This window comes from Solanum tuberosum, unplaced genomic scaffold (assembly GCF_000226075.1).
Source record: "Solanum tuberosum cultivar DM 1-3 516 R44 unplaced genomic scaffold, SolTub_3.0 scf00013, whole genome shotgun sequence".
NCBI lineage: Eukaryota > Viridiplantae > Streptophyta > Magnoliopsida > Solanales > Solanaceae > Solanum > Solanum tuberosum.
Window position 1 is genome coordinate 406520 of NW_006238940.1, and position 63157 is coordinate 469676.

At 33.0% G+C, this 63157-nt stretch overlaps 3 protein-coding genes and 1 pseudogene across 3 annotated transcripts; 3 read left to right on the plus strand and 1 right to left on the minus strand.

Annotated features, from left to right (window-relative positions):
- Positions 1-19678: 19678 nt before the first annotated feature.
- On the plus strand, positions 19679-20683 carry LOC107062986 (uncharacterized). The gene is made up of 2 exons (XM_015314330.1): positions 19679-20224; positions 20333-20683. The coding sequence occupies exons 1-2, from the start codon at positions 19679-19681 to the stop codon at positions 20681-20683; spliced, it is 897 nt and encodes a 298-aa protein (XP_015169816.1).
- Positions 20684-25201: 4518 nt separating this feature from the next.
- Positions 25202-37571, plus strand: LOC102592627 (SEC23-interacting protein). The gene is made up of 6 exons (XM_006339944.2): positions 25202-25518; positions 27353-27417; positions 27529-27815; positions 36861-36932; positions 37018-37080; positions 37205-37571. Exons 1-6 carry the CDS (start codon positions 25412-25414, stop codon positions 37247-37249), a joined length of 639 nt encoding a protein of 212 aa, XP_006340006.1. The 5' UTR covers positions 25202-25411; the 3' UTR covers positions 37250-37571.
- A 2042-nt stretch (positions 37572-39613) lies between these two features.
- LOC107062994 (early nodulin-75-like) lies at positions 39614-40572 on the plus strand. Its single transcript, XM_015314338.1, has 2 exons — positions 39614-39707; positions 39827-40572. Exons 1-2 carry the CDS (start codon positions 39614-39616, stop codon positions 40570-40572), a joined length of 840 nt encoding a protein of 279 aa, XP_015169824.1.
- Positions 40573-55085: 14513 nt separating this feature from the next.
- On the minus strand, positions 55086-58068 carry LOC102583900 (probable inorganic phosphate transporter 1-7; annotated as a pseudogene).
- Between the last annotated feature and the right edge of the window lie 5089 nt (positions 58069-63157).

Below are 63157 nucleotides of genomic sequence, written 5' to 3' on the forward strand. Positions count from 1 at the left end.
AATTAATGATTCGTAAACTGAATAAAACTTGTATCAATAATTAATTAGACAAGTAATCCAATCGTAACAAATGAAGAGACATAGTTAACTGCCAAATGAATTAAACTTGAATTAAAAATATATGTAACAAATGAAGAGACATAGTTAACTGCCAAATGAATTAAACTTGAATTAAAAATGTATTACACAAATATTAAATTTGAATTAGAAGCGAATTAAACATGAATGCAAAATGTAGCAAACGAAAGAACATTATGTGATTTGTAAACTGAATAAAACTTATATCAATAATGAATTAAACAAGCAATTCAATCATAACAAATCAACCAATAAATTGCAAAAATGAATTAACTTGTACTAAAAGTGCATTACACAAATATTTAAGTTGAATTAGAAGAGAGAATTAAGCATGGATAAAAATGTAACTAATGAAACACCAGACAATAATCTATAGAGTGAATTAAATTTATATCAATAATGAATTAAACAAGTAATCTAATAGTAACAATAATAAACTACAACATGAATTAAATTTGTGTTAAAAGTGTATTACACAATATTAAAGTTGAATTAGAAGAGAAAATCAACAATAAATGAAATACGTAACTAATGAAAGAAAAGACAATATTCTATAGTTTGAATTAAACTTGTATTATTACGTAACTAATGAAAGACAAGACAATATTCTATAGTTTGAATTAAACTTGTATTATTCATGAATAAAATATGTATTATATGTGTCTTAACGATGTTATAGATGTATTACAAGTGTGTTACTTAAATTATTTTGGTTGATATCACTAACCGATGTTATAAATGTATTACAAGTGTGTTACTTAAATTATTTTGGTTGATATCACTAAAAAAAGAGTGAAGTTTGTAATATGTATTATAAATGTATTGTTCATGATTCTAATACAATTTTAATACAATTCTGAAACATATCTAATACAACTTTAATACAATTGCGATTACAGTTCCATAAACTTCACCTTTTTCGAGTTTCAATCTAATATTTCTCCTAAATCAATTATAAACTTAATCAAACCCTCTTAAAATTGAGATATAAATTCCAAATGACATTTTCAATTATTTGTAGGATCAACCTATCCAAACTAATCACAAATTCGTAAAATTCAAATAATGAATTCAAAATTTGAAGTTTTATAATGACCATCAATGGTGAACTCTTGCTGCTGGAATTTTAGAGATTTGAATTTTCTGCTTGAAAACATGATTTTGTACAATTTTTTGGTCTTTCTGTTCCTCTTTTCATCGTGCTTTTTGGGTAAAAATAGTGAAATATGGGCAAAAACTAATTTGAGGATAGTTATTTAAATAAAAAATTTAAAGAAGAAGAAGAAGAATTATAAAAAAAAGAGGAGGATGATAAATATTGAAAGAGAAAGAGACGAAGAAGCCAAAGAATAAAAAGAAGAAGAGGAATAGGAAAAAGGGCTGGGGAAAAAAAGGCAAACCACGTACAATTTTCTCAATTCCAAAAAAAAAATGTTATATTTAATTAGAAAAAGTATGTTGCCATAGATGGTAAATATTTTTATAATATAGCATATTTATGTGATTTACCCTAAAAAATACCCCTTCCGTCTAATTAAAGGAGCACAAATGTCCTTCCTTTTAATGGACTGCCACTAGATCCTACTTGGCATCTGATATATCAAAAAGTTACCTACATACATGGTTGTCCATCTAGGCAGCCAACTGGCTGAAACACCTCCTTTAAATTGATGCCTTCTTCTCCCATTTAGAACTCAAATTTCAGATTTCTTTTCCAATTTCTTTAAAAAAAACTTTCTTCTATTACAATTATTTGTTATAAAAGAAATTATTAAATGATGGAAAGAAGGAGATAATTACAACTTAAAAGCAACATTATGATGTTAACAGAAACAAATAGATAATCGAATAATTATTGCTCAACTAAGACAACTTGCAGATGCAGTAAAAACATTCTAGTATGGCATTTTCTGATCTCTTTGAGAAATTTCTATTTAATTACAACACAAAAGCTTCTTTTTTGAATTCCAAAGTCATTTCCAGCACGCTTTGATCGCTACATTTCCAAGATTTTCTTTGAAAAGACAGCAAAAGCTTATAATCTATTGTAATCATTTCCTTCTATCCACCATTTAATTATTTCTTTTACAACAAATAATTGTAATGGAAGAAAGTTATTTTAAGAAATTAGAGAAGAAATTTGAAATTAGGGTTCTAAATGGAGAAGAAGACATAATTTAAAGGGGAGTGTTTTGTCCACGTTGGCTGCCTAGGTGGACAGCTATGTAGGCAATTTTTTGACACGTCGGATGCCAAGTAGTATCTAGTAGTAGTCCGTTAAAAGGAAGGTATTTTGTGGTCCTTTAGTTAGACACGAGGGGCATTTTTTATACCAAAAATAAACGGAGGGTATATATGCTCAATTTCAGATAATTCAAGGGTCATTTTAACCCTTTTTTGTACAATCTATTACAATGAATACGGAAGACCGACACCATTAGAAGATATAAATAAAAGATTTTTCTCACATTACACTTGATTGGCAGGGTGGTAAATGATAAGGGATGGCAATGAAGCAAGGTGGGGAGGTTGCGGGGTGAACCCCCATAAACCCGTAAAAAAATTAATCTGCCCTGCCCCGCCCCACATAACTAATTTACAATTTTTGATCCGCCCACCCCTCCCCACATTAAATCGCTTCGCATAAATTTTCTTATTATTATTTTTTTCACTTTCTTATTTGGCTTAAACTTCGATTATAATTTTTTTTGAATGTTCAATTTATCAATTCTATATATGAAATACAAATTAAAAAGTTAAACGCTTCGGTTCAAATTTAACAAAAATGTTTTTTTTAATAAAAAAACAAAAAATATCAACCGTTATACAGTAGAGGCTAGAGCTTAAGATGGAATAAGCTCTACTTTTTTTTCATCATTGAGGTCTCTCTTAAAAAATTTAGTTGGGAATAAAGTATCAACTATTATATACCATATATAGAAAGGAAAGAAAAAAACTTCAGTTTCGTATATAGCATAAAACAAAAAAAAATCCACCTCACCGGACCCAAAAGAATAGTTCTTTTCAACCCACACCCTCCTGCCCTGCACCCACCCTACACCCGCAATCATGTCCCCCCGCCCCATCCCACATAGGCCTAAATTTGCTCCGTCCCACCTCATTGTCATCCCAATAAATGATGGTCTTAAAATTTCAAAATTGTAAACCAGAGAAAAAAAACATACTTTCAAGTAAAGAATCTAGTGACAAGTTTATTTTTTATGAGAAAAGATTCTATCACAGATGTATATTTTAATCGTTTTGATTGACGAGCCATACGAATCAACATGATTTTAAGAGTAATTGATATTCTGAATTCACATGCTTAAATCAATTAAGACTTCATTTCTTTGCACTTAATGGAGGTTTGAATTTAGATCATTCATAATTGCTTACTTTAAGTAACTATTTGGTCTAAATAGATTTTAATCTATAAGATCTTGATTTTTCATATATATATATATACATATTATCAAGATGTATTATTGTGTAGAGGCTTTCTACTCAAGGTATGTGTAGCAACATTAGCCTTTCAAAGATGATATAAAATGGTCATATCGTAGTTCTTCAAAACTCAAGTCATCTACATTGCCTCAAGTTTAAATCCCTCTAACAAGTCTATTAGAAAGTCGAATTAGTCACTTTTAACTTAGCCCAAACAATGCCCAAAAACTCTCATTTCTTTCTTTCTTGGTCAACAACCAAACACATTTCCAACAAGTCTCTCTTCATTTTTTGAAGGAGCAGACAACTTCTATGATCAGTGAAGACCTCACAATGCACCCCATACAAATAGTGACTCCACAACTTAAGCACAAAAATCATAACTGCCAACTCCAAATCATGAGTAGGGTAATTCTTTTCATGGATCTTCAACTGTCTAGAAGCATAAACAATTATCTTTCCCTTCTCCATCAAAGCACCACCCAAATTGACCCCTCCGACCCCTTAAGCATCACAATATACAGTAAAGCATCACACCCTCCTTAGGATTAATTATTTAGGATAAAAAAACTCACAAAATACCCATTAGGTCCCTCAAGTCTTTTTCCTACTAAATAAGGTGAATAATATTTTTGTAAACACACATATTTTCAATATAACAAATCAGAGAAATAATTTTAAATAACTAACATCAATATAACAAATTTCGCTTAATTAATAACCAAAAATTATTTTGTTTGGAACTTTGTATTAGAATAGGCAAATAGCTATGCTATGGAAAAATTAACAGTTTTTTGTGACAAACTTAGAAGTAGAAAAACTAAACTCTTGTGCATATGATAGAAGAGTTATACGGTTTCTAAAATTGATTTATAAAACTTTTTAGGGGTGGTTGAAAGAAGGTTATGATTTTGAAACTTCATGAGAAAACTCAATAGAGCATACCTAAGATAGTTTTGTATTTCAGAGAAAAATGATTTTTTTATTGTTTTTGTTAAATGTAATAAGTTTTTGGTTCAATGAAATAAGATGATATATTTAGTGATTTTTCTTTATGAAGTTTTTTATTTGTTGTTGATTAGTTGTGAAGTTTATTTATTTGAAATTTTTTAATATAAGGAAAATGATTTTTAAAAGGTTCACTTACAAGTGCTTGTAGTTGCACAGCATCATAAATTTATAATCTCATTCTATTACCAGCTACACTTGTAGCAATTCATGGTACCTCAGAAAGCTCTAGACTGCATCCATAAACAAATGCTTCTTTCAGAGATATGATATGTGCTCTCATTTTTAAATTTCTTTCTCTTATGATTTTAAGAGTGTCATCCTCCTCTTTTGATATCTTAAAATTCTCATCTTTTGATGATATCTTAAAAAATTTATATGTTAGTTTTCGTTATATGCAATGAGATAATTGATCTTCCACTGAAATCCTCCAAATCCACATAAACCTTATCTATTGTCACAAAACGCGAAATCACCTCTAATAAAATAAAGTTTTTCAATAATAAGTTTCTTTTTTATACTTTTTGAAAACAACTATAATGCAATATTAGAATTACCTATGTCGTCATAATCGACGTGTTATTTTTAACATGAAAATTTGGATTCAAATTCTCCATCGCCTTGAAATATGGTAACCAACACATAGACTTGTGACAAATACTTGGCATATTTAACGTCTGCCATGTCAAATATATATATATATATATATATACTCTCTATAGCCACCATTTCATTTTATATTTTTCCTCATTTTTTTGATTTTTTAAATTCATTTCTTAATATAATAATCTACTAAATACCTCTAATGCATCTATTAACCTACAATTTAAAGAGGCTAATGAAAAGTTTTAACATAAAGAATATATTTATTGTTGCAATAGAAAATGAACAGTTGTAACGGTTTTGTAATCAACCAATTAAAAAAGTATAAAAAATTATGTAGGAGATCAAATAATCTGTAAGTAACTTGACAAAATGGAAGAATCATTGGAAGATAAGTTTTACTACTTCAAGTAAATTAATTTTTGAAAAGTTTTACTACCTTAGATAGATCACATTTTTGATTTGTTTGTACAAATAAAACTAGGCTGGAGAGCACATATTCTGAAGGTAAATTGACAAAATGGAAGAATCATTGCAAGAGCAGATTTACTCCTTTAGGTAAATTGATTTTTTGCTTTATTTGTGTAAATAAACATTATGCAGGAGATGAAATCAAGAACTCATAGCAAAAGATGTTTTACTAGCTCAGATAAATAGAAAAATTGATTTGTTTGTATGCATGAATTCGTTAGAATATACTTGTGTAGATTTGATCATTTTATGCAAACAAGCATTACAACAAGCGGATCTAGCAAAATAAGAATGAATCCTATTTAAGAATTCAATATACTTGAAGATCGAAAAACATCAAAATGTCTTCTAACATTCAACTTGTGAACCATGGAAATGATGTCACCATGAAATATTGATTCTCTCATTCTATTCTTTTTATTTACAAATAACGACAAAGCTCTCCGAAAGCTAATTTAGAGATGAGGAGTAGAGATCTCATAATGAACAAAAAATTCGCCGATTCCTTCACTTCGTCTCTTTTTCTAATGATGATGGAATGTTATCTCTTCATGAATTCTTTCGAAGATATTGATCTAAGAAGAAAAATCATGTAATAATCATTTTTCTTTAAAATAAAAGACTTTTGAAAGGATTTTGCACTATAATTTCTTCTACAATAAAATATATATTGAGAAGAAGAAAATAATTTTGATTGAGAAACTTATAGAAAGAATGATAAATGGTTCAAGGGCAAGAAGAATTATTTAGAGAGAGAATCAATTTATTTATGAAATTCCTATTAAATTAGGAAGGAATAAGAAGAAAATAAGGAGAAATGTATATTCTAATTCCTTTTTCTTCCCTTAAAGGAATTTTTTCCTTATTTATCTTTAATTAAAGTTTATTTTATTTTCTTTTATATATTTTCTATTGAAGTATTTTTATTTTCTTTTATATATCTTTAATTAAAGTTTATTTCTTAATTAAAGTTTAGGCCTGAAATTTTATTTATATCTTTGTAGTTTTTTTGTTTTTAAATTTTATATTATTTTTTTAAATTCTAAAAGACTGAAAATTTCACTTTCAAATTTTATTGAATATCAAAGTGGTCATATTTAATTCCATTCATCATCAATCATTCTATTTTTTTTCTTTACTTCCTTACCTTAATTTGATCATTACTCTCATTTATATCATTTCTTTAAATTACTTTTTTTTTTACTTTTTTTTTTGTTTTTTAATTTATTTATCTATAAGGTATTGAAATAATATGGAAAGTTATAAAAAAAAATGATTCTCTTTTCTGATAAAAAAAAGAATAATATGATAGTTTGAAAAAGAACGAGAAGGCAAGGCATGAAATTGAGTAAAAACTAAAAGGAAGGAAAAGAAAAGAAAAGGAAAAAATAATAATTAAAAATACTACCTTAAAAGAAAATGCAAAAAAAAAGAAAGGGAGTTATACGTTACTCTTTGTTTTATTTTGTTCTACTAATTACATCATTCTCTTTCTATTTTTTATTTAACATTAAAATAGAAAAAAAATTATAAAAATATATAAACTAAACTTTCAAAGAATATTTTGATTTTTATTAACATAGCACATAAATAAAAAAAGTATTTTAAAAATCAAGAATAGGAGAGAAAAAAATAATTATAATTCTTGATTAAAGAAATATTTTTCATATAATATTTTATTGATAAAAAAAATTAAGAAAGAATAGAAATTTCATAAACAATATTAAATTATGATAATAAGAAAGAGGGATGAATAATTTTTTTTTCTTGGGAAACTTTAAAAATAAAAGGTAGAAAGAAAAAGTAATAAATTGTATTAATGTGAGGAGAGAGATAAATAAAATATTTGATTTTTTTGAATTTTTAACTAATTTTTTTAATTAAAAGATAAATAATTGTAAAGAAGAAAATTTTCGTGAATAATAATAAGAATAAATTACGATGATAACGAGGAGAGATAAACTATAAAAATAGAAGGTAAAAAAATGAATTTTAAAATAATAATAAATTATTGTAATGATGAGGAGAGATGAAAACAATAAATTGTACTAATGGTAAGAAGATAGATAAATAAGGTAAATATATTTATCATAATTCATAATATAAAGGTGTGTACTATAAATATGTTAAAACAATTACTACTCATTAAGATACTATTTATAACTTCTTTTGAGTTTTTAAACATAAATATAAATAAGAATAAAATATTTAAAAGTCAAGAAAAGGAGAAAAAGGATAATTTAAATTCTTGGTCAATATATATATCAAGAAAAAAATTAAAAGAAAAGAAAAGGATTTATTTAAATAATAATATTAAATTAATAATAGTGATAATAAGGAGAAGAAATAAATAAGATTTTCTTTAGACAACAAAAGGGGAATTAAAAAAATGTTTTATAGCAACAACAAGAAAAAACAAAAAAGTAATTATAATAAATTGTACCAATAGTGCAGAGAAAGATAAATAAAATATTTAAGATCTATTTTTTTAAAAAGAAATTATAAATCAAAGGAAAGTAAACAATTAAGGAAAAAGAGAATCTTTTTAATAAGAAAAATTAATTACGATAATAATGAGGAGAGATCAACAAGAATTTTTATTTTAAAAAACTATAAAAGTAGAAGGTGGAAAAAAGTAAATTGTAGTAGTAGTAATGATAGAGAGTTGAAAAGTATTTACTATTTAATAAATTGTAATAATGGTGAGGGGAGAAATAAATTAAAAAAAAATTTCTTTTTTTTTGCAGATTTTATAAATCAAAAGATCATAAAAAAATTTAAAAAAGGAAGAAGATAAATGATATTCCTGACCAAAGTGAGGTTCTACATCAATCTTTTATCTTCCACCTTTATATTTTCCTAAATTGAGATATGAATCTTCAATTATAGTACTTAAGAATGATTAATAAAAAATTAATGTTTGTGCGTAATTGCAATACAAATTTAAAATTTTTCTTTTATCTTGTGTTGCAATTTATGAATTTTCGATGAATATTATGTATGAAAAATATTTAAAAAGTTATTTTTTTAATACTAAATTTACTTCTACGACTTTGCTACAATAAACCTTTTGTCTAATGACCATTTGTGTTCTTTTCATTTTGTTCAAAAAATCAAACACATCATATAATATATTTAATACTGTATGATCCATTTTTTTCAAGTGCATCAACAATTCAACAAAACGATTATGATTCAATTAAAAGAAAATATTTATTATTTTAAATTACAATTCTAATCAATAGCGAAAAAAAATTCACACTATATTGAATTATTTCAACAGTTATTATTACATTGCTTAAATTGTATTTAATAATAACTAGAACTTAAAATTTAAATCTATTTGAATTTGAAAATTAGAAATGATTCTTAAAGTATTTTTGATATTCAAATATAAGAAATGATTTATTTAAATATTTTTAATTTTTCTTTTCTCATCGCGAGAAGCGCGAACATATTCACTAGTTATCCTATAAATCAGAAATAATTAGTGAACAAGCTACAATAATTCTCATATCATGAAAGAAATTTTTAGTAGTAACTAATTGACGATTGACTTTAAATTTTTTGCCTAGAGTCCATAAATTACTCATTTTCTCATATATCATATATGTTCCCTTCTGTATATTCTGAAACAAAAACTTATTACTTTTAGCAATTACTGTTTGAATCATTGTCATATTATATTTTCAAGATTCTTGTTGCACATTAATCACTTTGACATTAGTTTTTTTACTCAGTTGTCAACCCTTAAGGTATGCTCATTTGAGTTTCTTACAAAGTTTCAAAATCATAACCCCTCTTTCGATCAATCCTAAAAAGTAGTCTAAACCAGTTTTGAAAACCCTACAACTCTCCTACCATATATGCACAAGAGTTTATTTTTTATAATTTTAAGTTTGTCTTAATTTGTCAAATAGCCACAAAAGGCTGATGCTTTTACCATAGCGGAGCTATTTGCCTATTCGATTACAAAGTTCCAAACAAAATATTTTTTGGCATTTAGTTACACAGAATTAGTTATATTGATGTTTGTTATTTTAAAATTATCTCTCATTGAATATTTGATTTGTTGTATTGAAAATATGTGTGACATAATTTTAAAGAAAAAAATATTTGTTTACGAAAATATCATTCACCTTATTTAGTAGGAAAAAAACTTGAGGTACCTCATAGGTATTTTTGTCAATTTTGTAATTCTAAATAATTAATCCCGATGAGGGTTTGGGCTTTAATGTGTATTGTGATGCTTTAGTGGTTGGAGGGTCAGAGGGGTCAGTTTGGGTGGTGTTTGGATGCAGAAGAGAATAATGACTGTTTATGTTTCTAAACAATTGAAGACCCATGGAAAAGTGTTGCACCCCTATTATCGAACCAAGTCAAAATAGTTTGCAACATAAAATGTCTACGACTTTGATTTTGAAAATTATTTAGTGTCGCCACCTAATTTTAAGGAAAAGATTAGGAGAACCATTCTTTAAATATGTAAATGTAAACTCTGTTTGATTTGCGAAACCGATGAAATTTTAAATAAGGATTTTGGTTAGTCGAGGAAAGGTGCTAAGTATTCCTCAACGCATGTCCAAAGATGGTCCTTAAATTCAGTTTAGAAAATAATTATGACGATTTTATTTATTTATTTGTTTTAAAAAAATTGTGATAAGTAAATTTTCATTAATTCGAGGAAAAGAGTAAAGTATGTCTCAATATACATCTATAAAAAAAAATAATTAATAATAGTATGTTTATCATGCAGTAAAATAAATAAGTAAATAAATAAATATACTTGAAAATTATGAATATTTTATACTTAGAAAATATAGATGTGTGTTAAATTCATATGAAATAAATGAGCTTATATAAAGCTATCGTATATAAATGTTGACTTTAAAGAATATGATAATTTATTACCTTATTAACATCTATAAAATTAAGATGTCAAAGAAATAAAATAACATATAGGGTATAAATATATAAGAATATATATGATGTATAGTAAACATAAGTCGGGCAAAAATTTAATCAAAATGGAGCTTCAAATATATTAAAATATTATGTAATGTTAGTAATCTTAAAGATATTTATTATAAAGTAAAATATGTACATGTATATTGTTCAAGACACATGAACGTTTATTATTTTATTTACATGTAGGGACAAATTTACAATAGATACATATGTAGTAACATAATATGTATGTTAAAGTGTAGAAATTTATAAACTACATAAAAAAAATAATCGACATTCGTAAAAAGGGATAGTAGATATGAGAAAAATATTATGGTATGTATAACAAAATGATACATAAAATATAGGGAAGGCTAGGTGTAAGAAATAAAAATAAAATAGATATACCTTGTGAGTATGACCTATATAGAGGGGAAATTCTTATCTAAAAGCGCTCTCAAGAAATAGAAAAATCCTACCGCTGTCAATCTTGATTTACCTACATTCCGATGGCCGCCGCTGCCAGTGGCCAACTTTCACTGGAGAAGTCAACGAAAATCACAAGTGACTCTCATACCATTAAAACCAATATCGTACCTTCATGGAGAACCACAAGTGATTTGGGAACAAGAGGGAGTGAATCAGATGACCGTTAATGAAAATTTGGAGTATGTAGTGATTGGTAAGTTCTCGTATGACTGATAGGATATACAAGAACTAAGAAGACTTATTCCCAAACAATGTGAACTGAAAGGTGAATACAACATCGGGTTGCTGAGTAACTGACATGTTTTGATATGGGCAATGTTATTAGAGGACTATATTCATTTACTATCAAAACTAGAGTTTTACATCACCCAGAAGAGTTGGTCTTATCTAATGAAAACCTTAAAATGAGATCCAATGTTCAAACTGGAGGAGGAGACATCAACAACGATTGCATGGATATCCTTGACATCTGTTCCTCCAAAAAAAAATTGGAAAAAAAGTAGTTTTCTCCCTAGCAGCAACAGTGGGGAAGCCATTTTAGGTGACATGGCGACAAGAAAGCAAACAATGCTGAGTTGTGCAAGAGTGAAGGTGGAACTTGACCTTCTTAGGGAATTCCCTAAGTGCATTAAGATTGGGATGAGGGGTGGAGAAGTGGAGTAAAATCAAATATATTATGTCCCAAAGTACTGTCAGTATGATCCAGGAGCACAATTTTGAACAATGCTACGTAGAACACCCAGAGTTGTATCCAAAGAACATGAAGGGTCGTGAGGAGGAGAAGAAGAAGGAATTGAATGGTATAAAGAAGGAAGTGGAAGGAAAAGAAAGAAGAGGAATTTGTGGAACAAAAATATAAGAAATGGGGAGGAGGCAGGAATAAACAACTAGAAAAGATTTGGAACAAGGTTGATATAATTACCGAAAATAAATTCAATATGTTAGAGCAGGACAACCAGGAAAAGGAAGGGAGCATGAAAAATAGAATTTGACAGAAATAGAACATGACATAGATATAAAGAAAGAAACACATGAAATTCAAGAAAGCGATAATAAGGAGAGAAGAAGTAGGACACAACCTGTATAAAAGAACACAAGTGCAATTGATTTGAGCAGCAACTCAAAAGGAGAAAACACAAAATTTAGAAAATTCTCATAAGGAAGGTAAAAAAGGAAGGGGTGGTAGTTGAAATCAATGAAGAAGCCTTGCCAACATCTAATACCAATAGTGAGAACAATCGGGGGAGGTAGGGCAAACAAAGTAAATACAACAAGAAACTTGCTAAAGGCAAGCTCAGAATCTAGGAGGAAGAAAATAGCAATTGCGGAAGGGCCGAAATTAATAGAGGAAGATGAGGAGATTTTGCAACAAAAAAATATACGGAGGAAGATGAAGACATGGAGTATAACATTCAGCAAATTAGTAAAACATGTGATTTATCACCAAGACACACTAATAGTCTGAAACATAGCAAGGAGCAGTAGGGAAAGGGCATCCAGTAGTGATCAATGATTGAAAAAAAATATCATATTTTGGAACATTAGGTTAATTAATACTCGAAATTTTTTGAGAGATTAATGGATCTAAATAAAAGACATTACTATTCCTTTTATAGCCTTAATAGAACCATTTCAGAGTCCGTCAGAGTTATATCAATACAAAAAAAGTTGAGTTTTGCGAATGCAGGGGCAAATTACTCTAGAAAAATCTGATTTTGCTGGAGAGAGGAGTGGGAAGGTAGTATATTACTGATAATGCTCAAATCACCCTCCAAAACTAATTAAAAGAGTGAGCAATCGTAGTCAGTAAAAAACACAACGAAGAGTCGGGGTCAAATCTCATAGGAAATGGTATGTCGTAGAGAATGTCTTATCAAGAAATTTAAACTTTAATTTAGCTCATTTGTAATAGTAAGAACAATTGGGTGGATGATACCACCAACTTAATATAAATCTTTGATTATCAACTACCACAATTAAACTAAAAATTAGACGAATCAAGAGTTAACCAAATATCTAGGGATGCGGGGATTGAAAATCGATATCACATAGAGGTAATTGCCTTGCTCTATAGTAATGAACATTCATGAATAGGATAAGTCATCTTCATTGACGCTAATCATTTTTCAATCTCAAAGCATTTATGCATAAAATCTCCTTTCGGTCTCATCTATATGACAATCCTAAACAACCCACTGATAAAATTTTAACGAGGCACATCATCTATTAATGGACATTCAAGAGAGAGTGTTATGAAACTACCAATTTTGGGGATGTCCTAGAAATTTGATCCAACTAATGAGTTTCCTAATTCACAGTGAAAATCAATCTAGACATGAAAATCAATAACAAGTGTAATACAAAGTTTCCCGCTTTTCTTTTTCTCAATATTCTTTACAATTATATATTTCATACTAGTTCTCAAATACGTGTGTTGCACGTGTATACCATGCTAATTAAAAATATAAGTGTGTGACGTGTAAAATACAAGTTTGAATCGATGAGCGGTGAGCATATTCAATTGATATTATTATCATTGCAAGACACATCATACAAAAATATTGTTATCAAGTAAATTTCAAAAGTAATACTCTAACGACTTCAAATGTACAATTCTTATAATATCACAACATATAATTTAAATGTCGGTACTATGGTTGCAAATTATTTAATGCCTTAAAGTTTTCGCCTTCTTTTTAAGGAACAATAGCCTCCACCTTCTAACGGATGCATACATATCAAAGTTGTTGTCAAAGGAGAGTTGTGTTTTGTTTTAATTGTTGAGAAATTCGATTAACATATGCTTTTCTTAGGATGATTAGTAGATCATTATTAATTTAATTATGTACACCTACAAATAAATAGTATTTATTTGTTATAAAATAATCATTATTTAAATATTTAATTTACATATATAAATCATAATTACATGTATATGTACCATTTGTCATCTTTGGCTTATTCAAAATTATTATTTCTGTCATTCATAAATTTTGACAAAAAAAAATATTTGTTAAATTGTATACATATAACTGAATTATGAAATACAACACAATCAATTGTGAGATATTAATAGTATGATATTGTCATACTTCATAAAAAATACAACACCTTATTATATCAGGAAAAATAATAAAAGTGTGCATTTGCTAGAATGAAAACGAAAACAATATAAATATTACTAAGAGCCTATTTGACATTGCTGCTAAAAACTACTTATTTCTAGAAACACTTTTTAAAATAACTTTTGAGAAAAAGAAAATAATAATTTATGTTTGGCAAATTCATTTGAAAAGTGTCTTTGATAAGCAAATTGTGTTTGACTTATTTTCTTTAAAAAGTGCTTTTGAGAGTCAAATTATGAAAAATGGCAAGTATCAATGTGCGTTTAATATTAAGATTATTTTATTGACAGAAACTTTTTTAAGTATCTAATACAAAAACTTTGATTAAATTAGAATGTACATAGATAAATAAATAAATAATTAACAAAATATATTAATATAATATTAACATGATGATTTAAATATAATTAAATAAATCAAGCAAAATAAATTTAAAAATCATTCCATAAATTAAATCACTACATACGAAAAAATTTATCACAAAAATAAATAAAGTCTTTCATACATCACAATTTTTTCAATAATTTCATCCCTAATTTTTTCACGCAATATTTTCATAATAGTAGAAGATTTGACTTGTATTTCTGAAGGTATCTCTGAAATCTTTAATTGTTACTTTTTCTCCTTTTTTTTTAATCTTGCAAAAATGTTGTTGTTACCTTTATTTCTAATTTATGTAAAATAATATATAAAATACAAAATAATAATACATAAACATAAAAATAAAAATAAAATAAAAATTTATTACATAAAAATAAAAAATAAAATTCTTAAATGAAACTTAACCAATCTTATGAGATATGCTAATTAATTAATAAGGAATATATTGGTAAATATCATGTGTATATGAAATGAGTATTTTAGTCTTAAAAGAATAATTTTCTACTTTTGTTTTTTTTTTTAAGAAGCAGAAATTTTTAGCTTCTATTTAAAAGCATTTTTAAGGATTTGCCAAACACTTAATTTTCTTAAAAAATATTTTTTTCCAAAAAAAACAAATAATATTTTTGGTCTCCCAACAACAATGCCAAACAAGCTCTAATTCACTATTGAACCAAAAATTATATACCGCCAAAAAAAAAAAGTGCATATAAAAGAAAAGATGACCTTCAATTTGTGTATATACATACTTATGGGCCGACCTAATACAAATGAATTGCGTATATGAAAATTTCAAATCATCAAATAAAAATTCAATGAAATAGAAATATTTTCAATCAATAAATAAATAGGAAACAAAAGTATTACACCCTCTTCATAAGTTCAACTTCCATCATTCACATAATTAGACATTAAATAAAAAGATCAATATATTATAAAACAGAGGCATTTTCATCAAAATAAAAAAGAGAACAACGCAAGTATTACTCCACTATACTTAAGTTTAGCTCAGTGAATTTATGATTGAAATATAAATAGGAAATATTACAAAAGGTGAAAAGACTTATAGTAACTGATTTGAAATATAATGTTTAATGTACGATTATGTCTTTTCGAATTTTCAAATATAGCACATAAATAAGAGAAATAAAAGAAAATTAAAAAGTAAGAAGTTTGTAACTGATTTGACATTATATTGTTTAATGAGAAATCACGTCTTTTTTAATTTATTCAGGTAAACATGAAATAAAATAAAGAATCAACAATTTTTGATCTATTAATATTAATGTGTGTACAATGTACATAATACTATTATAATTTCTCCCATTTGTAACTGATATGACATTATTTGGTTGCATGGTCATAATAGTATTAATAATTTATTTCGTTTCATTTAGTGAAAAGGTTTCTAACCGGTGACATTATACTATTGTTTAATGAGGAATTATGTCTTCTTGATTTATTAACGTGGTGAAAGAGAATATGAGCAGATTTTGATGAATAGAGCAACTATTTAATATTTAATTAATTATAATATATTATAATATTTTAATTTAGTATAGGAGGCAACATCGTAATCCAACTTTGAAAATAGAAGCTTTTCACTTTTAATGATATGTGATGATAATTTCTCGCTAAAAGCTTTGTGTAAGATGTCGTTTGGTAGAACGCATTAGAAAATTAATACATGCACTAACTTTGTCTATTACTAGTATTTTGTTTGATACATCTTTTTTAATAACTAAGTATCGCATTAGTTATACACTCTATTTGATATTGAGGTATGTATAAATAAACATGGAAATCTTTGATATTAACAATGCATGCATTAACATTATTAAAGATACAATTTCCCCTCAAAACCTTTTCCACAACCTTTCTCCATTTCTGTCGATGATATTTTTATAAACAAATATTTCTTTTAAAAATTATGCAATGCACGTTGTTTTTAACACACCAAATCAAACAATGCATAAGAAATAGTCTCAACATAACTAATACAAACATAACTAATACAAGCATTTAAGACTTGAATACTAAATAGTGAAGATTATTTGTTTTCTCAACATCTGATTGTATAAAATTGATTTTTATTTAAAAATAATAAATATAAAATTTAAATAAAATACTAAATTGATCTAATATTATATCAATAAAATATTTTAACTTTTTATATGACCATAAATGATAATTATGACTAATGATGATGATTGTGTATATCAATTTGAAATGTGTTAACTGATGACAGTGGTGGTTGTGGATAGTATCTTATGGTATAGTTGTTGACAATCGTCATTAATTGTGGTTGTTGGTGGGGTGACGATGATTAGTTGTGGAATGATAGTGATAGCCAATAGTTGTAGTAAATGATGATGACAATTACTGATATATAATATTGACTAATGTTGGTAATTATCGATGGTGATTAGTGGATGTAATAATGGTTGGCGGTGATAATTGCAAACGATGACTAATGGAGATGATAATTGATAAAGGTGATTGATGGTAGTCATAATTTGGCTAAGGATAGTGGTTGTGGATGGTAAGTGGTGGTGATTGATGATGGTGATAGTTGCGGCTAAAATGGTGATTGTGGATATATATGAGTGAAGATAGATAGAGTAGTGTTGAACTGTCATCTTTGTAGAAATTTTAAATAAAAATCTTAATGATATTAAAACTTTGTTAGAGATATGAACCATTCAAACTTATTTATACCCATTAAACAATTGTAAAATAAGAAATAAATACAATTAATAATTTAGGTGTGAATGATTAAGATTAGAAAATATATATTAACTTTTAATGATTGAGATCTCAATGATAAGATTAAAGCCTTCATTAAATGCAAATAAATAAGGCTAATACATGCATTACTAATACCCGCAATACTAATAGATCATATTCAACACTATTCTTATACAACCTACCAAACGACTCCTTAATTTTTTTAAAAAGAAAAAAATGCTTTTTTAGCAAGGCTATAAACCTTGAACTATCCCATTTTAATTTGGAAAATTTTCGCATATAGCCACTCAAAAATAGCTTAACTATGCTCCATAGCTATAGTTTGCTAATTACGATTCATAGTTACATGTTATAGGAAAGAGAGTGGCGAGCGAGATTGTGAGAGGGGAGGAGAGAGGCGAGTGAGAGAGGGCAGAGAGTGGAGAGAGGTTGAATTGTATATATATATATATATATATATATATCGGTTAGATAATTGTATATATGTAACTACTATGTATATGTATCAATTATTGTATTTGTATATCTACATACAACTTAAATATGACCGTTAAGTTTTCTGGGATCTTGAAACCCTACAACCATCATCATCAATTTGCATAGATCCGATTACCATGGCCGCCACGGCCACAGGTCAACCTCCTCCAGAGGTAGGCCAGCTTCATGGAGGCACGTATGCTGAAAAATTAAAACCAAAAACTGCCCATATTAAACCCATTCCGTTAAAACCAATAACATATTTGCATGGAGAACCACAAGTGATATGGGAACAAGACGAGGTGGAACAAATGATTGTAAATGAGAATCTTGAATATGCGGTGGTTGGAAAGTTTTCGTACGGATGGCCAGAAATACAAGATCTAAGGAAACTCATTCCGAAACAATGCGAGCTGAAGGGAGATTGTAATATAGGGCTTTTGAGTAATAGACATGTTCTGATCAAGGCAACATTATTGGAGGATTATGTTCATCTGTTATCTAAGCCTGCCTTCTTCATTACTCAAAATAATTGGTCATTTCCAATGAGAACCTTGAAGTGGGATACGTTTAATCCGGAAGAGGAGACGACCACTGCGATAGCTTGGATTTCTTTTCCTTCTCTTCCACCAATTTTTTTTGGCAAAGAGGCAGTATTTTCATTAGCAGCGGCTGTAGGCAAACCATTACAAGTGGATATGGCAACAAGGAATCAGACGAGACCAAGTTGTGCACGTGTTAAAGTGGAGGTAGACTTGTTAAGAGAGTTCCCAAAAAGAATTAAAATTGGTATGAGGATGAAGACTGATGAGGTGGTGAAAAAGTGGGTGAAAATCAAATACGATTATGTTCCCAAATACTGTCAGACTTGTATGATCCAAGGGCATGATGAAGAACAATGCTATGTTGTTCACCCTGATTTGCATCCAAATAGGGAGAAATCAGAATACGATGAAGGCAAGAGGTGGAAGGCAAGCACATCAGAAATACAAACAAAGATAATGACACAAAGGGGAAAGAAAGTGAACAACATCATGGGAGAAAAGAAGATGAATTCATGGAACAAAAACATAGAAAATGGGGGGGGGGGGAGCTGGAAGAAATAAGGAACCTGTGAAAGTGTGGAACATAGTGGGAATTGCAACAGGGAATAAGTTTAACCTGTTGGATTCAGGGAACCTGGTTCGAGGGGAAGATCAGATAGTGGAGAGGGTGAATGAGAAAGAGGCAGAACAGAAGAGTGTACAGGCCAAAGTAAATTCCCCTGGGAGGCAAAATAGTAATAACAAAGAATTGAAGGAAAATACTTCTAACAAAGGTATGGACAATACAGAGAGAAGAAGTACAACACATACTAAACACAAGTTAGGAGTGGATCGTGGCAGCATAACAAAACATGTGGAGATTCAATCTGAAGATTTACATGAGGTGCACAATGAGGGATTATTGTTGAAAAGTGGTGAGGAAGGGAGTAGTTATATGGCAAGAAGAGATAGCGTTACCACATCAAGGAAATTGTTTGAAACAAGTATATGAGAGATAAGGGTTAATCAAGGTGACGATGTAGTCATTCCAAAAGGACCAGATTTAATAGATGAAGAGGAGGAAGTAATGCAGCAGAGAAAAGATATCGAAGAAGACGAGGATATAGAATTTCATATACAGCAGATCAGTAAGGCGGGAGATCTGTCACCAAGACACACTAACAGTCTGAAAAATGGTGCAAGAAAGGGGAGACCTTTTATTCCATTACAAGTACAAACAAGGAGCAGTAGAGATAGGGGCACCAACAGTGATCAATGATTGAAAAAATGATCTTTTGGAATATCAGGTCCGTCAATACTCAAAAGTCCTTTGAGATATTAATGGACTTGAATAGAAGACATTATTATGCATTTATAGCCTTGATGGAGCCTTTTCAGAATCCATCAGTGCTAGAACAATATAAAATGAAACTAGGTTTTGACAAGGCGACATCAAATTGTAATGGCAAAATTTGGTACTTTTGGAAAGATGGATGGATGGGCAATATATTGTTGGACACCATTCAACAAGTTACTATCCAATTCAAACACAATAATAAGGAGTTTATTATATCGGTTGTGTATGCAAGGTGCAATGCTTTAAAGAGACTGGAGTTGTGGGAGGAGTTAGAGAGTATAGCGGAGAGAGTGCAATATCCTTGGATTATTGGGGGAGATTTTAATGTCATTTTAAATGAGGAGGAAAAGCTGGGAGGTTTAGAATTTTCTCCTAATGAAGCAATCGATTTTGCAGCTTTTATTAGTAGTGGTGCACTTTCTGAAGTGCGATGGTTAGGCAGTAAATTTACTTGGTGGAATGGAAGAATTGAGGAGGCGTGCATCTTCAAAAGATTGGATAGAATATTGGTGAATCAAGCTTTTCTGGATGTTTTTCCTTCTTCTGAGGTCCATCATCTAATTAGACAAGGGGTCAGACAAGGGTCTGATCATGCACCGCTCCATATGATATGTAACTCAGAAGAGGAACCTATTATCAAACCTTTCAGATTTCTAAACTTTTGGAGTAAACATAAATAGTTCAAGAATATAGTAGAGGAGAATTGGAAGGTTGATTTTGCTGGAAATCCATTTATCGAATTCCATGCAAAATTGAAAAAGGTAAAGAAAGCACTGTCAATTTGGAGTAAAGAGGTGTTTGGTGATATTTTTCAACAAATTTCCACGATTGAGGACATCATTAAGGTGAAAGAGGCGCAGTTGGAGATACAACCTTCAGCAACTAATAGAGCTGAACTAAGCAAGGTGGAAGCGGAATTAAAAAAATTACTTGAAATTGGAGGAGGATTTTTGGAGACAGAAAGCGGGAATGAAGTGGTTCATGGATGGAGACAGGAATACAAAATTTTTCCACTCGTATGTCAAAGGTAGAAGAAAGAAATTACACATGCCTGAGATGATCACAGAGCAAGGGGTGACACTGAGTACTAATGATGAAATTGGGGAGGCAGCAATTCAATTTTATAAGGATCAATTTTCTGAAGAGAGAAGAGTAGAGGAGTATTCAGTGTTGAAACATATTCCTAAGTGCATAACCAATGCAGAAAATGAAGTAATGACATATCTCCCTGATCAAGATAAAGTTAAAAAAGTGGTTTTCGGGCTAAATGGAAGCAGTGCATGTGGGCCAGATGGCTTTACTGGTCATTTCTTTCAAAGTTGTTGGGAGATAATTGGAGAAGATATTACCAAGGTGGTGAGGGCATTCTTTTGTGGCCAAGAGCTGCCCAAGTTTGTAACTCATACAAACTTGGTGTTGTTACCCAAAAAAGTATCAACAAAGCATTTCACTGATTTAAGACCCATAAGTCTTAGTTCCTTTATAAATAAAGTTATATCCAGAATGGTTCATGAGAGGATGGTAGTGGGGTTACCTAATCTTATATCACCAACACAATCAGGCTTTGTTAAAGGAAGGAACATTACAGAGAATATCTTATTGTTGCAGGATATAATCAGAGACATTAACAGGAGGAACAAAAATATTAATGTGGTTGTCAAGTTGGATATGGCCAAAGCATATGACAGAGTTTCTTGGATCTTTCTAACGAAAGTTCTGAGAAAATTTGGCTTTGCAGAGGCAATCATTGATATGATATGGAGAATCAAACAATTGGTACTCAGTATTAATAAACGGCAAACCACATGAATTTTTTCAGTCCTCGAGAGGACTGAAGCAGGGTGATCCATTATCACCAACCCTGTTTATTATTGCAGCAGAGGTATTAGCCAGAGGGTTAAATAATTTACATAGGGATGATAGCGTGAAGGGTTATGGCCTTCCCAAATGGAGTCCGGAGATAAATCATTTGTCTTATGCATATGATACTATTCTATTTGGCTCAGGAGACAGAGGTTCAATTATTAAAATGATGAAGGTGTTAAGAGACTATGAATTGGTTTCGGGTCAAAAGATCAATAAGGAGAAAAGTTTCTTTTACCTTCATGATAAGACTCTTTTGATTGTAGCCATTAGAATGCGTAGATTAACAGGAATAAGGCAAGGATATTTTCCTTTTACCTATTTGGGTTGCCCAATTTTTTATGGAAGAAGGAAGATCAGTTATTATACAAACATGGTTAAAAAGATTGCCATGAGGGTCCTTACGTGGCATAATAATTTTTTGACTTTTGGGGGAAAGTGGGTGCTTATTAACAATGTACTACAATCCATGCCTGTGTACATGTTATCTGCATTAAACCCACCCAAAAAGGTATTGGAGCAAATACATCAAATTTTTGCTAAATTCTTTTGGGGAAATTTGGGTGGAATTAAAGGAAAGCATTGGGTGACATGGAAAGAGTTATGTTTTCCAAAAGTTAAAGGGGGTTTGGGCTTTAGATCATTACATGACATCAATGATGCTTTATTTGCTAAACTATGGTAGAACTTTCGAGTGTCCACATCATTATGGGCAAAGTACATGTGGAATAAGTACTGCAAAAAGCTCCACCTTGTGATGGTTACGAGTTCTGGTGCATCACAGGTATGGATGAAAATGATCAACATTAGGGAAGAAGTAGAGCATGAAATTTGGTGGCAGATCAAAGGAGGAAATTCCAGCTTTTGGTTTGATAATTGGACAAGACAAGGAGCTTTATACTACACAGAAGGGGAAAGGGCACATGAGGAGGAGCTAGAGGTGAACGATTTTTATCACCAATGGAACATGGAATGAGAACAAACTGAGGAATTTTATATCTGAGGAAATGGTGCAACATGTACTTACAAACATCAGACCTAATGTTTCAGAGGTATATATTGATAAGGCTTGGTGGAGAGGCACCACCAATGGAACATTCACTGTTAAATCAGCATTCCATATGGTGAGATGCAAAAAGGCAGAAGAAGAATGGAGTAAGTTCATGTAGGTTAAAAGTTTGCCAATTAAGATTAGTTTCTTTCTTTGGAGAGTGTGGAGAAGGATAATTGCTACAGATGATAATCTTAAAAGGAGAAGGATGCAAGTAGTTTCCAAATGTTACTGCTGCGAAACTGGGGAAATGGAGACTATGTCTCATCTTTTACTAACAGCTCCTATAGCCCAAAAGCTATGGAAGCAGTTTGCTTCATGTGCAGGTGTCATTATAAGTGAGTTAACCTTACAACAACTGATTTTCAAATGGTGGGAGCACAGTGCATCAAGCAAGTTAGAGCACATTTTGAAAGCGATTCCAGCAATCATTATGTGGGAACTGTGGAAGCGCTGAAATGCTCGTAGATATGGAAATGAAGTAACTTACAACAAGATGTATAATCAATGCCAATTAATTATATATCAGTTAGTAAGGTTAAGATTTCCATGGATTAAAAGAATGCCATTTCAATGGCCAGAGATGGTAGAGGTGTTACATAATTACAAACCTACTTTACACTACCATTTGGTGAGTTGGAAGCCACCAAGTGAAGGTTGGGTTACGTGCAATACTGATGGAGCCAGCAAAGGGAATCCGGGAAAGAGTTCTTATGGGTATTGTATAAGGGATGGAAATGGAGACCTTATATATGCGGAAGCACACAATATAGGTGAGGCCACCAACATGGAAGCTGAGGTAATGGCAATGTGGAAAGCTTTACATTATTGTATGGAAAATAGATACAGTCAAGTTCGATTGGAAACAGATTCTCTAGCTCTAAAAAATATGATAAGAGGATGTTGGAGAATATCATGGGAGGTGATTGAGAAAGTGGAAGATATCCAGCAAGTCATTCAAAAAATAAATGTACAGGTTTGGCATGTTTTTAGAGAGGCGAATCAATTAGCAGATTTTATAGCTAATACAACGATCAATTCAGAGTAGAAATTAACATTTCAACAGTTCAATCAGCTTCCAAGCAAAGGTAAAAAGATTCTTAACATTGATAAACAACAGGTCCTTTCAGTTAAGATAAAAACAAGGAGAATTTATAGCAACAACAATGGTCAGCATGCTTAGATACAACATAGAAGTCACAGGGTTTCTCAGCTATGCTATGTACAATTTAGATTTTTTCTATTTTTGGAGCAAAAGAGTTGTACAGGAACATTTCCTAAGCTATGTCAACCAACAAAAAGTGATTTATGGACCAGCAAAAGGAGAGAGTCTAGGAGCCGTATCTAAATTCAAAACGAGCAGTCAACGGGGAGATCGAGGTGAGAAAGCACGGGAGCTCCTGGGTTCACTCGTATTCGTCTTCAACTGGAAAACAACAGGGGTCAGATGTTTGCAGAAGAAAAGGAAGAAGAAGACGAATGAGGTACAAGATGACTTACAAAGATCTTCAAAGCTGAATGCAAGGCTCACACCCTCCTGGGAGCTTGACAAGAATTCTTACCGGGCAGTACACATACAAAAAGAATGAGTGAGATTATCAAAAGAATAATAGGAAGAAGTATCGGAAAATGGAACCCAAACCTTTGACAGCTGAATTTTTCAACATTCTTCAACATTGAAGAGCATCAAGGGAACATGGCTGCGGACAGAGATGCAGAAATGGAGAACTGGAAAAAGTGGAAAGAGAAGAAGGATCAAATTAGGAAACTCTAATTGAGCGGGTCCAGGTTTTGGGCTAACAATGTACTATTTTTCTTTGTTTTGTTTGAACTTTTAGCCCATTAAGGCATTAATAAAAGGACTTCAAGTCCAAAATTAATTTTAAAAAATAAAAAAAATAAAAAATATGACCACTTAAATCCATTTACACAAACTAGTTGAATCTACCAGTAACCCGATCTTGAAATAACACCCGCAAACCAATCTACGGCTTGACTTTGATACCATGTAGAGAATGGCAGAATAAAAGTATAATCGAAGAACCTTTCTACTAGCCCAAGATCGTTAACTAAGATCGAAAGATTCAACTAGAGAAGAGAAAGCTAGAAAGGAGAAGGATATTTTGAATAAGAGAACTTTGTTATAGAAGAAAATTCTTTGATTTGGATGATTGGGTTATGTTACAAATGTACAATACTATCCCTTATTTATACTTACTTATGGATGATTCTACATACTACAAAATTTAGACTATTCCATAATTCATTACAAATATCTAATTCCTTTAAAACATTTACAAGAAAAATCTAGTAACATTATCTTCTACTCTAGAATATCTAGATATTTCTACAAGATACTTATTCAAGTGAATATACTAGATTATTCTAGAAACTATGATATTTGATCTTAAAAAGAAATCATTTTAGATATTTTCACAAAGAGAAAATGTAATTATAGCTAAAAGTATGTTTCAAATTGTAATTAATGCAAACTATAACTATGTTAGCTAATTAACTAATATCTATATATTTTGCTCAACATCTTAATTTTACCCTTTTAATTTTTATCTAAACCCATTCATTGCCCACTAGCCCGAATCTTTAACCCATATCATCAAGAGAGTAGGCTGCATCGCGGTTCTTTTGATTTTTATTATTATAAGCTGAGCAGAATAATATCTGCCGAAAAATCTCTGGTGAATTAGTTCCCCCAAAATCCCTGCCCCCTCCCTATTTCCAGTTCTCAATTTCCTCCAATTCGTATCTGTAAAAGTGAAGTGAAAATTAGGGTTAAGGTTAGGGTTCCGTGCTAAGAATCGAGTGCGGGGGCCATTCGGAGCATACGATGTACGCCGATCGGGTGGAGGCAGTGACGAAGAGGTCGATAAGGGATAGGCTTAACGGCAACACTGCTGATGATTTCGCTCGCCGGAGACAAGTTACCGGCAAGAGGTTTTCCCTCTTTCTCGCCTTTTTCCACTTACATTTATTATTACTTCTGATGGCTTCAGATTTTTGTAACTTCTAGCTTTTTTCATGTCTTTCTGTTTGTGTATATGCATTTGGTCAGATGTGTTATTTAGTAATTTAAGTAGGGTTTTTTCTTCAATCCAGTACAGGATTCGTATTAAGTAGACAGACCAATGTTTTGCATCTGCTTACTGTAGAGATTTCTGTCACGGTTTTTGTTGTTACCACGTGAGATGTGTGTAAATTGTAATAGCTGTCTAAAGTTATTTTTTCTTATTTTGAATAGATAGTACTTACTCCCTTCCATGTCTTTTGATTGTTCTTGACTAGGCATGAGTTTAAGAAAGAATGAGACTTGAGCTTTGTGGTTTAAAACAAGCTAGAAATATTTATGTTGCTATACATTATCTGCAAGCAGTTTAAAATTGAATTATTTCTAAATATAGAAAGCTGTCAACAAGGGTATCATACCCTACTCTCCCTCTGATATGTCCTCATTCTTTTTGGGCCAGACTAAAAAGGAAGGTGTGCACATCTAATGGGACAGAGGGAGTAGCAGTTTAAGTTTTATTGTCAAACTTTTGTTAGGATTCTAATTCTTTTGGGCAAAATTTCTTTCAATTAAATGTGGTTTAGGAAGTTGAATATTTGTAAAAACTGTGAATACCTGTTAAACAGAGGCACCGAGAGCGTTTGTGTAATTGTCAATTTTCTTCCGGGAAAGTGTCATTGTTGCTTACTTGGCCTTCCTCCTTGTTGCTTCCGTATGGCCTATTAGAAATCAAACCAAATGAATTCCTTTTGGGGCTCTGGGTCCTCGTAGATTGGACTATCTGCTTGACGTTCTAAAACATAAAGTTTGAGTCGATCTAATGATTAGTTCCGGGAGATGCATTATTTTTTTTGAGAAGGTAGTAGATTATGTATTAAAAATGCAGCAATATTTAGCACCAGCTTAGCACCAAGTTGGTGCTAAGGCAGTCCAAGAGGCGGTAATCCTCATGTACATAAAAATTACAGAAAAGGAGGACCTCTACAATAAAGGCCCTATTTTTGTAAAGATTCTATGAAGTCTAACCATACTATCTTCATCCTTTACAACCTGTAGATTACACCAAAAGCCATAAAAAATTTGTATCTAAGCTGCTGTATAATAACTTTTTTCCCTTCAAAGCATCTCACATTTCTTGGGAGATGCATTCTACGAATGAGAAATGAACAAATTAGCTAAAAAACTATTATTTGCTAAGTTGCTCGGACTTGGGTGTGGGTGTCCAATACGGGTGTGGATCCAGAGGTTGGATCCTTCATGATCTAAATTTTAAGATTCAGGGGTACGGATCTAGGCATGGATACGGGTGCCGGGATTTGGCTAAAAATAATTCAAATATAAAAAATAGAGTTATGAAAATATGCCTAAACTATTGTGGACTATTTGGAAGGAAAGGTATGCACGAATTTTCGAGAGCAAGTTCGAATATGTAATTATTATCAAGTACAAATGCATTTCTTTACTGAATATTATTAGAAATCAGTGTATTTGTCTTGAAATTTCTCTATCGATTTTGGTCAAAGTACCGAGAAATCATTTGACCATATCTGGTATGGATCCCACACCCCACACCCACACCTACGTCGTGTCGACATGGGTGCGGCATTGAAAGTGAAGAGGCCACACAACTTAGAGTATTTGTAAGGTAATAGTGATGATATATAAGTATATCAGATCATGCTTGCCTTTTTTTTTTGGCAGCTTTAAGCCTTCTATGGTGGAGTCCTATTAACTTTCTGGTTCAATTTGTAATATATTTTGTAGGCACAGAGAAGAAGATGACAAATGGGAGCATGATCTTTACGAGCGTCATGAACTTCCGGGATCAAGTACGGTGTTGTTTGATACCATTAGATTCAGTTAGATATTACTTATTCATTAGGAAATATACTTGTGATTGCTCCACTAAAATTTTTGACATCTTTTATGGGCATTCACAGGCCAGAGAATTGGTGCTAAGGATCTTCGTCTAAAACTCCAAAAGAAAAGTATCCAACAAGCTACTCAAAGTGTTAAAGGTTCTGTCTCTGGAGGTATGCGGGATCTGCGTGAAAAGCTTTCTGGTACTGTATACTCACAAAAAGTGGAAAATGATCCCCCCAAAGCAAAGCTGAAGGTGGCTCCTGAAATAAGTAAACCTGTCAGGAGAAGTAGCATAACTGAAGCTCCTGCCATGGAGACAAAAAAAATTGCCAGTACAGTTACAAAGAAGAAGTCCCAGCAAAAGGCAAGATCTCCTTACTCAGATTTGTTTCACCATTAAGCTCCTTGTCAATAGCATTACTTCTTTATCAAATGATGATATTGCCAATAAAATGTGAGCAGACACAGCCTGACCCCCAGTAAGAAAAGGAGATAAACTTTCAGAATTTTCCCACACAGAAGGGTAATAGAGTCTCTAGACAAAAGTAACATGTGGCATGAATTACATGATACCATCTTCCTTACTTTCAGTTCTTTAGTTATTAACTCCTTACATTTTGTTGCTGGTTCTTGTTATTTGTTCAGTGGGTCAGTTTCCTGCTTGGAACAATGTCATGGCAATAGGGTTTTATAGTACGCCCTGCATTTCAATTTGCATGACCCTGTTTGCCTGGCCACATAGTTTAGAATGAAAGAAAGACTATGAACTTTTGAAACTTGTGGTCTTAAACATGTCATAACATTTGTGTGGTTGTAAGACTTTTGAAACTTCTAATCTTAAATATGGCATAACATTTGTGTGGCTATAGAACTGTCATTCAGGATAAATGGGTAGTATCAAGTGAAATTGTTTTCAAGTTTAGAATGTGGTTATTCTTTTTTGTACATACTAAACAAAAAGGGAAATAGTGTCACATGAGCTAGAACGGATGGGGTATTAGGATACTATACAATGTAATACATGACCAATATAAACCCTTTTTCGTTGGTAAGTTCATTTTGTAATCAAATTATTCGGTATGACTCATAGCTATGTCCACTTCCCTGCTGGATTTTTTTATTTTTCTGGTTTATGGAATCAAACCAGTGAAAGAACTCTCTTAAGAAAACACCTTTTCTTCTGCACTTGGTTCATTCCTATAAACTAAGACTACTTAGAACTGAATCAAGGTCATGCACACAGTTATCTAGAAGATTGACACCTACTGGCTGTTTATTTCCAGGGTTGAGTTTTGTGAATACAACAACATACACACTGTAGTCCCACAAGTGGGGCCTGGGGAGGATGGGGTTTTATGCAGACCTTATCCCTACCTCTGTGGAGGTTGAGAATTTTTATTTCTAAGTGCTTCTTGGTTGGTCCTTATATCCTTGAGAAATTGTATAGAAATTTGTTTATTCCAGTTTGATAGAGGGAGCTTTTCTGGGAATATACCTTTGATTTTGTTGTGTATGCATATGCTGTGGCTAGGACTCAGCTCTGCTCACTGGACTCCTTAATATGACTGGAGTAATTGTGTCCATGCAACATATGCATAGGGAAAATCAACTCAACCTTTCTGAATATCAGTCACTGAGACATGTCATGCCTTTGTGCTAGCTGCGCTTTGTATAGTGATCTTTCCTCTCTTAAACCAGCTAATCAAATGGAAGCCGGAGAGATTCTTGGTAATATAGATGAACCTGGGAATATGCTTGGTCGACATAAGGTAAGATACTTAAAGTAGAGTACCTAGATTCCCATGGATGATATATTCTTGTGCACGTATGACATTTGCCTCGACTTTGTAGTGCTACTAGAGCACCACAGTCAGGGTTGTACTCTTCAACATGTAGGGGTTGATGGTTGAAAGAGTGGTAGCCAGACTTTTTTACTTATCAATTCAAAATTAGAAGCCATTAATTTTTTTAATGTCAATTGACATATCAACAAGTAGCTTTTTCAAAGGATTAAGCAAGCTTTATTCTTAATGTATGAGTGAAAATTTTGGCTGCTATATCAGGATCAATGGCAGGTTGGATCCACCAAAAAGACTTGTGCTTCTCTAGCATCAGACCCTTAGTATGGGAAAAGGAAAAGGAAGATATGGGAAACCAAACCAGTTTGCATATAGTAGGTGATTTGGAGAAAGAGAACGTACTCAAAATGAAGTAGAATAACATTTCACTTTTGGCCTTTTGGCATAGTATGCAGGATGTTTTTATGTAGATAGGTCTATAGATTTTCTCGGTCTCCTCCCTGATTAGAGGTGTAACTGAGCTTTTCGCAACTACTACAAATATTAACTCCCAACACTTTCTTAGTGCCTTTTTTTCTTAAATATAAATTTTTACTTACCATTTCAACGGGGAAAAAGAAAAAAGAAAATATAATTTTTTTTTTTTTTTTGATAAAGAAAAATATAATTTTTTTTTTTGAAATTGCTAACATTGCTAATTAAAAGCACTAGGGCAGTGTGAGAGCCATATATACAGGGGAGATTCCCACAGCCAACAAAAATCTAAAATCAATTATAGTTTCCCTATGAAGTCTATCAAAGAAACCTCCTCTAAAAAGCTCTCTTTACACCAAAAGTGAAACAAAAGTAAACACTTCATCTTAATGTCTTGCACATGACTACCCCTATCTTCAAAAACTCCGGAGTTCCTCTTTCCAAATTGTCCTCCATATGCAAGCATGAATCAATCTCCACCATTTCTTCTGTCTTAAGGCCTACTTTGTTTTCATTAAGATTAAGATGTCTGGATTTGAATGCAAATCTGAATGGTTAAGATGTTGTCTCTATATCTAAACACGGAATGAGTAAGAAAATTTGTTTTTCAACATCTAGATATGCATAATTATTTAGTTGTGAACATAATAAATATACAATTCAAATAAAATTTTAATTTAATATTAGAAAAAATATTAATTTAATAAAATAAAATCATTATTTGATTAAAAAATGAAACATTTATGTTCGCTAGTGATGGTGGAGATGATTTGTAGTGGTGGTGGTAGTGGTAGTGATTGGTGTTAGTGGCTAGCAATGGTGGTGGTGAAAGCTGTGATGGTACAAGTGGTTGGTATTGTAGTACTATTATGATGGTGGCGATTGGTAGTAGTGGTGGTGGTAGAGTTAGTAGTTGGGTGGTGACTGAAGAATGTGGTGGTAGTTGGCGGTGGTTCTAGTTGTGGTGGAGGTGGTTATAATAAGGATTGACCACAATGGTGGTAGTGGCTGATGGTGGTGGTGCTGAAGAATGTGTGTGGTGGTTAACAAAGTGTTGGTGATAGTTGGCGGTAGTGCTAGTTGTGATGGTGTAGTTGGCTGGTAGTAGGTATTGGCCATTGTGGTATTAGTGGTTGATAGTGGTGGTGGAGATGGTGACAATGTATATAGTATAATGACGAAGGTGGTAGATGTGATGGCGGGTGGCAATAGTGGTTGACAACGGTGTTGGTAGCTAGTGGTGGTTGTGATGACATAGGTGGTTAGTGGTGATGGCAGGTGATTATGGATAGAGTGGTGGTGAATATTATAATGCACACAAATACCTCTTAATGATATTAAGACTTAGTTCAAGATCTTAATGATTAAGACCTATTCAGACCAATTAAGTACTTCAATCTTAATGAAAACAAATGCACTTAATGGCCTAATTCAGACCTCCATTAAATGCTAACAAATGAGGCCTAACTATTTCCCCCAAACTGTTCCAGCTTTTAAGAAGATCAACAGTATTTTTAGGCACACACCGCTTGATCCCCACAACATCGAGTAATAGTTGCCTAGTAAAAGAGAAATGAAGTACAAATGGCTATTAGTTTCAGTGTCAAAAAATGGCTATTAGTTTCAGTGTCGAAAAAAATGGCTATTAGTTTCTGTGGTTGTCGCGCAAAACAAACATCTGGAGCATAGTTGGAGCCCCATTTTTCTCAGCCTTTCTTGAGTCAAAACTGCCCGTCTCGCTAGTCGCCACCAACTAAGTGAAACAGAAAACCTATGTAGGGGCATTTGTTTTCCAAATTGGCTTCCATGGACAGCCATCAATCTGTTGGACACAGTTGCCGATTATCAGATTGGCAGACTTGACTGGGAAATTCCCATCTCTATTATGATTCCACTGCACCTCTGCATCTGTTAACCCCCTGAAATTCCTCCAGAGTCTTTAAGAACTCCATTGTTCCTTCAATTTCCCAATCATTTAGAGCCCTCTAAAAGGTAATGTTCCACCATGGCATCTCCTTAACAGTGTTGTCAAAAGCAAAAAGCACAAAAGAGCTCTAAGGTCCGTCGATGCTTTAAGTGCAAAACTTTGCGCAAATAAAGCATGGGATTTAATGAAAAAAGGCGCAAAGGGAGAAAAAATACAAATATATATTTACTCCCAAGACTTATTGAGAAATAATTACTATAATGTGAAATAACAACTGCTTTGTGTCATCTCTTCAGAAGAGGTTCATTGGCAAGGACAAGTATGTCTTAGAACCTTGATGACGACACTGAAGCGCACATTGAGCAAGGCGAAGCGCTCAACACGTTTTGAACCTTGTTTCAGGGTTTAAGCGCACCTTTGGTAACATTGCTCCTTAATTGTGGGTAAATAAGCATATGGGTGATTGAGATACTGAACAAATCAGGGAAAAGATCTTGCAAATACGCATGCCCTAGCCAGTTGTCTGTATATAGAACAAGGTCTTTCTACCATTATCAACCTAGATGCTTGAGTTCTCTAAAAACAAATCCCAGTGTTGTCTAATGGATCTGCACACCCCTATAGTCCATAAGGGTTGTTAACATGAAGTGTGAACCACAACCTTTCCTGACCATACTTGTCACAAATTACCCTTCTCGATAAGCTATTTTCTTCCATATTATACCTGCATAGCCATTTCATCAAAAGACTAGTATTTTGAGCATTTCAATCCCTAATTCTCAGGCCTCCTTTTGATTTGGTAGTGATTAGAGACTTCCACTAGACCAGGTGCATAACTTGTTTGTTCTTGTTTCTTTGCCAAATGAAATTTCTCCTTAAAGCATCAATTCTATCCCTTGCCTGGAAAGGGGAACAAAGACATCACATAAGTTGGTAAAGCATCCAACATACTATTAACCAAAATAACTCTACCACGAAAGATAAATAATACTGATTTGTCCAGGTAGCCAGTCTCTTCTCACATCTTTCAATCACTTTATTCCATATTTCAATGACTTTGTTTTGGAAACCTAAAGAGAGACCCAAATATACTGTTGGTAGGGTCCCCCAGCTCACATCCCAAAAGTGCTGCCAATGACTGGAAATTGTCAGCCACATCAATTAGAAAACGGAAGCAGGACAAATATACCATCACCAATAGTATGCCAATACCCTCCGTTATACTTAAAGATTGTATACACCCTTACCATCAATCTTTTGGGTTGTGTATACCCTTAAAGCTAACGGATGGACACGTGGCTTAATCTCAATAATTTACCCTATTTTATATAAAAAAATTTATCCAAAATTAAAAAACCCATCTTTTTTTTTCAAACCCACCCCACCCACAACCAAAATAAGATAACCCTTCATCTTTTTTTGTAATGGATCATCACTGATCCCTTGCTGACCAAAAAATTAAACAAACCTTCATCTTCAAGAATGAAGCCAGTGCATCCTCCCAAAAGTTTCAGACAAAAACAGTGCACCAACCCCTTTCAACAACACAAATTGATCATGAAGGTAAAAATCTTAACATGAAATGTAAGGGGGTTGAACAATGAGGATAAAAGGAGACTAAATCCTTAGTTCATCAGTGGGGAGCATACATCTATGAATTCATAGAAACTTAATTATGGGGGACAGTGGAAGAATATTTTCAGCAACTTGGGGGAAACAGATGGGTTGGAGGGGTATGGATGGACTCCATTGGTAGAAGTGGTGGAATCATTGTATTATGGGACAAGAGGGAATGGAAAGGGGAGCTCATCGACAGTGGCAGTCAGATGCTCACTTGTAAACTATCTGGGATCAGCCAAGACTTGACTTGGTATCTTACTGTTGTATATTCATAGTGTGACAGAAAAGAAAGAGAAGAATTGTGGTGGGAGATCTCAGCTATTAGAGGAATATGTGAAGGGCCCTGGGTGATTTCTGGGGACTTTAATGTATCCAGATTTCCCTCTGAAAGGACAAACTATAACAGAATAACCAGAGCCATGGCTGATTTCAACCAATGCATAAATGATCTTGAGTTACTGGATCCACCTCTCTCCGGAGGTTATACATGGAGAAGAGGTCAAAATCACAGTTGTGCCACAAGAATAGATAGATTCTTGCTCTCGTCCTAATGGAATAAGAGTTTCTCCAAAATCAGCCCAAGTGTTCTCCCACAACTTGGTTCGGACCATAACTCCATCCTGCTATCCTGTGGTAATTGGAAAGACAGGAAATCATATTTCAAATTTGATAATCGGTGGCTTAAGGAGGAAGGATTCATAGACAAAGTGAAAGAATGGTGGAGCAGCTTCAATGCCACTGGCTGACTTGATTTTCAGTTGGCTAAGCTTTGTCAATTGAAAGTCAAGATCAAAGAATGGAGCAAAACCAACAAGAACAACTGGAAGGAAAGGAAAGATTAGATTCTATCATAAGTGGGAAATCTGGAATCCATTCAGGATCTCAGACTTTTGACAGATGATGAACAGTTGCAGAAAATTCAGCTGGCTATGGAGTTTGAAAAGGTGTCCAGAAATGAGGAAATTGCTGGAGGTAGAGATCCAGGGTACAATGGGTCAAAAATGGTGACAAAAACACCAAGTACTTCCACGGAATGGCCAATGCTCACAGAAGATTCAACTCCATTGACATCCTCAAAGTCGAGGGGGCAGAAGTTACTGATCCTGAAGAAATAAAAATTCCATAGTGAGGTTCTATCAGGAACTCTACAAGGAGTCTGAGAATCGGAGACCTGATTTCACACTCCAAGGGAATACCAGGATCTCCACTGTAGAGCAGGTGTGGCCGGAAAGACAACTTGAAGAGGATGAAATATTATAGGGGCTTAAACAGTGTGCCATTGATAAGGCCCCAGGCCCTGATGGATTCCCAATGTCATTCTTCATTGCTTTCTGGGAAATGTTGAAGTCAGATATACTCCTCACCCTATGGTGTTGGCCACTGGCCAGATTCAAAAAGGGGACTTCCCCATGCCTTGTCACTTGGTCATCAACTCTAGGGGCTAATTTATATGCAAAATATGGCCACGTGAATCCATTTTGTCTCCGTAAAATAAGGTATTTTATGTATGTATGTTTTAAAATTGGTATAATATAATATTCTAGGAAGTTACCCTTGTCTCAAAAAATAAAATAAAATATAATATTCTGGCACCCACGCTACAAGAAGGCCAAAAGGTGCACTTAGTTGGATGTTGAGTTATTCACCATGAGGACTAGGGATCAATTCCCACTTAATACATTGTTTCCCTTTCTTTTAGTGGTGCACCCATGCTCAAGAAATTCTAGGTTCGCCTCTGAATTGTCAAAGCATAAAAGGTTTTGAGGGCTAGGTATCAGTTCCCACTTACTAAATTTTTCTCAGTGGTGCACCCATGATCTAGAAATCCTAGATTCACCCCTGAATTTAACTCTTTATCTCCTACAAAAACTGATTTCGACACACACCTTTCATCAGAATAGGGTGAGTCTCTTACTATCTCCAAAACACTGTGAAACTTCTCCAAAATAGCGATTAGGGTTCTGGTTGAAATTGCCTTCATCTGGCCCAGTGACTTTCATCACCGGAGGGCTTTCACACCATATCTGCATTTCAAAGCTCTGCTCGATCTCGACACTACTCGGATTCTTCTCCAGAGAACCTTTTTATTTCAGGTGATGTTTTAGAAGAGTATCTTCTTCCGTTTCTATCCCTCCACAATTCCCCCCTATTTCCTTGATAAGGTGGTTTTATGCAGGTGGCATCCTCAAGCTGAAATTTAATGTGGTCTATTTCCTAGGGATTGACGTAGTGTTTTTTTGTTTGGAGCAAAATTTACTGAAATTTTCTTTCAGAAAATTAAAAGAAAAAATAAAAGCCTATCATAGTTTGGAAAGAGTAATATGGACTGACAACCTAGTACTTTTTGTATCTCATGGAGTTTGCACATAAAGGAAGCAATACATCATATTCCTCATACATGTCCAAAGTTGTCCTTGATTACAAACAACAATTATATATTGAAAAGCCTGCATTGAGAAGAAATGTTTGAAATAAAAATCATGTCAATCTAGTCCAGAAATCACAAAAATCACTGATTCTGATCCAAAAGTACTATTTAAGTGTCTAATTCAAATTAATGAATAAATTTTGTCATGCTACATTTTAAATTACTATTTACAATCACTAATATATCATTTTGTCAAGTAGATTCAATTTTTTTCAGAACAGTGGTGTCCTGGCCAGTTTCACATGCCTACACTATTCTACTAGATACCTGCTACCTTCCCCTGGTGCAGATATCAAGTAAATCTCCCCCACCAAGGCTTTGGCATATGGGAAGAAATCACTAAAAGCTGTCTCCCTTGGTTTTCATCCACTTTATTGCCGTCGACCTCGAGGCCATGGCCTTTGGTGCTTTGCCTGTTTGTTAGTTATATTCATTATTTCATGCTACCCTCATCAGGTGGGAATCTTGGTGCACGACTTGGGTCTAATAAGTGTTTTCTAAACCTAAGTGCTCGATGTACACTGCACTTACCTTGAAGGTTACGTCTCTGTAATTCAGTCCAGCTTTTAACAACATTGTGGCATGCACCACAGGTGTGAACTTATGTCCAAAGTTTATCCCCAACTCGTTTGTGAATTTCATTGTCTAGTCAAATCCCACACCTTTCATGCTCGCATTTGGCAACTCCACTTTCGTCTGTGCTGGTTTACAGTAGAAGCAGGAATTAAACTAGAACTGTTATTGTTATCTATAAGACTTCATATAGATCCTATGATTTCTTTCTAGTCTTACCATTCAACGTCTTTCAACACACTTTCACATGTTTTGCAGCATTTTCATTGCTACCTTAATGCTGTTTAGTGAGATTATGTGTGGTGAGCGTATTGCATTTGATCTGCACATCCCATATTTCTTTAGCTTCTTTAATTTTTCATGTGCAATTAGACCTTCTGATCTGCATTTCTTACTACTGTGTAATCGGTGGTTGTGGCTGTCGGTGCTCATTCTACTCGTCTCAGGACTCTGGTTCTTTACCCTGATGTTATCAGCTAATCACATAATAAACAAAAACGGGTGAAAACTACTCAAGCATGCTCATTTGCTATTCCAGTGTACACTGTGGACTGCTCTTATATATAAAGGTTTATACATTTGGTGCAGGCAGAATCAGTGGATAATTTTCTACAGTCATTGGGTCTTGAGAAGTATGCTATTACATTTCAAGCTGAAGAAGTATGTAAATCACTGCTGCTCTTTCCTTCTTAATTTAGTTTGAAGTCCTGCAGCATTTCACCTTTTCCCTGTTCTTTTCTTGCAGGTTGATATGGCTGCTCTTGTGCACATGACAGATGAAGATCTCAAAGCTATAGGAATACCAATGGTAAGTATCATAATTTTGTATGAGAATTCATTTGAAGATTGTGACTTTCTGTTTTTCATTTGAAGGCAGTGGTCTTTTCTATTACGTGCTGATTGAAAGCTTTATTCCGTTTTGGTTGTTTCAGGGTCCAAGGAAGAAGATAATATTAGCACTGGAGACTAGAATCTGATAATTGGGGATAATCTTCCTTTGCTGGGGTTGTTTTTCAATGGTCTACCATCCAACTAGTCAGAAGGCGGCTTGTGTTTTAACTGTACAAGTCTCTTTCTGGGATTAATTTCTTTTAAGTGTTTTCTTTTTCAATTTTTGGGTTTTATCAAAGTCAAGTGTGGTTAATTAGAGCTCTCAACATGGGAACATTTAATGATGAGCTAACACCCTTGAAGGGCATATAATTTAATGGCTTTGTTGGTTGCTTTGCTTGTAACTTGGAAACCAAATTTTGCTGTTTCATCCCTCATCTAGCTTTACATTTTAGTTTTGTATCACTATTATCTCTTCACTTCTCCAAAAGATAAATTTATATATTATTTTACTGTGAAGTCTATGTTTTCCTGTCAAAAAAATCACATAAATAATGTGTTTGAGATGCTAATTTATAATACATGAATCTATTATTTTTACATACAAGATATAATTTTTAATTACAGAACACAATAAATTAATTTGGGCACATTTTCTTTTGCTGAATTGTATACAAAAAAAAAAAAAAAAATACAATTTGAGAAATTCAAATTAAATATACAAACAAAATTTCAATTTCAAATTAATTTGATTTGAAATTATGATTCTATATCACATATCCAAATGATCCGTTAGTGTTGTTTGATACTCCCTCCATTTCATATTAATTGAATTGTTGAGTCATTTTTCATTTTTTAAATTAACTTAATTGTTCAGTTTTCAAGACTACATTTAGAGTGTTCTTTCAATTTTACCCTTAATTAGTTAATATTGGAATTAGTGATTAATTAATATTTAGTTAGTTTAATCAGAAATTTGACAATAATTAATAAGGGTAAAAATGAAAAACTATGTTCAATTTATGTCTTAATCTACCTTTTTTAAAGGGTGTAAAACACCTCAAAAATTCAATTAATATGGAATGAAGGGAGTAATTACTATCAAATCTATGTTTTTAGACTGGCTAATTTGTAAGTGCATGTACGTAAGCGACTTTGGTTACTTTGATGTGTTCTATGAACACATTTAAGCAAATGAATTGATTCAAATTAACATAACAAATAGAGACAAATTTGAAATTTAAACTTTATGAGTTGAACAGTCAAGGATCTTAGCATTGAGCTAATTGTATTTTTAAAGTTATGAATTTAGATATCTCATTTGTTGCAATTTTAATAAATTCTTATTTATGAAGTTTTTGCTTCACATAAAAAATATTAGATTCAAGATAAAGTCGACGTCTCAACTCTACTTTTGGCTCTAACAGGAATGTTTCACTTTAGGATTCAAGTGTTGTCTATCAAAAGTAATCTTATCTCAAATATTTTAAATTTAAAACGTATAATTAAAGATATAAGATACATAATCGCTCACCTACCACCAAAAATGATAGCAATACTTCAAATATATGAAGTAGAAAACTTACGCAATAAAGATTTTCTTAGCAATTAGAATCGATTTAGGGAACTTCTAAAATTTACGTATTTTAAAACGTGTATTCGAATTCTTTATAGTTATAGCAGTTTGTGTTTAAGTAAAGATTTAAGTTCTTTTATTAGTATTAGAGTAGTAGTTTGCGTTTATTCAAAATTTCCCCAAAAAAAAAAGAACTTGAGAAAAACAAATTTACGTAAAAAATATGTACAAATTTACATTATGATAAATTTAATAATAACTTTTAGTTCTTTATTACTCTTAGAGATTTTAGTTTAGTAAAATTAGATTCACTCCCGCCATAGGATAAAACATGTGTTTATCAAAATATTTATTACTCCCTCTATTGCTTTTACTTGTCAATTATTTCTAAGATAGACTTTTATTTTTACTTGTCATTTTTGACCTATCAAGAAAAGATAATTATTTTTTTCCATATTTTACCCTCGACATTAAATACTTATTCTACATATCATTTTTCAAGACCTAATACTAAACAACATTTAATAGGAATAGTTTGATAAAATACATATATCAGTAATTGTTTTCTTAAGGGGTGTACCAAGTCAAACAACGACAAGTAAAAATAAACGGAGAGAGTATTATTAAATTATAATTAAATAATATATGCTTATTTTATTTTTAACAATTAAAAGTTATTTTATTTAGTGTACATCACAAATGTAGATAAATATTGTGGTCCTATACTACGTTCAATTAAAAAAAAAAATTAAAAAAAATTAAAATGAAGAAAATATAATCAATTATATGGCATGGCGGTTGGTCAAGATAAGTGATAAGTGACAGTTTATCAATCTCCAATACATTCAATTCTTATATTATAAATATAACCCAATGTTTGCATCAATTTCTTCATCCTTTAATTAATATAACTAAGCTTTGAAGAAAAAAAATGATGGGTTTCAAGGCATTTTTATTTCTTGGCATTTTTTTGGCTATCTTTTCAATGATAAGCTTTGAGGTTGTAGCTAGAGAGTTGGCTGAGACCCGTAAGATTATTTTTTCCTTTTACTATTTATTTCTTTGAAATAGTGGATTTCTTATCTAATTATTTGATATATATATGAATGTAATGCTAATTTTTAAATTTCACATTTGATATTTGTAGCAATGAAATTGGATTATAAGAATGATGTACACGATGATGGATATAATGACATAGACGGATATCTAGGTGATAGACGTGGCGAATATAAGAATGGATATAAATTTCCTGGTGGCAGATATTATCCTCCACATGGTAGTGGATATAAACCCCCATATGGTGATTATAACAACGCATATAAACCTCCACATGGTGAATTTAACAACGGATATAAATATCCTGGGTGGGGATATAACACTCCACGTGACAGATATAATCCTCCCAGTGATGAATATAAGCCCCCACATGGTGAATATAACAATGGATATAAATCTCCTGGTGGTGAATATAAACCTCCACATGATGAATATAACAACGGATATAAGCCTCCAAGTGGCGAATATAAGCCCCCACGTGGTGAATATAACAATGGATATAAATCTCCTGGTGGTGAATATGAACCTCTACATGATGAATATAACAATGGATATAAGCCTCCAAATGGCGAATATAAGCCCCCATATGATAAATATAAGCCCCCACATGGTGAATATAATGGATATAAACAACATGGTGATGGATATAAATCTCCTGGTGGTGAATATGAACCTCCACATGATGAATATAACAATGGATATAAGCCTTCAAGTGACAGTTATAAGCCCCCACATGACGGATACAACCCTCCAAGTGACGAACACAATCCCCCACATGACAAGTATAAACCCCCATTTGGCGAATATAACCCTCCAGGTGGAGGCCATGAATAAGTCACTAGCCAATTGCCTCACAACCAATCTATCATGTAATATTACAAAATCGTTAAGCATATATAGTGGCAAGATATATAATAATAATAGTCTTTCTACTCTAAACCTTGCAATAAAAATGGTATGAATAAAACGTCATTCAGTTCATATGTATGGTTGGTCATGTAATAATTTCTTATACAATATAATACACTATATTGTGATAACATATTTTCATAATGCATGTTTTTTTTTAATATGTTGTACGTTCATAATGCATATTTTTTTAGTATGTTGTACGTTATTGATGATGAACATATGTTTCTTCTTATTTCATAACTTATTATTAAACTACTCCCCATCCCTAATTATATGATGCTTTTCGCTTCTAACTTTTTAAAATATTTTTTTTTCATCATTTGACGTTAGAAGACTAGTAATTTATAGTACATTGGACGAACAAATACACTTCCCCTTCTCCAACCCCTCCGAATTCAGAATACAATCTACCCTAATAAGATGAAAAGACAAGAAATTATAAGAGCCCTCGTGTTTTTTTAGATTGTGTTGGAATTGTTGGGAAATGAAACTAATTAAACTGATAATTTGTTGTTCAATGATAATTGTGATGTATCTGACGATGAATTTTTTTAAATTTTACATCGTGATGAAAGAGAAACAAATTATGTAATGGAAGAAGAGAGAATCGTAAAGTTTGTAAAACAATCTGGGAGAAAGTGAAAGTCAAGGAAATATCATCAACAATCATGATTTCACACGTACATACTTTTTTTAAAAATTGTGTTTTGTATGAGTTTTACTGCTATATTTGAAAAAAAGGTAAACTATTGTTATATAGGTGTTATTTTATTTTTTAAAATGGTATACTTGTGTTTTTTTTCCCATTTTCCCAACTAAATAAAACTACACTCTCACATATTGTCTCCCGTATTTACCTTGTTTGGATGGTTGTTATCATTGTATTGTATTTTTAATTTAAATACAATGTTTGTTTTGATGGTTACTTAAATTCTATTGTATCGTATTGTATTGTTTAAACTCATAGTTAGGTAACGAAGAAAAGACCTATTTTATGTAACGATCGATTTGGTGTGATCACATTGTTACCTCACTATTTTCTTTTCATTTGGTCTTTATTTATTATTTAACTAGTCCTGGGCACGTGTGTTGCACGTGTGTCTCATGCTAAATTGTGTGGAGTTGTTATAACGATATATGATGTAATTCTCAATAAAATGCGGAAATCAAAAGACAAGAAATTAAAGATAACTAGATAGACACACAAAGAGGAAATCAAAAGCAACGTAAGGGTATATTAAACCCAAAGACCTCAGTCGATAAATCCTACAATAGCACCTAACTCTTACGAAGACCTCAAGGGAATCAAATTCACCTTGCAACCCTCATTTCTAAACAATAGTCAACCAAAAGCTTAACCAAGCTCTCAACACTCATACATGAGTTTTCAATCTTCAATATTCAAAAAATAGTCTAAGGGTGTGTTTGGTATGAAGGTTTCTCATGTTTGGTTGGGTTAAATGTTTTGGAAAATATTTTCCAAATCAACTCATTTTCCTCAAATTCAAGGAAAATGACTTCCCTTCACAAATTAAGGAAAACATTTTCCAAAACTTTTCTCCAACTTCAAATTACAATTTTAATGTTGAAAAAATTAATTTTTTTTGTTGAAAAAATTAATTTAAAGCTTATTTTAAAAAAACATTTTTCAACTTCAATTTTTTTTTATTTTTTTACCCCACCCTCACCCCAACTCCCCCTCCCGCCAACCCCTACCCCCCACCCCAAAAAATAATAATAATTTAATGTTTGTTTTTAAAAAATATTTCCAATTTTAAATTTTTTCACCCCACGCAACCCCTACCCGCGACCCCCCTCCTCCCCCACACAAGAACTTTGAAAATATTATAATTAGTGTGTGATAAGTTGTACAAAAATTGAAGAGAAATACACAAGCTCAAACAAATAACTTCAATTATGCAATTCCTATAATATATCAAGTATTCAATTTGATAAAAGTTTCTTTTGTTTAATATGTCACAACTCATAATTTAAATGTCAAATACGATTTCAAAAATATTTTTTGTCTTAAGTTTTTCATCTTCTTTTTAAGAAATTGTAGTCGCCACCTTTTCACATTTACATGTGTATTAAGAAGTTATTGTCGAATGAGAGTAGTGTTTTGCAAAAGTTATATAGAAATTTGATCAATCTATGTCTTCCTTAAGATGGCTAGTAAATGATCATTGTGCAATAACTTGCATAGTAATTGAAGAGAAAATATACAAGTTCAAACCAATGAATGGTGAGTCTATTCAATCAAGATTATTATCGGTAGAAGGTACATCATGCTGAAATATTGCTATCAAATGAATTTCAAAAGTAATATTCAAACAATTTTAATTATATTTTTTTTTAATATATCAAGTATTCAACTTGATAAAAGTTTTTTAATATGTCACAACACATAATTTAAGTGTCGCTTATTGGTTCAAAATATTTCATGTTCTAAATTTTTTGTCTTCTTTCTAAGAAAATGTAGCCTCCACCTTATTACAATCACATAGAGGTCAAGGACTTGTTATTGAATGTGAATTGTGTTTTATAAAAATTGCACATAAATTCGATCAACACATACCTTTCTTATGATAGCTAGTGGATCATTGTCAATTTTTTGGTGTACACCTACAAAAAGAATAGTTATTATTAGTGATAAAAACAATAATTGCTCAAATATCTAATCAATGTATATAAATCATAATTATTATAGGCACGTGTACCCCTTGCGTAATTCAAAATTATTAGTTCTATCATATGTGAATTTAACAAAAAAATATTAGTTAAAATATGTAAATTGATTCCTAACCAAAATTTACACAAACAAGAATATATAGTTTCATGATACCCCAAGAAGTTATAATTAAAAACAAAGTAATCTTACCTGATTTGATATTTCCATGACAAATTTCTATGTTGCAAGAGGTGAAATAACTATGATACAAACGTTTGCGTACCCAAGTAAGATGAACTTTCAACTAATTAGAAAACATATATGAATAAGTCAAATTAAAGACAATAACTTATAATGTAAATAGAAAAATAGAGCATAAGCAGAAGAAGAAAAAAGAGACACAAACATAAAATAAATATGAGAAAATGTGCCTACACAAAGTAGGATTGATAATCTAATAATTTGATGAATTGGAATAGTTGTCTTGTGATTTTTCACAATATATAAACAATTTATAGCATTTAGTAAATGAATATATTGTATTGAATTGATCAAAATAATTTACTCCACATTGAATATACCAAGTAACTTTTCCAATTCTCCATATGTTTATTACTACAAAGAGATGTTTACTTTTTGCATTACGAATTGAAAGATAACGCATTTACAGAAATTAAATACACATAGCTCCATGTCTTTTAATTTATCTAGGTCATTCATTTGTTAGATTATTATTTATTTATATTTATTAGAAGATACACTTACTTTTTAGAAAAAAAAAACATAAATAGGAGTTAAATAAATGACAAAATATTAATGAGTATTTTCATATATATATATATATATATATATTCAATAGCCTAATGCATTGAACTAAGTGTATATTTATATCCTTGTACAATATTATCGTAGGAATAATATTTGATAGAAGGATATTGATGTCATTCAATATTTTATGGACATTTTGATAATTCAATTTTTAAAATATTTTTGTTCCACTTATATATATACTTACTATATTTACTAATTTAATAGAAGTTTTATTTCTCTTTTTTTATGTGAAGAAAAAATGACAAATTAATTTATGATTATTATTTAATATTTAATTATTAAAATATTTTATAATTTTTTTATTTAGTATAGGAGTAAAATGGTAATCCAACTTTAATTTTTTGAGCTTTCTACTTTTCATAAATTTTTATTATTTATTATTTATTATTTATTTATGATCAGAAGATGATAAGTTAGGAAAATGAAGAGATGTAGTTATGAAGTTGATTTTAAATGAAAAAATAATTTTTAAAATGATTTTAAGAAAATAAATTAATAGGTAAGGGGTATTTTTGTAATTCAACTTTTGATTTAGATTGTTCCCATATGGAACTTGGTTGAACAAGAAAAATAGCATGATGCAAGAAAATCCTACAAGGTAAAGGGTCGTATCAATATAATTTTCTTATCTTCGTAGTTATATGAACTAGACCTCATTTGTAAGATTGCACTGATATGTTGTATTTATCTGCATAAATTTAAATGTGTATAAGCTTGTTAAACTATTAGTATCTAGACACGTGCTTTGCACGTGTATTCAATGTTAATTTGTTCAAACTTTTTCATTGAGATGGAGGGAGTATATAATAGTTAAATATATTGGTTTTAAAAAAGGCAAGTTTATTCTTACTAAAATAAAGAAATTAAAATACATATCAATTCTCTCTTTACATATAAAGTAGAAACAACTGCTAAAAGTATAACAAGAATATTTGAATGCTAAAATTAAAATATTACATGTCGGAATAATAATATGTGTCTAAACTTTCATATACAATGATACATAAATATTGTGCATTACAATAAATTTGTGTTGAACTTTGTTTAGTGAAGTTGATGTCACTAACTAATCGAACTCTAGACGCCAATAGCTCTAGTTACTTCCCATCCTCTCAAATTGTTGCTTTCTCTTCAAGAACAAAAAAAAGATGAAATTAATTAATAAATTAAAATTATGCAAGAGCCTATAAAAATGGTGAGGAAGAATTCAAGAATCCTTTCTTGTCTTTTTATAGCTACTAGTGGGAATTTAATATCACTGAATTTATAAATCAATACTTAAAATATATCCGTCCTTAAAACTAAAACACTATATTATCTTACATACAAGATTACATAGTAACGAACATTCATAATGTAAACGAAAATGAAAATTATAATATGTTATCGTTTATCCATAATAACATAAACATAAATTAATGACTGTAAAAAAACATACCAGAATTTATAACAATAGAATGAAAAATAAAGGAAAAACTTGAGCCCACTGAATGCATCCCCTAATGAAAATTATCCCCCTCTAGTACCCGATGTTTAAAGGAATAGATTCTCTCAGGATAGAACGATTTTATTCACTAGTGTATTGATACAAAAACAATGGTGTCAGTAAGCCACTCAACATGAGCAAAGTACACGAATATTTAATTGTGTAGAAGATGAAGAAGTAGTTCAGAATTTTCGTTGTTTTAAAATGAGAGGAAATTCCTCTATTTATAGGCAACAAAGGGTAGTGTGAACAAATGTATATTGTGCCTTATCGGAAAGGTCACAACTATTTGGAAAAATTGCAACCCTTCGGAAAGGTCACAACCTTTCATAAAAGTCACAACTTTTCATAAAAGTCGCAACTGTTCATAAAAGTCACAATTTTTCATGAAAGGCACAACTTTACATAAAAGTCAGAACTTTTCGGGAAAGGGGAAGGCTAATATTGGAAATAAACAAATTAAAAAGGAATTCAGGTTTGTGGTGGCGCCACGTAGATGGGCCTAGGGTTCTCTTTTCTTTTTATATATATATATATATATGATTTTTCAATTTGCATTCATTGAACCTTTTCTTTCATTAGTTCTACATTTAATTATTCAATGCAACTCTTTCTATTCTCCAAACTATTTATTTCTCCTATTTAATTAGTCTACATTTAATTATTCAATGCAACTCTTCCTATTCTCCAAACTATTGAGAAATGAATAGAGCACACTTAAATTTGATTAATGGGTAAATCATTAAGGGCTACATTTAAATTGGACTTTTGAATATCTGCAGATCCACAAATCTCATGTAAATTTAAATACAATTACTACTATATTTCAATTAGATTATGTATTTTATTTTAATTAAATATAAGAGAGAAATTGTAATCTAACTTTAAACACTCATTTTATTTCTCTCCATTTTTATTCATCTGGATACATTCACCTTAGATTAAGTATAAGGGTAAAATTGTAATCTAACTTTGAAGATAGTTGTTTCCCACTTTTAGTAATATATGATATGATTTTATTACTTTCTCGGATTGGGATTCCACTTTTTATAGTTGATAGTAGTATTGTTGCCACAACCTATGTATACATGTGGTATAATAGGTTGATTTATGATGAATTAGGCCTAACAATTCCGCATGAATGTAATTTTGGCGATTATACCTTTGGTAGTCTACACAATGTTTCTCATGTGTATACAATAATGTAATATCTAAAGCAAGTAATGTTATAAGTGAATATTTAAATAATGAGATTTTTAAACTGTGATATCAATTTATACTACAACAACAGTTGAGACTTGAGGAAATGATACTTGTTTTTTCCCTGTAGACTCAAGTCCTTAAATCCATGTTTCTGGTGGAACTGAATAGTGTGTTCCCTACTAATGTTAGGTTCTTATTTTAGCTTGGGTTTGAAATTGAATTTTCATTTTCCTATTGGAGTATTTAGTTTATTAACTTTATTTGTATTGTTGTAGGTTCTAATGTTGTCTTCTGACTTAATGTGTTGTCCAGAAACACAACTTATGCTCTGCCTGCAAACAAGAATATTCTACTGCCCCAGTATCCTGTGGCATGTTTGCTACGTGTTGTTTCAGTATTTGGTGTGAGATATTAAGAAATGAAGACGGAGTTGACGTAAATTGATGAGAACTACCGGAGAGAGGCCAGTTGCAATAACTACATCGTGTCTATTAAAACCATATCCATGGATGAACATAATCTTATGTTCTTCTTGGAGAGAATAGCAGAAGAAAAATATAATCAGGGAGACCTTTTGCTAGCCCAAGATTTCTGCTAGCCCAAGATCGTTAACTATGATTGGAGAATTCAACTAAAGAAGAGGAAGCTAGAAAGGAGAACTTCGTTTATGGAGGAAGACTCTTTTTTTTGGGTTGTTCTTAGGTTTTGGTTGTTCTTGCGTTACATACAAATGACTAAGGTCACCCCTATTTATACTTGTGTGGGATGGTTCTAGATATTACAACATCTAGACTATTCTATCTTTTACTACAAATATCTAACTCTCTAGAATATCTAGATATTTCTTCAAGGCAACTTCTCTAGAATATGTAGATATTTATTTAAGATAATTATTCTAGATACTACACTAGACTATTCTAGAAACTATACTAGAAAAATCTATGATATTCTAAAATCAACTTTATCATTTTTCACACTCCCCCTTAAAGTGATTTTTGGAAACTACCCCACACTTGTTGTGGAAGAACTCAAACGAAGCTTTGAGCCACGTCTTGGTGAAAATCTCAACAGTATCTTTCGAACTCCTCTTGGTTCTTCAAATGATAAAGATTCTTCATCGTCAATTGATCCATGTAGATTATCTCCTTGTTGAGTTTTCAGACTCCACCTTTCTCTTAACTTCCCGACAGTTATATTATCCAGAAAAACACTATCAATTTCCTGTGAAGTCTCAACACCAACATATGATCCACTGCCATATACTCTTATCATCTCCTCGATAGATTTTTTGGCAGCTTTAGAACTTTCAAAAATCACATTGTTTGTCTTTGAGACTTCAATATCAACTTTTTCTTCTATTTGATCTCTACTTTCTCCATCTGCTTCCAGAATTTACTATGAGCCATTAGTTGACCTTGATATTGCAGATGATCGACCATATATTTCCTCTTCCAATACATCTTCCTCAATGCTTTCTTTGTAAAGGTCGTCATTAGCACATGTAGTTTCAAATACTACCTGTTCAAGATCTTCTTCTTTGATTTCTTTAATAGCAGCTACCCTATCACCACTGGAACATCCTCAAGAGTTTCTTGCTTCTCCACGTGGTCGGCTGCATTATATTTTGAATCCTCGATCCAATCTCTTTCAAGGTTGTTTGAAACCATAACATCTATTGCTCGAGCCTCAGCTACTAAACACTTTCCCCACTCTTCTTCTTCTTCTTCAGCAACATTTTGAGCCATATTACTCTCCTTGTCTCGGCAATATCTTTTTATGTGTCCTACATTACCATATCGATAGCATCTAGGAGGCTTCTTAGCATAATAGTTAGAAGGCTCTTCCTTCTTTCTAGGTGAGCTTGAACCACCTGTAATCCAAAGTGGAAGATATGTCTTACTTTTCCTTTAAAATTCCTCTTGTCGGCTACAAGGGCATTGCCTTCTCCATCGACAAATACACCAGCCAATTGTTTGGCTAATAGCTCCTGTGACGATAACAAATTCTCAAATTCCTCCAATGATGGTTGTTGATCCCATCCTTGAATTGATGTCACAAAAGGAATATATTCAAGTTTCAAACCACGAATGACTATTCGTCTCATTCGTGCTTCAGAAATAGCCTCCTCCGGATTCAATAAGCATATCTCAGAACATAAGTTCTTAATCTTTAAAAAATACTTGGCGATAGAAAGATTACCTTGAGTGGTGTTAGCCAATTCATTCTCCAATATCTGCAGCCGAGCTTCATTCTTCTTGTTGAACAAACGATCGAGGGTCCTCCATATTTCATGAGTTGATTTACACCTTATAATATGATCAAATTAATCGGGGGAGATTGTCCTCTTCAGAATGAACTCCGCCTTCTCATTAATCTGCTTCCACTTCTTGTACGTACTGCTATTTTCCGATCCATCAGCAGGAGGACTTGTGTTACTCCTGTCAACAACATACCACAAATTCTCTCCCACAAGGTATGATTCCATACATGTCTTCCACACCTTGTAATTGGATTGATTCAACAACTCCATCCCCAGTTCATCAACACGGCTACTAAAATTCATATAGACAAACCAGTTGAATCTACCACTAACCCGATCTTGAAATAAAATCTAGAAGCCAACGTATGACTATGGCTCTGATACCATGTAGAGAATAGCAGAAGAAAAGTATAATTAGGGAGACCTTTTGCTAGCCCAAGATCGTTAATTAAGATAAAAAAACATTCTGCTAGCCCAAGATCGTTAACTAAGATCGGAGAAATCAACTAAAGAAGAGGAAGTTAGAAAGGAGAACTTGTTTATTGAAGAATACTCTTTTATTTGAGTTGTTCTTAGGTTTTGGTTGTTCTTGGGTTACATACAAATGACTAAGGCCACCCCTATTTATATTTGTGTGAGATGGTTCTAGATATTACAACATCATCTAGACTATTCTATCTTTTACTACAAATATCTAGCTCTCTAGAATATCTAGATATTTCTTCACGGCAACTTCGCTCCAGAATGTTTCTTTAAGATAATTATTCTAGATACTACACTAGACTATTCTAGAAACTATACTAGAAAAATCTATGATATTCTAAAAATCAACTTTATCATTTTTCACACTTCTTGATCTCTTGGTACACCATGTTCTTTGTAAGCTAAGTATCATCCATCGCAATGTTTAATTCTAGGTGATGTAACAGAAGGGCCATTGGGGATGCCACAAATTTTCGAAGGAGGAGGCTGCATTGCGCAATAAGCATACACCACGAACCCCACGAAGAGGACTGCTAGAATCTTCTCAAACATCCTTGAAATTTTTCTCTGTTATAAGCTTGGAATGAAATCTTAAAAGCAAGAAAACATGAAGAAAATAGAACATACTTGCTCTGCCACAAGGTCATCTATGCTATGTTGCTTGGGATCTAAAAAATACAGGTCGGTGTGTGTTGGTCGTCTTTGCACTTTTAAGGATAAGATACAGGTACAACAACATTTTTGGAGTGTCAAAAAAAGAAAGATATTTCTATGATAATTTTATTCTTCTCTCGACCTTACTTTTTATTTAACCAATTTCAAGTATTAATTTCATTTTGGACTCGTGAAATAAAATTTAGTTTTTTATTTACAAGTATAAAATTGTAGTGATAAGTGGCCGATCTAAATTTCTTGGCACGGGCATTCCACATCTAGTTATAGATATAAACAACACCTAAAAGAGAGTGCAATCAGGCTGTTTGCCACATCAATGTTTAGGAGGGTCAAAGCTATTAAAATACAAAATTCACGGAGGTAATTCATTACACTAAAATAAAATTTAGGTGTGCACCGAATAAAACTTATCCGTTCAAGGATGTTTTGATTTATTCAGCCCATAAGCTCATCAGTTGATCAATTATATATAGTATGACATTGGCATTTCCCACAAATTTTGCAGTAATAACTACAGTGAAGCCAAAGCAGCTTTAATTGGTATATCATGATGTCTTCATCAACAATTTGAAGTCTTAGAAGTTGAATTGAACTATCTTTTAGCGGTTGAAATGATCAATAAAATTATTAAATCACCATGGAGAATCCAAAGAATCATTGAAGAAATCATACCTAAGGTTGTCCAAAGGAACATAGAAGTCGAACATTGTTATAGGGAAGAAAATCATGAAGACGAGGATGGATTAAGTAAGCGATCTGCTAGTTATGGCAAAGGGTTCATTCAGAATATCGAACAAGCTTCAACTATCTTGTTGGTGTATATTTTCAACTGTAATTTCTTGTATATACCAACACAACATATTGATATTCAGAAGAAGAGTTAAAAAGAACAAAAGTTGGTACTTCAACTCAATTAGGCAAAGATTGATTGAGCTTGGCTCAATTAGGCTCGGACTTGACTCACTTAGTTTGATGCTAGTCCTAGTTCGTAGGTTTGAATCTAGCTTGTTTGAATGATTGTTACAAGTAGTTTTATAATGTTTCGTATTGTATTGATTGTATTGCATTGTTTTGATGAATACAATATTTGAATAGATTGTAATTGTAATAGAATATAAGTTCATATATTATTCCAATAGATAAGCAAGATATAAATACAATATACTAGGTGCTAATTTAGGAAAGAAAATAAAGAGGGATTCCTACAAATCTGCTAGCTAATTATGAAGGATTCCTACAGATCTACTAGCTAAAAATATGCCTATGTATACTACTAAAATGATGTCTATATACATTTTGTAACACTCCTCCTCAAGTTGGAGCATAGATATTAACCATGCCCAACTTGTTGCAAAGGTAATCGACTCGAGTTCCATTTACCGCCTTTGTAAGCAAATCAGCTAGTTGTTCTCCTATTTTCACGTAGCTAGTAGAGATCAAGTTTTCTTGAATCTTCTCACGAATGAAGTGAAAGTCAACTTCAATATGTTTAGTTCTTTCATGATACACTGGGTTTGAGGCAATATGAAGAGCATCTTGATTATCACACCACAGTTTTGCTGGCATATGATGCTTCAATCCTATTTCAGTTAAAAGATGATGTATCCACATAATTTCACATGTAGACTGTGACATAGCTCTGTACTCAGATTCTGCACTGGATCGAGATACAACACTTTGCTTTTTACTCCTCCATGCTACCAAGTTTCCTCCAACAAAGATACAATAACCTGTAGTGGATCTTCTATTAATCTTGGAACCAGCCCAATCAGCATCTGCAAAACACTCAATATGAGTATGGTTGTGATTATATGCCAAGTCTAGGAGCTCCTTTCAAGTAACATAGAATATGTTCCAAAGCTGCCCAATGTTCGACCGTAGGTGCAGACATGAACTGACTTACAACACTTACAACGAAAGCAATATCAGGACGAGTCACTGTGAGGTAGTTTAACTTCCCAACTATCCCCCTATGCCTCTCTGGATTATCAAAAGGGTCACCATCTTTCATGAGATGCAAATTGGGAATCATTGGAGTACTGCAAGGTTTGGCTACCAATTTTCCAGTTTCTGCAAGTAGGTCAAGAACATACTTTCTCTGAGATAGAAGAATTCCCTTCTTGCTTCTATTTACTTCTACTCCCAAAAAATATTTCAACTGCCCCAAGTCCTTTGTATGAAACTTAGTATGTAAGAAAGACTTTAATGGAAGAGATCCCCTCAAAATCACCTCATGTGATGACAATGTCATCAACATATACAACAAGAAGGATAGTGCCAACTTCAGATTGTCGGTAGAAGACAGAATGATCACATTTGCTCATTTTCAGTCCAAACTCTTGAATGACCTCACTGAACTTGCCAAACCAAGCCCGTGGACTCTGCTTCAAGCCATACAAGGACTTTTTCAAATGACAAACTTTCTTAAACTCTCCTAGAGCAATAAAACCGGGTGGTTGTTCCATATACACTTCCTCTTAAAGATCACCATGAAGGAATGCATTCTTGATATCCAACTGATGTAAAGGCCAATTTTCAGAAGCAGCTAGAGAAATGAACAAGCGTACAAAACTGAGTTTAGCAACAGGAGAAAAAGTGTCTGAATAGTCCACCCCATAAGTCTGAGCATATCCTTTAGCTACAAGCCTAGCCTTAAGTCTTGCCACGGAACCATCTGGCATAACTTTAATTGTGAACACCCACTAACATCCTACTGGTTTCTTCCCAATGGGTAAATCCACCAAATGCCATGTGTGATTTTTCCTCTAATGCATGTATTTCCTCAAGCATCGCATTTGACCATCCAGGATGATGCAAAGCCTCCTTCACTGTTTTGGGTACAGAAACATAGTCTAGAGAAGCAATCAAGGATCTAGATGTAGGAGATAAGCGATCATAGGAAACAAAGTTAGCAATAGAATATGTGGATTTGCAAATCCTTGTACCTTTAAGAAGAGCAATAGAGAGGTCAAGTTGTTCTGAAGGATTAGATGGAGGAGTTGGTGCAGGACATGTATCATCAGTCTCTCGTCTCCTCGAATAAACTTGAACAATTGGCGATCTTGTTGGAACATGTGTTGGTGGCACAGTAGTCGAGTGGTGCTCAATAGAGTCACTCGGAGGTGGAAGAATAGTATCACTTGATTCCACAACACGAGTAACATGATAAACTAACCACTCATCTTCCTCCCCCTAACTTGTAATTTTAGGAGGAGAATAGAAAAATGATGTAGTCTCTGAAAATACCACATCATTCAACACCAGATATTTGCCAAGTTCAGTAGAATAACATCGATACCCCTTTTGAAGACAAGAATAACCCAAGAAAACACACTTCAATGCCTTAGGATCCAACTTAGTAACAGATAGTCGTACATTTCGAACATAACATGTACTTCCAAATACCTTTGGTTCCACCGGAAATAATGACTTGTTTGGAAAAAGAACATTGTAAGGCATATTACCAGCAAGAACTGTCGATGGCATGCGATTAATTAGAAAACAAGCCATAGAGACTGCATCGGCCCAAAATTGTTTAGGAACTTTCATTTGGAACAAAAGTGCTCGGGCAGTCTTAAGTAGATGTCTATTCTTCCTCTCAGCAACTCCATTTTGAGAAGGTGTATCAACACAAGATGACTGATGGAGGATACCGTGTTGTCTTATGTAGGATTGAAACAACTCTGACATGTATTCTTTTGCATTATCACTCCTTAAAATATACACAGAAGCATTGAATTGAGTTTTGACTTCAGCAATAAAAGGCACAAAAGTGAGTAAACACTTCAGAGCGACTTTTCATAAAATAAATCCAAGTCATCCGAGAGAAATCATCCACAAAAGTGACAAAATATTTATGTCCAGTTTTGGAAACAACTGGACATGGTCCCCAAACATCAGAATGAATTAACTCAAAAGCTGATTCAACTCGTTTATTAACCCTTGGACCTAATGTGATGCGATGATGTTTTGCAAATCGGCATGATTCACACTCCAAAGAAGGAACATTTTGAAACTGGGGACATAACTTCTTTTAATAAAGGTAAAGAAGGGTGTCCTAATCGACAATGTGCTTCAAATGGAGACAAGACACTTGAGTAGGCAACAAATCGAGACTCATATTCATCAAGGATATATAGACCATCAATTACATGTCCTTTACCAATAACCTTATGCGTCGCAAGATCACGAAACAAGCAATGATTAGGAAAGAACGAAACATAACAATTAAGATCTCTAGTAAGTTTACTCACAGAAATCAAATTGAAGGCCACCTTTGGTAGATTTAATACAGAGGACAAGTTAATAGAGGAGGTTGCTTTGACGGTTCCAGATCCCACAATGTTACATGTTGACCCATCGGCTACTGTTACAGGAGAGGGAGCTTTGTGTGATTGAAAAGTAGAAAATATGTTCTGATCACCTGTCATGTGATCTGTAGCACCTGAATCAATCACCCAGTTGTTCGAAGATGAGACCACACATGCTTTTCTTGAATCAACAAGGGTAGTAAATGTAGTGAATTCTTTAAGGGATTCTTGATATTGAGAGAACTCTGCAAACTGATCTGCCGAAACCAAAATTGTCTTATCCTTCTGATTTGTAGCCATATTTCCTCCTTTCTAATTGTTTGAGTTATATTTTCCAACTCAAATACACAAAGTACCAATACAGGAGAATCCAGCAAACACAAACAGAAAATACAATCCAATACCAACAAAACAATTATAGTGGAGGTTCAAACTTCAAGAACAAAGCAGGATGAGAGAGAACAAAGGAACCAGAAATCAAGAACAAGTTTCCAGAAAACACTATTCATTCAATGTTTAACAATATTCAACAATCGCAGCAGCACCAAACAGAATACCAAATATGAATCGCAGAAGCTACAGAGAAATATGAATCTGGAAGTAACCTTCAAAAAATATATGAACCTGGAATGTAAAAAGTGTTCTCCAAACAGTGTTTCAACACCAAACAAAACTCGGGGTACACCAGAAAGGATGATCTGCCTCATACTGCGGCAGTGACACAAATTGGCCACTTTGAAAGTGATCGATTTGAAATCTGAGCTTGTTTCTGTAAGACTGCAAAACGAGATTGAGCTGCCTTTCGAAACAAAGAGAAAACAGGATCAAGGAGCCTATAGGCTCTGATACCATGTAATCGAATATAAGTTCATATATTATTCCAATAGATAAGCAAGATATAAATACAATATACTAGGTGCTAATTTAGGGAAGAAAATAATGAGGGATTCCTACAAATCTGCTAGCTAATTATGAAGGATTCCTACAGATCTACTAGCTAAAAATATGCCAGTGACACAAATTGGCCACTTTGAAAGTGATCGATTTGAAATCTGAGCTTGTTTCTGTAAGACTGCAAAACGAGATTGAGCTGCCTTTCGAAACAAAGAGAAAACAGGATCAAGGAGCCTATAGGCTCTGATACCATGTAATCGAATATAAGTTCATATATTATTCCAATAGATAAGCAAGATATAAATACAATATACTAGGTGCTAATTTAGGGAAGAAAATAATGAGGGATTCCTACAAATCTGCTAGCTAATTATGAAGGATTCCTACAGATCTGCTAGCTAAAAATATGCCTATGTATACTACTAAAATGATGTCTATATACATTTTGTAACAGTAATGTTATCACGTTATTACCTAATTAATGTTACACATCAACAATCTAATGTATAAACTTACAATACTGAACAGTAGATAAGGGAATAGAGTTATTATCACATATGTATGGCTTGCTTTAGAGTATATTTTAGAAGTATTTAGTCAGTGTTTATCATCGATCTTGGCATATTTAGAGGCCAATTATCTTACTAAGCTTTGTTGCACTTGGTGGTTATTTGGTAGACACAAAAAAAGGTTCACTGCAAATTCTCCCAAAAGTACTCGAAAATCCTAGTTTCGTCACTGTTCATGCTGAGAACATACTGATCTTGAAATTATTTAAAGCTAATTTTTTAATATAATCACTCTTTAGTATATATTATAGAGCTGGGAGTAATGAAGAAAGGTTAATAAGAGAAGAGTTTTTACATACTGTATCCAATATATGATATGGAACTCTAGTTGCTGCAATTACACAAAATGTCTACACTAATAGCTTCATAGAACCGCTGAAGAACATATGAAGGATAAAATGGAAAGAAATGAAATTAGTAACTGCTTTTACGCGGGAACTGTCATGTTATCGGATGAATGATTTTCCACTTCTGCTCCTTCCTCCGTTAAGTCTTCGTTTTCCCTTAACATCTCTTCCAGTGACTTCCCCTTGGATTCTGGAACCAAGAAAGTGAAAAATAATCTGAGAAGGTTGACTACACCAAGTACAATGAGTGAATTCCTAACCCCAATTCCAGCAGGATACCCTGCATCAGCCTTGGTCTTGTCTTGTGGTTGAGCCAAATACAAGAAGCCAAATGCACCCACCATTGCCCCTAACTTTCCCCATGCAGCTGATAGCCCATGGCAAGTCGACCGCAATCTAGCAGGGAAAATCTCAGCAGGCACGACGAATGTAGTGGCGTTGGGTCCAAAGTTGGCAAAGAAGAAGGTCAGTGAATAGAGGACCACAAACCCGATATGGTGGCCAGGGAGAGTCCAGTGGTGGTAAGGAATGACCAGAGCAAACATGAACACTGTCATAATTGTGAAACCAATAACTTGAATGGTAAACCTTCCAATCCTGTCAATGAGGAACACTGTGAACCAGTAGCCAGGCACGGTACTGCAGAGAGCGATAAGAGTTTGTGCCTGTGAAATTTTGTAAACCTCTTCAATTGCATTCATAGTCTTGGCAACAGGAATTCATCCCATGGCACTGAATATATCCTTTTGGAACAAGTTTTGGCTGTAGTAGGCAATATCAAGAAGAAACCATGTGCTAGCTGTGCCAAGCAAGTGAAGTCCATGTCGCCTAAGAAATTGTTTCGTGAACAAACCAAATTCATTGCCGGACTTTACAGTAGGCTCTTTTTGCTCTGTCCCAATGTCAACCTGCATAACCTTTTCCATATCTGCAGTGGCATGTTTCACATTCTTGGCTACAAGAGCAGTGTAACGAGCCGTTTCAGGCATCTTCATCCTCCAGTAGTAAGTGAGAAGAGCAGGAAGTGACCCAGCCATCATTATGATCCTCCACACGTAATCAACTTGAGGAACGGTTGAACCAAGGGGATCCACTTGATAGGCTGGCGCCTTGAAACAAGCCTGGAATACATCAGAGATAATGATGGCAAAGATACCACCTCCGAGGATACCAAATCCTTGCATAGCGAAAACAGCAGCAATGAAGGCACCCCTAGTCTTTTTGTTGGCATATTCAGACATAATAGTAGCAGAAAGGGGGTAATCGCCACCAAAACCAAAACCAAGCCAGAAGCGAAAGAAGCAGATGGTGGCCATGACGGTTTTAGGATCCCTACCAAAAGAAAGGCTAGAAGCAATGGAACAAATACATATGATCGTAAGGGTTATGCCAGACTTTTTTCCTTCCTATTTTGTCACCAATCCATCCAAAGAAGAGTTGTCCCGCAATGGTACCACAGAAGGCGACACCATTGATAGCAGCGGAAACATTAGGAGGTAGTGAACCAGGCTTTGAAGAGCCATCGACATGGTAGTAAATATGTCCAAGCAACTTAGTGACTAGAGATATGCAGAAGAGATCGTAGGCATCAATAAAAAATCCCATACCAGCTATTATGATTTCTGTGAAGTGATACCATTATGTTTTTGCTGAATCAAATGCGTTCAAAACCTTCATATCCCCAACCATTTTCTTCTTTCTGCAAATCAAAACAATATTCAACATGTAAGCTAATCCAATTTTCAATCGAGACCAAAATAGCAGCATTACCAATTCAAAACAACAAACACTTATTGTAACATACAAAAAATATTAGTTTACGACAGTAAAAAAAAAGAACCACAAAACGAAAAGATAAAATGCAAGATTATGCATATATCAACCCGTCAAAGTTTGATATAGCCATTCTGATCTGTCCAAATTCAATCTAATGAATGTTGGGTTTAGTAAGGTGTGAATGAGAAATAAAAAGAGAAAATGGAAAGTGGAAGAACCAATGAAAGTGGGGGAACCAATTTTGGAGGGAAAATGAAAAGTCATTGCAAAATTGCAAATGAAAGGTCATTTTTACCATATTGGTAGAAGAAAGGAAATTGTTGTCATTATATTAGGAAACACTTTCTTTAGTTCTTAAAGGGTTAAGAAGAAGGTGCCCCCTCGCGCCGTTGTCGTCGCTCGCTCGGCCTCGGCTTCGGCTTCGGCTTCGGATTTGGATTTGGATTTGGCAAATGATGTGATTGATTGATAATATTTATGGATAAAATTTATTTAATCAATTTTGTTAAATCATTTACTTTCTCTTATAAATTAATTCAGAATGTTAATTGAATAACAGAATTAATTTGGCGCAAACTGAATTTATTGAAATTCACGTGTAACGGTAATCCTTCCGAAATGTCGTTACTTTTCTCAAACGGTAATCCTTCCGAAAAGTCGTTACTTTTCCCAAAGGACACAATGTTCTAGAAAAAATGGGTCTGAACAGATTTTTCTGAACAGACGAGTTCCTTGCTGCAAATGGCTATAAATACGAGGTCTTTTTCATTTTTTCAAACACTGAAAAGATTTTTCCTCGCTGCATACAATTTCTTACATAAATAAAATTGTCGATCTACTGAGTCTATGTGTGCTCTTGTTGATGTTCTTGCGTTCGCTGAAGTTATTGAAGTTTGAGGTACCGCTACTTCTTTAATAGGTTAATCCATTTTTATCTTGGGAGGAATTAATTTGCAACCTCGGGTACAGTGAGGGGATTAAATTTCTTAAGGAAACACAGTGGTTTCTGTGGACTCGGATTAAAAATCATTCTGTCTATTTCATCTTTTTCTGTTTCTGTATTTTTGACTAACCTGAATACAGGAGATAACAATCTTAAGAAATTTAAAGTTTCTGTATTTGAGGTTTCTGGAGATTAAAACCTTATGGTTTTCTACTCTGTTTGAATTCTTAAAATTCATTCGATTAACGATTAAAAAAACATAAAAACTTTATCGTTAAATCAGAAACAGGCTGTGTAAGGATGTATTCTTTACTATTAGTATCCACATACTAAATTGTCTGCCATTTTATGACAGAAAAAATGACAAATTCAAGTCAAGTAAATGTTGGAACAGTGAGTGCTGCAACAACATCAGTTAGTGCTGCAACAACATCGGTTGCACACAATCGTTCGACTGCTGCCCTTGCACCGGCTGAGAAACCTGCAAAGTTTTCTGGAGTCAACTTTAAGAGATGGCAGCAGAAAATATTCTTCTATCTGACTACGTTGAGTCTACAGAGGTTCATTAATGAGAACGTTCCTATTATGTCGGATGAAACTCGCCTGAAGAACGATTCTTGGTAATAGAAGCATGGACACATTCTGATTTTTTGTGTAAAAATTATATTCTAAGTGGCCTGCAGGATGATCTGTACAATGTGTACAGTAATGTCAAAACCTCAAAAGAACTCTGGGATGCTTTAGAATAGAAGTACAAAACAGAGGATGTCGGAATGAAAAAATTTATTGTGGCAAAGTTTCTGGACTATAAGATGATAGACAGTAAGACCGTCGTCACCCAAGTTCAAGAATTGCAGGTCATAATCCATGATCTCCTTGCTGAAGGTATAAATTTATTTAATACCTATGTTGGAAATACTAAGTTTATTCTTAATACTCACATAATCTTTAATATAGGATTGGTTGTGAATGATGTTTTTCAAGTGGCTGCCATTATTGAGAAATTACCTCAATTGTGGAAGGACTTCAAAAACTACTTGAACCATAAACGCAAGGAGATGATTATTGAAGATCTCATGGTAAGGCTAAGAATCGAAGAGGATAACAAGGCCGCAGAAAAGAGGTCACGTGGTAATTCAACAATATCAGGAGTAAATATTGTTAAAGAAGATCCACAAAATCAAAGAAAAGAAAGAAACCATCTAGTCCAAAGAGCAATCCTCCTAAGAAGAAATTCAATGGAAGCTGCTTCAACTGTGGCAAACGTGGTCATAAGGCTACTGAATGCATGGGTCCCAAGAAGGACAAAAAGAAGGATCAAGTAAATTTGGCTGAATCTAAAGGAGAGATAGACGATCTTTGTGCAATGCTTTCAGAATGAAACTTGGTTGGAAATCCAAGAGAATGGTGGATAGATTCTGGTGCCTCATGCCATGTTTGTGCCAACAAAGAATTATTTTCATCATAAACTCCAGCACCTACATATAAGAAGTTGTTTATGGCAAACTCCGCTGTTGCAAAGGTGGAAGGAACTGGCAAAGATCCTCCTAAAGATGACATCAGGAAAGGTGGTGACTTTGAACAGGGTCTCGTATGTTCCGGAATTGCGAAAGAACTTAGTTTCTATACCAGTTCTGACTAAGAATGGATTCAAATGTGTATTTGTTTATGATAAAGTTGTAGTAAGTAAGAATGAGATGTATGTAGGAAAAAGTTACCTCACTGAGGGCCTTTTTAAACTCAATGTAATTGCAGTTGATATGAATAAAGATTCTGCTTCTTCTTACTTGCTTGAGTCTAAATGTTTATGGCATGAACGTTTGGGACACGTTAATAACAAAGCCTTGCGAAAACTGATTAACTTAAATGTTTTGCCTAAATTTGAGTGCAATAAATCAAAATGTCAAGTTTGTGTTGAATCTAAGTATGCTAAGCATCCTTATAAATCTGTTAAAATGAATTCATATCCCTTAGAACTGATTCACACTGACATTTGTGACATGAAGTCAACACCAACACGTGGTGGGAAAAAATATTTCATAACTTTTATTGATGACTGCACTAGATATTGTTATGTCTATTTGCTAAATGGTAAGGATGAAGCAATCGACGCATTTAGGCAATATAAAACTGAAGTTGAAAATCAGTTGGAAAGAAAGATCAAAATGATCAGAAGTGATAGAGGTGGAGAATATGAATCTCTATTTGCAGAAATATGTTTGGAAAATGGAATAATCCACCAAACTACTGTTCCTTACTCTCCCCAATCTAATGGAATTGCGGAAAGAAAAAACCGAACTTTAAAGGAAATGATGAATGCCTTACTTATAAGTTCAGGTTTACCACAAAACTTGTGGGGGGAAGCTATCCTTACAGCAAATCGAATACTCAATAGAGTGCCTCACACGAAGACACATGTTATTCCATATGAGAAATGGAAAGGCAGAAAACCCAACTTGAAATATTTCAAAGTGTGGGGGTGTCTAGCCAAGGTCCAGGTTCCTATACCTAAGAGGGTGAAAATAGGGCCTAAGACTGTGGATTGTGTACTAATTGGATATGCTACAAATAGTAAGGCATGTCGATTTTTGGTTCATAAGTCCGAACATCTGGATATTCATGATAATACGGTAATGGAATTAGATAATGCTGAATTTTTTGAACATATATATCCGTATAAAACTAGACTTGTGTCATCTAGTGGGGGGTCTAAACAACCTCGAGAAGAACCAAAAGAGAATGAAACCAATGAAGAGATTCCAAGGCGCAGTAAACGTCAAAGGACATCTACTTCATTTGGATCTGATTTTGTAACATTCCTTCTTGAAAATGAGCCTCAAACATTCAAGGAAGCGATGTTGTCTAGCGACTCAACCTCTTGGAAGGAGGCTGTCAATAGTGAGATTGAATCAATCTTAAGCAATCATACCTGGGAGTTGGTTGATCTTCCTCCGGAGAATAAATCCTTGGGTTCAAAATGGATCTTCAAAAAGAAGATGAAAGATGATGGAACTATTGACAAATATAAAGCAAGACTTGTTGTCAAAGGCTTTAGACAGAAAGAAGGTCTTGATTATTTTGACACATACTCGCCAGTGACTAAGATTACATCAATTCGGATGTTAATTGCCCTAGTTGCAGTATACGGTCTTGAAATCCATCAAATGGATGTGAAAACCGCCTTCTTAAATGGAGAGCGGGAGGAAGAGATCTACATGGAACAGCCTGAGGGCTTCGTAGTTCCCGACAAGAAAGAAGTATGCAAACTTGTTAAGTCACTTTATGGACTAAAAGAAGCACCGAAATAATGGCATGCAAAGTTTGATCAAACCATGTTGTCAAATGGATTTAAGATCAATAAGTGTGATAAATGTGTTTACATTAAAGACACTATGGATCAGGAAGTCATTGTATACCTATATGTGGATGAAATGCTGATAATGAGCAAGGACATTGCCAATATAAAAGCTACTAAGCGTATGCTTGCTAGTAAGTTTGATATGAAAGATCTAGGAGTAGCCGATTTAATATTGGGAATAAAGATTCACAAAACTCCTAACGGTCTAGCATTGTCTCAATCTCATTATATTCAAAAAGTACTTGAAAAGTTCAAGTATTTGAATTTCAAAAAGGCAAAGACCCCAATTGATGTGAACCTTAATCTTGCTAAGAATAAAGGTGAAAGTCAATCTCAATTGGATTACGCCAGCGTATTGGGAAGTTTGATGTATGTCATGAATTGTACACGACCAGACATAGCCTGCGCTATAAGTAAACTGAGTCGATACACAAGTAATCCCAATCAAAATCATTGGTTGGCAATGAAGAGAGTTTTGGGGTACTTAGAAGACACTCAAAACTATGCTTTGCATTACAACAAATATCCAGCAGTTCTTGAAGGATATAGTGATGCAAATTGGATTACTGGGTCAACTGAAACCAAATCCACGAGTGGATATGTTTTCACTATTGGTAGAGGAGCAATATCTTGGAAATCATCCAAACAAACATGTATAGCTCGCTCTACAATGGAGTCAGAATTCATCGCCTTAGACAAGG

Bases quoted from the DNA above. Each gene is read 5' to 3' on its own strand.
- LOC107062994 (XM_015314338.1), top strand. From the start codon at position 39,614: ATGGGTTTCAAGGCATTTTTATTTCTTGGCATTTTTTTGGCTATCTTT. The intron at 39,708-39,826 runs GTAAGATTATTT...TGATATTTGTAG, and splicing joins TAGAGAGTTGGCTGAGACCC to CAATGAAATTGGATTATAAG.
- LOC107062986 (XM_015314330.1), top strand. From the start codon at position 19,679: ATGGAGCCTTTTCAGAATCCATCAGTGCTAGAACAATATAAAATGAAA. The intron at 20,225-20,332 runs GTCAGACAAGGG...AAACATAAATAG, and splicing joins ATCATCTAATTAGACAAGGG to TTCAAGAATATAGTAGAGGA.
- LOC102592627 (XM_006339944.2), top strand. From the start codon at position 25,412: ATGTACGCCGATCGGGTGGAGGCAGTGACGAAGAGGTCGATAAGGGAT. The intron at 27,418-27,528 runs GTACGGTGTTGT...GGGCATTCACAG, and splicing joins TCATGAACTTCCGGGATCAA to GCCAGAGAATTGGTGCTAAG. The intron at 36,933-37,017 runs GTATGTAAATCA...CTTTTCTTGCAG, and splicing joins TTACATTTCAAGCTGAAGAA to GTTGATATGGCTGCTCTTGT.